Here is a 72,089-nt window from a genome sequence, read left to right on the forward strand (position 1 = left end):
CACAAAAAGCTTCACACCATTTCAGGATGACATCAGCATTCCAGTTGCTATAGAGCCTTTTTTCTCCTAATTCCAACAAAACTGCTCTAGCCGATGTGTGATGGATTCTTTCGGTGATAATCTATGAGTTACTGCTACTCGAAAACTAGGAATTATAAATTCCATTGGTACTACCGCTTTCAAACCATAAACCAATGAGAAGGGAGTACTTCCAGTTGTCACTTTATACGCTATTTTGAATTCTCGGAGTGATGAATACAACTTCTTATCCCAATCTGTCATTTACTATTTTCTTCAAGATTTTCTACAATACCTGATTAGTGGATTCAGCCTGACCAATCGATTTGCGATAATAAATTGTGGACTTTTTTTAATGGATAATCATATGATAATTTAGTCAGACACTAGATGACTTGGTTCAAGAAATGTCCACCCTGATCATTCCATAGTCTATCAACTGAACCACTCGATGAGGACTCTCCTGGTCCACTTAAAGACTGTGATTGCTGACTTGTATTTTGTGCAACCACATTTCCACTCACATCAGCCCCAACAGCTTCTTTTTCAGTAGCATACCAGCTGCTCATCTCATCAAAAACAACATCCCTGCTTACCCTCAACTCACATGTAAGTAGCAGGGTTATAACACATGTATCCCTTTTGCTCAAGGGTGTATCCAATAAACACACATTTTTTAGCTTTTGGATCCAGCTTAGTTCTCAGCTCATCTGGCACATGCACATATGCAATGCATCCAAAGACTTTCAGATGAGACAAATCAGGTTTTCTGCCAGTAAACCTCTCCTCTGGAGTTACATCATGTATGGCTGCAGTTGGAGTCCTGTTCATGATGTAAACTACTGTAGAAATAGCCTCAGCCCAATAGCTATGCGGCATATTCTTCTCTTCCATCAATGCTCGCGATCTCAGCAATGTGCCTGTTTTTCCGCTCAGCAACTCCATTTTGCTGCGGAGTGTATCTGCATGTAAACTGTCTCCGAATACCATTCTTCTTCAAAAATTCAGAGAACTCATTGGAGAAGTACTCTCCCCCTCCATCTGACCTTAGGCACTTTACATATTTCCCTGTTTGCTTTTCAACCATAACTCTGAAATTCTGAAAATGAGTGAACACCTCACTCTTCTCCTTCATGAAGTATACCCACACTTTCCTTGTGTGGTCATCAATAAATGTCACATAGTACCTGCAGCCTCCCATAGAAATGGTTTTCGTAGGACCCCATACATCTAGAGATGGATGGCTGAATTTTCTTCTTTCTTCTTCTCTTCTCTACAACCATGTGACTAAAAGATAAGAGTACATACATAAAGGGAACGTACTCTCCTACAACAACATACAAAGTGTTCGGTCTATAGTGTGAACCCGACTATATGAGCTAGCGCTATAACTATGCCATAACTCTAGTACTCCAAAGTGGATGTCACATAGCCTATCATCCATTGGTGGCATATTGAACATAATCTCACCAACCGTGCCAGTGGCATAAGTGCGGAAGGTGTGACCCAGGTGGGTCATCAATGTCCCCCGTAGAGCAGTAGTTGAGCTCAATATCTCAACAGTCCACCCGTGAACAAAAGTCAAACCCACTTAATGACTAGGATTATTGGAGTAAATAAAAAAAATCTAGGTTTTGCAATTTCTTGACCATACAGAATGTTTTGAAAACTTAATCAATATCTATCTGATGGTTGTCTAAAATCTATATCTATAATATGAGCTAAAGGATGAACCTGCCTATAAGAATGAAATATAGAATGTAAATAATTGGAAAAATTTCTTTGTTGTTATGTATATTCTAAATCATGATTATCTATAATGTGCTCAGCATCTTCTGGATCGTTTCTCTAACCATATAGTCAGGTAATGGCACCTCTTCTTCTTGATCGACTCAAAGTCAAAGGAGATCCTCTATTGACTATGGAAGGTTGTGGCTTTGGAGCTCATTTTCAATGTTCTTGATGACAACCTTTCGGAGCAACTGAAGATAGTTGCTGAGAGAGAGGCTGAACTTGCTTAGTAAAGTGAGCCACTACATGTTGCACAACATGACAATTTATGGTGGGTAGAGGTAATTGTCTGGATCTTAAATTTTCCACTACATCTAATATGTAGGTGGAACATTGTTCTAGCTCTCGCTCTAGTACATGAACTGATTTTTTCAATTCTGTAACGTGTGCCTCCAAAAGTTTCTTCTTGCTCTGCATGAATTATTCATATTTAGTATGATGAGAATGAAGCCTTTGAATATCTTCTTTATATTGATCCATCTTTCTAACAACATCTCTTAATTATTTGGAAGAATGAATTCTTTCTTTTAGCTTTGTAATTCTTAATGAATCAAGAATTCACTAATACTCAAGCTCAGCATTTTTCTTTTCAAGTTCTTGATTGGCCAACCCTGTAGAGCTTTAGCTTCATTCTTGATTTGTTCTGAATTGGGATGGAAGGAACGAGCTTGTTGTTTAAAAATTATGCACTCTTTGAAGTTTTTGAAAACTTTCATTTGGCTCGGCCATCACATGTTTACCTCCATCTAAAGTTTTGCTTGAAACCTGGCCTATTGTTGTTGTTGTTGTTGTTTCTGTTTGCTTTTCGGATCTAGCTTTTTCGGGTGTACCTGCTCCAAATGTTTCTCCTGCAGATCCCCCTTCTTCAAATCCTCTTGTGCCATATTGATCAATCAAGCTTTTTATGTTGAAGGGAATCTGGACGACACACAAGATCAATGATGTATTGAAATTCGTTAAGATAACCAACATATAAACTTTCCATCAGATCTCTGATTCTAACTTCATAGTTATGTAATCTCTGATTCTAACTTCATAGTTATTTAATCTCTTATTCTAACTTCATAGTTATTTACATCATGTGCTGACATTTCATATACATATATATCTTCATTTTTATCTAAAGCATTAAGTCTAGTGCAAAATTTGAAGATTGGCTTTGTCAGCTTGGGCTTCTTTTTCATGTTGCTCCAGATAAAATTTATGCTGTATTAATATTTTCTGACATTAAGTTATGTATCTGTATATTTTCTTTGAAAATCTAAAATCTCCTCTTGCATTTGTGCTTTGACTTGATTAGCCTCATGTATTTCAAAACAAAGTTTTTTTACAATTTTCTGTAAATGCATTTGCACAACTTTCAAAATCTGCAGTTTTTGATTGATTGTAGAAAGTGTTGTTAATTGTACTTTTGTCTTCTCTAGCTCAGCTTTTGTAGAATTCAATTCTTTGTGTAAAGCATCCTTCTGAGCTGTTAGGCTTGTAACTGCCTTTGAAGTTTTATGGCACACTTTGTGATGTACTGACATGCATTCTTTAATAAGTTTGTGTCCACCTCTTCCACCTCTTTCGGAAAAATAATTGCTCTGGATGGGCCTGTACCATCCCGACTCCCTTGGTTATGGACTTCCTCCAAAGTATCGAAAACTTGTTGGCTTTCCTTCTGGATTTCTACATTTCTAAAACGACAAATTAAGGCCAATCTTTGTTTTTGATTGAGGGCCTATACGCTTCAACTCTACATGTAAGTGGTTAAAAAGAATATGCGCCCATGTAACTGGCTTTCTAGCATGCATATAAATATAATTCCATGGCCTTCTTTGCCATATATGTCAATTTATGAGTAAGAATAATCATTTTATAATATATCTGAAATGCAGTCTATTATGAGCATCTTTATAATTGGCCAATTTATACTCCTTATATACTCCCTTAGAACTAAAATAAAACTCCATATCAACATTTGATGCTACAAGAATGTCAACTACTCTCTCCCAGTGGTGGGGGCAGTTGAAAAACTTGAGCCACATACTCATAGCAGTCACCACTGGGTGCCTTGTGACTGTTTCAAGCTTTCTTTTGATCGAGAATGGCTTGAAGTGCAAATCTCTTTGTCCTTATCCTTAACTTGTTGTCTTAAAAGTTTGGCTGTTGAATGCGTTTTGTGTGTTTTGAGATATCTTATACACAAAATCATAACTTCACTCATCAAATTTTAGAAATGTAAGTGTTAAGTATCTTTGTACATGCCACTTTTAAGTGCACTCTTAGGTGTGTCCAAACAAGATAAATGACTATGCATGAGACCCTAGTTTGGATCTCTTGTCACTATCCCTCAATTTGGTAAAGAAAGGTCCATATCAATAATTGGTGAATCACCAGCATTCACCACCCTAAACCAACTTTGAGATTTTTCTAATTCCTTGCATGGGTGCAATAATAATAGGTCCAGTATTAATTATCCTTGTGGTTTTGTCACAAGGTTAATGCACATAATCATGATCATCAACATACTCATGAGGACCAATTGTTATTGCATAGGTGCAACAACAATAGGTCTACTATTAATGATCCCTTGGTTTTGTCACAAGGTTAATACACACTCATGAGACAATCATGTGCACCACCAATCAATGATGCAATCAACATAAGGCTCTATATTATCACTCTTAGTGAGCATATTAACCTTTAAGCTAACCTTCTAGATCATCATGATACAGAAGTGTGCCTTCTAATAGAAGTCCACGAGTGCTGATAAATGGTTTCTACCAATTTAATAATTTTTCTTAGAGAAGAAGTCACAGGTGACAAGGTTAACATCCTTTAATTAGAATGATGATTAATTTACTTCTAACAAGTCTCGCACTGATGTAAGTCATATCATTGTCATTACTCCTTAGACATTGTCGAATAGATGTCTAGAAAGATTCTCTCACCCGAGTAGTTAGCTTACATGCTAGCTACTAAATGAAAGTATTCCAAAAAACATCATTACCTTGCATCTTGATGCTAATCATCCCATGTGTTTGTACATTAATCTTCTTAGTTAGATCGTGCACCCATGTGTGAGAAGGCATATCAAAATTATGGGCAAAAAGAATATGTGGGGGTTGAGGGGGAAATTGTTGCTATTATATCATCCTACATGATTTGGGGACTAAGAGCTATTGGTGGTAGCAAGAGCTAAAGTATTAAGTAATGGGACATCGTTCTCTTAAGTGGGTGAGGAGGACTAATTAGTGGTGATGGGATTGCTTGATCCTCTTGCCCATGATGATATACATACCTCTCTAGAAGAGTGCCCATGATGATATACATACCTCTCTAGAAGAGTGACCATTGTTTCATGAATGGTTTTTTCTATTGAAAGTTTGGGTTTGCATCGACATTGTGTGAAGGAAGCCAGGTTCTGAATTTGATGATTAAGGGATGGCAAGTGTTATCCTAAAATATATGCATTTTGTATGGCTATTTTACTCAAAGGTTGTTCAAAGATTGATGGGTCGGAGAAGGTGAAAAAGGTGAGAGATTCTTGATGTAAAAAATGATATCACCTTAACACTATCAACAAGGTTATTGTGCCAATTGTGATGTCAAATAATTTCACAAACATATAACAACCTCTATGTCGTGCAACGGATACCAAACAAAGTTAAACATGAACGATTGGAGGGATACCAATTTTGAAAGATTTAGGGTCCTACGATGAAAAGAACGATTTCACATTTATAATGCATGAATTCTGCAAATTACTAACTACAATTGATGTAACTAAAGCCTAATAGCTACAAATAGAACTCTACACCCACAAAACTGTACAAGCCCCCCCCCCCCCCCCCCCCCAAATATGATGAACTCCATTGCCTACAAGGGGCGATGAAGTTATCATCGGCCATCCCACATGTCAAACCATAGGCGATGAAGTTTATTGTAGCTCAATGGAGTAGTGCTCCTAGTGAAAATGTTCAAAATGTTTGGATCAGTGCTCACAAAAAAACAACCTTTAATGTTTTTTTAACCGGTTGAAATTCAAATTTCATTTCATTCCGGTTAGTAGCAAAATTTTTAGTAATGAAAACCGGCTAGTTTTGAACCTTGGTTTGTCGTGAGCACTTGTTTGGATCCATTTTAATCGATGAATGAGGGGTAAGCTATTGACAAAAATTGCCTCATGAATGCTACGACAATCCTTACAACTACTTTTTGGATGATGTGGCTTCGTGCAAGATTCGAAGAGAGCTTAAGGGATAGGGGGGTTTTTTAACGGCTAATGTGCTTGACGTGTGAAAGCCTCTTACTTGTGTCCAAGATGGCCTTAATATAGAGATGGGAAAAACGATTTTCTTAATTAAAAAAATCGAATCGTATTTGCATGTGGTCGTTTTTTTAAATAAATGTAGCACAATTAAGGGTTTGTTCTCACGGCCAATTTACCACCTGGTGAACACAGGCTGCAGCCGGTCACCAGTCTGGTGGGCAACTCCATGACACCGACGGGCCCGGTTTCCACGCAGCGTAAAACCCGTTACCCAGTGACTCTAAGAAGATAAAAGACAAAAGACTATCGCATCCAAGTATCCTGTGGTTGTTAACTCGACACGTAGCAGTTGAAATCGAAGCCTCTCGTGGAGAGGCCACAGTAAACTCGCCAGGGCCAGGGGTGGTTATTAATAGTTATATCTAACCACAATACGAATTGTTCACAATCTTCCTTGTAAGGAAGACGGTTAGAGAGCATTAACTAACCTTGCGTGAATGGGTTCGTGGGCTTAGCTGGCTGACCACCATCTTATACGTGTGAACACCCTCTTAGTTATTGAAGGGTGTATAAGGTTTTTTTTCCTACCTTTCAAAACATCTAACCATTCTCTAAGATTTTAGTTTTGTACTACTTGCTTTTGGTATTTGGCCAAGCCTAGGCTAATACATATTAGTGTGATGATCTATCCTTTTGGTATTTGGCCAAGCCTAGGCTAATACATATTAGTGTGATGATCTATCCTAAGCCCATTGAAATATGATTTTGATGCGCTTTTGTGTGAGATCATGTTGCATGCCTGAATGATTACAGCAAGGAAACCTCATCCATTCAAAAATGATTTTGATGCGTTGTTTAGAGATCATGTTGCGTGCTTGAACGATGAAAGCAAGGAAACCTCGTTGAAGTACACATACACCAAATTTGAAATCAATGGTGGTTGCTCAATGCTTTTAGTGGCGATTAAAGCCTCTGACTAGCAAAATCTTTTTCCTACAAAAATTGTCATAAGAGTACATTCCCATGGCTTAGTAAACTAAGTCAAAAGCCTAGTTAACTAAGCCTTTGTAATAAGCCTTTTCTACTTCTCACATGCAATATAAGCCTTTTCTCACGAGCAATGAACTATAGGTTAGTTGTGCCTCACACTTTATAAGTGGCCACAAAGAGCAAAGTTAGGCAAGGAAGACTTGGCTAGGTAATACAAGTCATTAGAATCTAGAGGCTAGCATATACACACACAATGTGTTTGAATGTGTTGCCTAAATTATTTCTCTTCAAAGGATAACTATATTTGTCATAGCCATTTGAAACCTTTTGGTATTAACCTTTTGATATTTACCCTATGTGTTATAGCTATTTGGAATCTTATGTTATAGCTATTAACCTTTTGGTATTTACCCTATTTGGAACCATACGTTATAGCTATTAACCTTTTGGTGTTGCCCTATTTGGAACCTTATGGTATTAACCTTTTGATATTACCCTATTTGGAACTTTTTGGTATTACCCTTGAAAAGCCAACTTAGTCAGACCTCAAATTAGAAAGAACAAGAATAATTAAAGCTAGGATAAGGTCCTCAAATATGTTTACTACATGAGACCATAATGATTAGCTCCATACATAGTCTTGTTAAAAGACCAAGGGCAATGCATTTTACAATGCAAAATCTTCATTTCCAATTAAAGAAATTAGTCTTTAGAAAAGTTTGAAAGCTTATGGGTTTTTCTTTATGACTTGTAAATTTTACAATTTTGAGAACTTCAAGCTTAATTTTCAAGGACTTTCAAATTTCGAAACTATAATAAGCCCTAATTCGGTGATTTGATCCATGACACTTGCTATGGTCACTAGATTAGCATTGTTTATGTTTTGCAATTGATGACATAGATACAAAAAGTTTGTGGTTTTTTTGGAATCTCAAAAGTCATTTATTAAAAAGTTCTCTTAGGCATAGCTCACATGATCGCTGCAAAGCTAGAACTTCTTCAGCTAAAATTGCCATTTTTTAGTTGGTCGTACTTATAGCTAACTCTTGGACAAACTATGAATTGAGCATGCCTCCTTTGTCACACACCTAGCCATATCTAGGATTAGGATAGAAATGGTTAACAACTTAGTAAAAGGCATTCATGTTTGGATCTTTAGTATATTCTTGTGTACTCCAACATGATCCAATAAATGCACCACAATCTTTGGACAGGTATGAGAAAAGTTCCAACACTTGCATAGGTCCTTGTACAAATGTTGATGTCTTGGATTGTCATGCATTGAAGTTGCCTGGACAAGAGGCAATGTAGGGAGTTACTCCCTTTTCATGGTCCTTGTACTTAACTTGCTATCAAACACCACTTCATCAATATACCTTACCAAAGTATCTTTGGACCCATTGTCCTCAAAACAATCGTTGGATCCATTGTCCTCAATACAAACACTATTGGCATCATCACATCATTATCATTAGCATCAAGCACACATCTTCAAAAGGTATAGCTCCACCCACAATGGTGTGGATGTCTAACACCTTTTCAAGGAAGTCCTCTCACTTGCAAAAAAATGTACAAGACCATGTTGATCTTCTTTCTGATAACAAGTGAAAACATTGATATTATAAATTGGTTTATTGACGATGTAATGAATCATAAAGCCATCTTTTTCTTCATCATGCCATTATTGGCATTCCTGTTGATTGCTAATAATCGTGGGATTGCATGAGTAACATGTTCACGCATGCATCGGCTACGTATTTGATTCTTTGGTATGATGTTTAATATCTTGAAGGATGCATAGCATGTTCATGGTAAATTTCTAGGGAGACAAAAAAAGCACTTGAAATTTATAGGAGCAAGTTAATTAGTTTGGAAAAGAAACCAAGAAGTCCTGAAGTAGTAAGCACACATAACAGGTCATCTGACTTGAAACAAAGCACCTCAAACGCTCCACTAAGGTGGCGTCTAAAACAAGGTTGACAAACTCCATAACAAAGGGAGCTTAGTACAAAGCTAATGGGGGGTGATACACTGATATGCCTAAAACACTTCATTAAGATATATAATGCGTTGAAATAGGAGCTTTGCCCCTCTGGATACTCTTAAGTTAATGAGGCAAATTCTCCTACCTCGAGAGAACCCTTTTTTGATGGTAAAATCTCATGGACCAGTTATGAGCCATCTCGCCAGTCTGAAGCCAGAGAGGAGAGAAGAGAGTGCAATGAACAGGAAGGCACCAAAGGCAAGCCCAATGGAGATCTCAGCTCTGGTACAGAAAGACTTGGCCTCCTGGCATCCATACATGCCATGGATGACAATGTGCCCCTCTCTTACATTGTGTGCGACTGCAGTGCTCGCCGAGCTTGCCGAGAAGATCAAATACGCAAATCCCTGCAGCATGCCATCATCCACCATGAGTCATCATCATGTTGACAGGATAAATCAATGCCATGCCATCCCCCACCATGTGTCATCATCATGCTGAAAGGTTAAATCCATGCCATGCCATGCACCCACCATGCGTTATCATCATGCTGAAAGGATAAATCAATGCCATGCCATGCACCCACCATGCGTCATCATCATGTTGAAAGAATAAATCAAAGCCATGCTATCACCCACCATGAGTCATTATCACATTGAAAGATAAATCAATGCCATGCCATCATCCACCCACCATGAGTTAAATGGCATGCCATCATCCCTCGTGCACTATGAGTCATCATGTTCAAAGGACAAATAGATGGTATGCCAATGCCATCATCCACCATGCAAGCCATGACTCCTCATGTTGAGATTATACTGATTATAGCCTTTTCTCACTAATTTCTTTACTTTGAAGAAGATTCTAGGCCTGTGAAAACTTTAACCTGGTCATGGCCGAAGTCAAACCAGTGGGCCAACGAGTCAGGCATAAGCATTCTACCCTTGCAAAGATACCACATGCCCAGCCCAATTTCAGCGAAGGAATATATGCAGACAATGGTGCTGGCCGCAAAAACATACCTGCACGCACACACACAGACAGAGACCTGCAAAAGTTAGATGGAGAGCGATGCCAAGAAGGATAGTACAGTGGTCGGCATGAATGCATACCGGTAGGCATCGAAATTGAACCATTTTACACTGTGCTGTGGCAAGGAGCTCGTGTTGGTGGCCATAAGGACAAGTGATGCGAGCGAGAAGGCGAAGGTCACGAGCCGGAGCAGCAAGAGCAGAGCGTCTGCCTTATGATGAAGCCTGCTCTTGGTGGGAGAAGAAGGACCTGCACCGCCTTGGGAGCCGTAGTAATGCACCACTTTGCCATTGTGGCCGTGCTCAGGGGTCTGCGGGTTGAGGCCCCTGTCAGAGAACTCGGGAGAGTCCATCAGAATGCGTGTATATATATATATATATATAGCTAGAAGCGAGCAGAGCAGGCTGCGGGGAGGAGCCCAGCTTAAAAAGCTATGCGCTCTCAGGCAGGGCAGTGCTGTGCAGGCCGTGGCCGTGAAGAAGCACGAGAAAGAGAGTGCCGCGGATGAGGCCTCGCGTGTGCGCGTGCGAATGTAGGTGTTGCAGAGCTAGATTAGCCGGCACGGGATGGTTGAGGAGTGCACACCGTCCGCCTTTACTGCAGGCTAGCCGTGTGGCACCACCGGAGCCCCTCTCTTATGCTGTTCGGTCAACCTTCCTTTTCGATGGCTATATACTACCCTTTAGTACATAGCTACACAATCACGCTCACGCATCAAGTCCACATCATAACATTTCTTTCTCTAGGCTAAGCCCTTTAGGGCCCTTTCCCACGAGCTAGGGTGGTTCAAAATTATCCAAATACTGTTTACAATGATGAATATGATGACCATGCTGGTGCTCGTAGGCCTTTCTCTACTTAGGTTTACAATGCCATTTATGATGCCAGATGCTAGATCCTAGTTATGTTTACAACTAGTTTAGGATATGAGGATGACTGTGGAAAGGAAAAGTTCTCTTTTAGAAAGCCAAGCTGTCTAAAAGAAAGTTGGCCTCATGTGAGACTCCTGCTTCTTCCTTTGCTTCATCTTCACTTGAATCTACTTCCTCTGCAAGTAAGGCTTTTTGAGCCTTTTTCTTGAAAAAACAATGCTTCTCTTCATGGTTAGCTTTCCCGTAGAAGTTACAAGACTTCTTAGGAAGCTCCTTTTTCTAAAAAGATCCTTTGAAAGATGTCTTTGATCCATGTTTCTTCTAGCCTCCTTGGTTAAAATAAGCACCCTCATTGTAAGTGTGCCCTTGCCTTTGCTTGATCTTCTTCTCTTCTTCAAGTAGAGAAGTAGAGAAGCCTCTACATCCAAGAGAAGGGAGGTTGGTGAGTGTGGTAACAATGTTACCATACTCATCTTGTGGTAGACTCTTTAAGAGTACTACAGTAACTTCATCTTCAATGTGTTTGTTGATTCCTGTAAGTTGAGTTATAATTCTCTTCATATAATTTAGATGAGTGGAAAGAGAATCCCCCACATTCATTTTTAATTCAAAGAACTTTATAAGAAGAGAGATTTTGGAGTTCTTGGCTTGTGCTCCAAAAAGTATATCAAGTGTCTCCCAAGCTTCATTTGAGGTTTCTTTCCCTTCGATATGGTGGATGAGATTATCACTTAATCCTAGGGCTATAATGGCAACTGTTTTTTCATCTTTAGTTAGCCATGTAGCCTCTGCATCCCCCCTTGTGCTCGGTTTTTTATCTTTACCATTTGCAACATTCCACAAACCTTTCTTCATCTGTGAGGTCCCCGCCCGCTCTCCGGGGCTCCTGCCGGGCAGCGGCGACGGAAGCGGCGTCGGCCTCCCGCACAGGGCGGGGTCCACACACTCAGGGCCTCGCCCGCGGATGTCCGGGATGAGAGGCTAGCCCAGGCGGCCCCTCCGAGACCGGGCCCGGAAGACTCCCCTCACCTGGAAGGCACGAGCGATTCTGCCAATTGGGAAAAATCTTGTAACGGGGACATTACTCTAACGAGTCAAGTCTTAACTAGATAAACTGATCTGGCCAAACCTGAAGTCACATGGTCATATCAAGAAGAGACTTGCACTTGGTCCATGGAATCACCACTTTTTTCCTCATTTACGAGGCACAGTCGATGATCCCCTCCTACAGAACAAGGTTTTCTCAGGATTTAAAACTAATTAATGTAACTAATCGTATCTAGATGTTTCTCAGGAATCCTCCGATCCAGCCTAACCCCATCCGGCCCATGGGCCCATGGGTTAGCCATCCACCCCCGACCACTGAGTTAGTGGGATTCCTTTATAAAGATTTGGTTGGGTTTTTGCCCGGGTACCGAGGAAAAGAGTTCCCAGGCTCCCTAGTTGGCGATTCATGCAAAAATCAAGGTAGGTATATCACGTACACACCCAATATGAAATTGCCATTTATAACAGATTCGACTGGCTTTAAAAACAATCCTTCAATAGAAATCATAATATTTCTGATCATCATTTTTCAAAATTCTGAGTCCATTGTATTACAAGAATGTATCCTCTGAACTCTCCGTTGAAGACCAGCTGGCCAACCAACGAGATCCAGTATCAAAATTTGGTTCCCAAAAATCTTTTCTTTTTGTCCATTTGAAATCTTCCTCGACGTACGCATGGGTGTCCTAGCAAACGCGAGCCCGTACATCGCCTGCTCAAAACCCTCTAGGATCCTCCTTAGGTGTCCTAGCACTTCACTCACGGACCGCTTCATCGGTCCTTGCCCATCGTACCGGAAGCGCACCATTTTAACAGTACCGAGGCTAGTCAAGACCTCGGCAGGCTTTACCGCGAGAGCAACGTCCCTTGACGACTCCTCGTCAGCTATTCCAACGAACCTCCTCTTAGAAAAACATAAGCCAAATGCTTCCTCCAGCATTCTGGTGTAAAATAGTCCTTTGAATGAAAAAACAGAGGTTCCAATGCAAGTAAAATTCCAGTTTGAGATCGGTTCCGACAACCCTTTTTCCATAATTCCCAGTTTCATAATGAGGATCCTTTGAATGAAAAAACAGAGGTTCCAATGCAAGTAAAATTCCAGTTTGAGATCGGTTCCGACAACCCTTTTTCCATAATTTCCAGTTTCATAATGAGGATCCTTGATCTCTCATGAGGGTAATCTACCCATCATTTTGTCCATTTGTCCAACTAGATTCTTAGTGAGTTTGGTCAAGGAAAAACTAGATTAGTTTCAGTAGTCTATTCTTTGGATTTAGTAATTGGAATTGGTCACGAAGTTTTTGTTTGATTCAAATCGAGAGAAGGATAATTAGGTTTACTATCCGTCCCTCACGTAGTCTAACCAAATTCATTCGGTTTAGTTTTACAAGGATTCCCTTCAACTAAACATCTAGATTTTGGGTAAATATGAATTTAGTGATTTTACTAATTAAAATATCCAAAGATATTCTTTATGCCACATAATTTCTCAGCCTTAATTCATTATGTAGAATTATGGTGGAAATTCATCTTTTGATACTAAAATTTAATTCAAATCCATCTTTTCTTAAATATCATAAAAATTCTTCTTTTAACTAAAATATCAATACCTATTTTTTGAATAAACTTGAAATCCTTCTTTTTCTCATTTCAATGATGAGTGCAATCCAATTATCATGGGAATTCCTCTTTTACCATAAATTAAATCTACTTAAAATTCTTCTTAAAAATTACATAAAAATATCCATTAATTCCATTAAGCTAAAAATTCCACTTTTCTCATTTAAACATTTGAATTCCAATATGGTGGGAATTCCTCTTTCATCATTTAATCTTATCTATACAAAAAGATAAATTTAACTAAATTTTCTCTTAAAATTTAAATAAATATCTTCTTTAATTTCTTTACACTAGGAATTACACTTTCCTCATTTAAATATTTGGATTCCAATATAGTGGGAATTCCTCTTATCATTTAAAATTTATCTATGCAAAAAGATAAATTTAACTAAAATCCTTCTTTAATTTTTAAATAAAATATGCATTATTTTAGCATCACAATTTTTCTCTTACTTCATTGGAGTACATGGATTTCCATTGTCATGGGGATTACTCTTTTAACATATATTTTTTAGTTTAAAACTCATCCACACATGTGAAATAGGCACCTCCTTGAAGGGCCCCCTTCTCCTTACCAATGTGTCAAAAATGAATGATTACTTCAAAATATCTTATTTTTTTATTAATACTTCATAGTTTTTAACTAATAAATCTAGTACTTAGTCAACTCTTCATCTTATGTGGGCATTTACTCATTTTTGGGTATTTTCTTTTATTCTTTGGATTTATCTTGTCCCAACACTTGGATTAATCTTATTGGTCCATAGGAACCTTAATCCAAAATTTTTAAAAAATCTTGACCCTTAGGATAAGGTCTTCTAAATCATTTTTAATTAATTCCAATTGCACCTTGGAAAATATATTTTGATTTTCTATTTCACGAAAACATTTTTTTGATATCTGTAGAATTTATTTATCCAAAAATATCCCAATATTGATTTACCACTCTCTAGAAATTTTTATCTCACTAGGTAAAACAAGAAAAAATAATATTTTCTTGTATTCAGAAATATAGAATGATTACAAGGGATTGAAGTAGAGGCTTAATCAATATTCAGCCCGAGGAGGAATCTTACATCCTCTTCCACTTGAAAAATGCGAGATGTCCTCATCTCGCAAAGTGGGGGTAATCCTTTGCCAACTCTTCTTCTTTATCCTAGGTGGCGTCTTCTAGAGGGAAGAACTTCCACTTTACTAAGAATTCTTTGAGGACTCTGCTCCTGAGAATCTTCTCCCGAATGTCAAGGATTTCCTCAGGTTGAAGTACCATCTGGCCTTGAGTTGGAGAGATCAATTGCTCATCATCAAGCACGTGACTCAGGCTAGGTACATATTTCTTAAGCAAACTGACATGGAATACATCATGTACCTTGAGATGGGGAGGCAGAAGAAGTTTGTAGGCTAGATCGCCCACTTTCTTTAAGACAGCATACGGCCCACAGTATCTGGGAGAGAGCTTCTTGTACTTCCCTAAGTATAAGGAACTTCTTTTTGGTCGTACTCGAATGAAGACCATATCTGATTCTTTGAACTCTCTCTTAGATCTCTTTTTATCTGCATACTGCTTTTGCCTGTCTTGGGCTGCCTTTATATCTTTATGGATTGATTACATCTACTGGTCCATGTCGTCAAGCATTTGTCTGGACATTTCGACTCTGATCAATGAATCAGACCAAGTCAATGGTGTAAGGCAATCTTGTCCATACAAAGCTTTGAAAGGACTCATCCCAATGCTCCGATGATAAGAAGCATTGTAAGCGAATTCAACCAAATGCAGATGACTTAACCACTTCTTGGGTTCCCTACCGCCGCAGCATGACCGAAGGATATCTTCTATTACCTGATTCACCCTTTCCGTCTGGCCCCATCAGTTTTAGGGTGATAGGTTGTGCTAAGATCCAAGAAAGTTCCTACTACTTCAAAGAACGCAGTCCATAATTTCAATGTGAATTTGGGATCTCGGTCACTTACTATTCTCATGGGTAAACCATGCAATCTGAAGATCTCCTTGAGGAAAACTCTGGCAACATCCACTGCAGAGTATGTTTCTTTCACTGGAATCAGATGGGCAACTTTGGTTAGCCTGTCAATTACCACAAAAATGGAGTTGTAACCTGATTGCACTGAAGGTAATCCAGTGACAAAGTCCATACTGATGCATTCCCACTTCATCTGTAACCTGATTGCACTGAAGGTAATCCAGTGACAAAGTCCATACTGATGCATTCCCACTTCATCTGGGGAATGTCTAGAGGTTGCAGTTTCCCTGGCATCTTGACGCTCTCTGCCTTGACTCTTTGGCACATTAAGCATTTTCGCACATGATCAAGTACATCATTTTTGAAACCTGGCCAGAAGAAGCTTAAAACTTCACAGACATATAGGTTTTAATAAACCCTGGATGTCTAGCTACTATCAGGCTATCATGGGCTTCTCTCAGAATTCTTCCCTTTATTCCCTCATCATTGGGGATACATAGCCGATTATTATAATACATGCATCCTTCATCCAGTTTGTACCCAAGAACTCCACTTGTTTCCTGAGGAGTCTTGCTTTCCTGCATCACAAGGGTAGCAATAGGGGCAAAGAATTTGTCCTACATGATTTTCTCCTTTGCTTCATTGATCAATGGATTTGACACCACTATAATTGCAAGCAAGGAGGCTTTCTTGTTGAGTGCATCTGCAACCACATTTTCTTTCCCCCTGATCGATACTTTATTTCAAAATCAAATTCCTACAGGGTCTGCATCCATCTCCTTTGATGCATGTTGATACCCCTTTGGGTGAAGATCCACTTCAAACTTTGATGATCTATCAATCAAGGTGAACCTTTGTCCCAAAAGATAATGTCTCCACAACTTTAGAGCATACACTACTGAGAGTAATTCCAAGTCATGGACAGCATAATTCCTCTCATGTGTTCTGAGTTTTTTGGATTCATAGGCCACTGCATGACCTTCCTGCATTAGAGCACCGCCTAAGGCAAATCCACTGGCATCAGTAACTACCTCAAAGGAATTGGTAAAATCTGGCAATTTAAGAACATGGTTGGTTACTAAGGCTGTCTTTAGCTTGTCAAAGGCACTCTGACACATTGCAGTTTACTGAAAAAGTGTACTTTTCTTGAGAAGGTTAGTCAAAGGGGATGCTATATGAGCATACCTAGGTATAAAGATCCTATACCATCCGGTTAATCCTAGGAATCCTTTGACTTCCTTTACTGACTTGGGTTCTGGTCATTCAGCTACTGCTTGGATCTTTGCGAGGTCAGGAGAAATCCCATCCTTTGACACTATGAATCCCAAGTATTCAACCTGGTCAACAGAGAAGGAACACTTGCTCTTCTTTTTTGCAAAGAGTTGGTGTTTCCTTAGGATTTCCAGGATTTTGCACACATGATCTTCATGGTCTGCAGCATTCTTTGAGTATACTAAGATATCGTCAAAGAAGACAAGAACAAAATCATCCAAGTATTCTATGAGAATATCCTGCATAAGAAGATTGAATGTCGCTGGGGCATTAGTCAATCCAAACGGCATGATTGTGAACTCATAATGTCCATAGCGAGTATTGAATGCTGTCTTTGGGATGTCTTGCTCCTTGATTCTGATCTGGTAGTAGTAACCGGATTTGAGATCTATCTTTGTGAACATTTGGGTCCCACTTAACCGATCCAGAAGTTCATCAATCCTAGGAATAGGATACTTATTCTTAATTGTTAATTGATTCAATCCTCTGTAGTCAATACAGAGTCTTAACGTTCCATCTTTCTTCTTTTGAAAGAGAACGGGCGCACCCCAAGGTGAGACACTGGGCCTGACGAATCCTTGCTCTAATAGTTGTCTTAAATGTTCCTTAAGTTCTATGGCTTTAGGGAATGGCATTTTGTATGCCAGTCCCTGAAGCCATAGTTGTCTTAACTGTTCCTTAAGTTGTATGGCTTCAGGGACTGGCATTTTGTATGCACGCTAGGCTACTGGTTGAGCTCAGGGGTTAATTCGATCTTATGATCTACTTCACGAGATGGAGGCATCTCAGTCAGCTCTTCAGGAAACACATCTACATACTCACTTAACCACTCTGGTTCTTTAGCCTTGCATTTTATGTCTACTGGATTCATTTTAATGACATACACAGCTTGCTTCATTCTGAGCCATTTTAATAATTTGGAAGCCTTGACTAATTGTAGCACTGGGGATCTGGAAATTCCAATTCCTTGAACTTTATTCTCGAGAAGGTCGAGGAAAGAGATGGTTCCTTTGTGACAATGAATGTCAGCCTGATTCTTTTGGAGCCAATCCATTCCAAGGATTCCATCATATATTCCCAGGGGTAGGACTCTGAAAAATGGCACTCTGTCACGTTCCCATCCAGGCTAAACTGAATAAGGTCAGTCTCAAGGTGAGTGAAAAGAATCTTCCCACTGGCTAATTCCACTTGCATAGGTTTCCCTGATTTTTGATTTAGGACTAATTTACACAGACATCTTGGGGAAATAAAAGAATGAGTACTACTTGAATCAATCAAAAGCTTGAATTTCTTAACCTAGTACTCTGTTGGAGTTTAGAGGACTGAGAATTGACGGTTATTCCCCTGATGCTCTATTGCTACATAGATTTGTCCTTTCTCTTCCTCCACCTCCTCAGCTAAGGTGACTGCTCTGGCTGCTGCAGTCTGAGGTGGAACTCTCTCTCTTTGGTTATTCCAATTCCGGGAGGGAGTTCAGAGAGACTGCTTTCAATGGAGGCTGCAGGCTGCGCTGGCACTCTTCTTGGGTTACCCTGATTCTGGCGCAGGGGACCCTGATTGGTCTGATATGAAGGAGTCTGTCTCGGAACTCTGGGACCCTGGCTTCCTTGATCCACTTCTTGGGTTACCCTGATTCTGGCGCAGGGGACCCTGATTGGTCTGATATGAAGGAGTCTGTCTTGGAACTCTGGGACCCTGGCTTCCTTGATCCACTGAAGGAGATGGGCAATCCTTAAGTTGGTGCCCAAATCCCTGACATCCGAAGCATTTGTTCTCACTTCGAAGCTCTTCCCTTTGCATTCTGGAGAGAGCCAGAGTTCCTAATAATGTACTTCGGGGGAAAGGTCTTCCTTCATTTCTGAAGCTTCCTGTCTCCACATTCTGGGTAGGACCTTGGTTTCTCTTTGGAGGCAGAAAGTTGGAAGAACTTCCCGGTGTCTGAAATCTTTGAAAGGATGAGGGAGCTGGCTTCGGCGGGACTTTTACGACGATGAAGGCTTTGGCAAAGTCCTTCGCCATTCTAACAGCTTCAGCCATGGACACTGGCTTGGCATTTTTGACCAGTGTGTCCAAGGGTTCGTTCATTCCCCGAATGAATCTGGCCATAAGTTGCTCTTCATCTAGAGGTGGTGAATATTTGAGTAGAAGAGCGAAGGCTTGATGATATTCCTCGATGGTTTTGCTCCCCTGCTTCAGCTCTAAGAATTCGTTCATTTTGGTTTCCAAAAATCCACGGGGACAAAATCTCTTCCTTAAATAGGTTCTAAGGTCATTCCAGGACTGAGTATTTCTGTCCAGACGGTTGGTGTCACAATGGTTCCTCCATGCCACCTTGGTTGTTCCCACTTCAGCCTGGCAAGAGCCATTTTGCTTCGCTCATTGTAGCCGGTGACGTCAAAATATTCTTCCATGGCTTCCACCCATTTCTCCATAACCTCGCCCAGGTTCTCCCCTTCTCCTTTGAAGGGTCCTGGTGGATGAGTTCTATAAAGCCAAAGCGGGCGAGGGACCTCACAACAGCTAGTATCAGAGCTTTGTTGAAAGCTAATAAGGATAAATGAATTCTTATCAGAAATTGATTAACAAAAACTCAAAAAAGGCATTTTTCATAATCTATTTTCATTCCGTAAGCTTCTTTAATGAAGAATTTTTAATCAAAGAAATTATTTTTATAGATGGAAGTTCCGTACTTATCTGGTATTCCCGACCTCACCCAGTCCGCAAGACATGACTGCGTTCGCCTTTGAGTATCTCATCTCTTCCACTGCAACTCGAACAAGCCGAGTCAGACTCGCATGCCATTTTGAGGATTTATATTTTCCTGACCTAGCGGAGAGACGACATCATAAGTGGTTGTAGGGCAGTATGTCCATGCCTCTTGCGACCGGCGTGCAACGCTGAGGCAAAATCTCTCATTGGCCATGATTCTGATAAAGTTGAAAGTGGTACATGGTGTCATTCTATATCATTCAACGCCTCAAAATTTCAGACTCTCATGCCAAATCTACAGACTCCTTAGTCGCTTTATTCCTAAGGAGAAGATAGTAGCTCCCTTGGCAGTAAGTGAACATTTGTATCAGGGCATGGCTATGGCCCCAGTATCGCCGTCTTATTATGTGTCTCCCAAGGAGATTTTGATTTCTGGAGCCGAGCTGCTCTATGTACATATATTGAAACTTTTATATAAATAAAGAAATGTTTTCTGGAGAAAAATTCCCTGCTGTATAAGTGATTGTTTATGGACGATCTGATAAAGAAAAATCTGTTATCGGACATATGTCATAGATCTCCAAATAAGATCATTTGTCTTGTTTAACAAATTGTTTTCCGAATCTCTTAAGTCTTAGGATCTCATGGATGATATCAAAAATAGAAATTTAATAATATATCATTTTTGGCAGAATCATGAGACGAGGAAACCGTGGCCGTCAGCCAGACCCTCTCTTTGAAGATGATGAGCTTGACCCTGACGTTCGCAAGGCTACCGACGGAAGCGACGTCGGCCTCCCACGCGGGGCAGGGTCCACACACTCACGGCCTCGCTCGTCGCAGATGTCTGGGACGAGAGGCTAGCTCGGGCGGCACCCAGGCCCGGAAGACTCCCCTCGCCCGGAAGGCACGGGCAATTCTGCCAATTAGGAAAAATCTTCTAATGGGGAAATTACTCTAACGAGTCAAGTCTTAACTAGATAAACTGATCTAGCCAAACCTGAAGTCACATGGTCAGATCAAGAAGAGACTTGCACTTGGTCCATGGAATCACCGCTTTTTTCCTCATCCCCTCCCACAGAACAAGGTCTTCTGAGGATTTAAAACTAATTAACATAACTAATCGTATCTAGATGTTTCTCAGGAATCCTTCGATCCAACCTACCGGACCACTGAGTTCGTGGGATTCCTTTCTAAAGATTTGATTGGGTTTTTTCCCAGGTACCAAGAGGAAAAGAGTTCCCATGCCCCCTAGCCAGCGATTCATGCAAAAATCAAGGTAGGCATACCACGTACACACCCAATATGAAATTGCCATTTATAACAGATTCTTTAAAAACAATCCTTCAATAGAAATCATAATATTTCTGATATCATTTTCCAAAATTTCAAGTCCATTGTATTACAAAAATGTATCCTTTGAACTCTCCGTTGAAGACTAGCTGGCCAACCAACGAGATCCAATATCAAAATTTGGCTCCCAAAAATCTTTCCTTTTTGTCCATCCAAAATCTTCCTCGACGTACGCATGGGTGTCCTAGCAACCGCGAGCCCATGCATCGCCTGGTCAAAACCCTCTAGGATCCTTCTTAGGTGTCCTCGCACTTCACTCAGGGACTGCTTCGTTGGTCCTCGCCCATCGTACCGGAAGTGCACCATTTTAACTGTAGCGAGGCTGGTCATCAAGACCTCAGCAGGCTTTGCCCGCGAGCAATGTCCCTTGATGACTCCCCGCCCAGCTGTTCCAACAAACCTCCTCTTAGAAAAACATAAGCCAAATGCTTCCTCCAGCATTCTGGCGTAAAACAGTCCTTTGAATGAAAAAATAGAGGTTCCAATGCAAGTAAAATTCCAGTTTGAGATTGGTTCCGACAACCCTTTTTCCATAATTCCCAGTTTCATAATGAGGATCCTTGATCTCTCATGAGGGTAATCTACCCATCATTTTGTCCATTTTTCCAACTAGATTCTTGGTGAATTTGGTCAAGGAAAAACTAGATTAGTTTCGGTAGACTATTCTTTGGATTTAGTAACTGGAATTGGTCACGAAGTTTTTGTTTGATTCAGATCGAGAGGACAATTAGGTTTACTGTCCGTCCCTCACGTAGTCTAACCAAATTCATTCGGTTTAGTTCTATAAGGATTCCCTTTAACTAAACATCTAGATTTTGGGTAAATATCAATTTAGTGATCTTTATGCCACATAATTTCTAAGTCTTAATTCATTAGGTAGAATTATGGTGGAAATTCATCTTTTGATACTAAAATTTAATTCAAATGCATCTTTTCTTAAATATCATAAAAATTCTTCTTTTAACTAAAATATCAATACCTATTTTTTTGAATAAACTTGAAATCCTTCTTTTTCTCATTTCAATGAGTGCAATCCAATTATCATGGGAATTCCTCTTTTACCATAAATTAAATCTACTTAAAATTCTTCTTAAAAATTACATAAAAATATCCATTAATTCCATTAAGCTAAAAATTCCACTTTTCTCATTTAAACATTTGAATTCCAATATGGTGGGAATTCCTGTTTCATCATTTAATCTTATCTATACAAAAAGATAAATTTAACTAAATTTTCTCTTAAAATTTAAATAAAAATCTTCATTAATTCCTTTACACTAGGAATTACACTTTCCTCATTTAAATATTTGGATTCCAATATAGTGGGAATTCCTCTTTTATCATTTAAAATTTATCTATGCAAAAAGATAAATTTAACTAAAATCCTTCTTTAATTTTTAAATAAAATATGCATTATTTTAGCATCATAATTTTTCTCTTACTTCATTGGAGTACATGGATTTCCATTGTCATGGAGATTACTCTTTTAACATAAAAATGGATTACTAAAAATTTCTCTTTTTCGTAATTAACTATTTATGCATAAACATAAAAATCAATTTTCCATTATTATAATGAGAATCGTTCAATTAATCTAGGATGATCAATCCTAGAATATGGTAGGTAGTCCTCTTTTCATAATATAAATGAAAATGATTTGTGTTTATTTTTCAAAAATTTTACCATAGTTCCGCTGCTATTATTGATAATTCTCAAATAATTAGAAAGCATAAAGTTTAGTAATATTCATGTCATTAGAATAACCACTAATTGGATCATTATCCAATTATAGATTGATTCTTAATTTTACCATAAATTTAATAGCATAAAGTATTAAAAGCCATTATTTTGGCCTCCAATTAGACAAGCATAGAAATTACTTTTAGATTAGAGAAATACTTCATGAGAAGCTTCATTTGAATTGAGAATAGGTCATAGGAATGACCCCCTTTGGGGGAGAGAGAGAAATGCTTAAAAACCATTATAAATTAAGCATAAATAGAAATTTATGTGTTTCTTCATTACAATACATTAAAGAACTTCAATAGTATTTAAAAGCCATTCAAATTAATGCTTCTCAAGCTTGAGAGGGGTTGAGAAGAGAAACATTTGGAGATTTAAGAAAAAGAAGACAATAATCCACACTTTACCTCCTAAATTACTTGATTCTTTGATCACAGTAGAGGCCCCCAACCAATCAATTGGTTTGGTATGTTGTTGGAGTCTCCAAGGAAGATTGAAGAGAGAGAGAAGCTCCAACTCTTCAATTTGTAGAGGGTTTTTAGAGGATAATTAAAAGCTTAACTTAGAGTAATATCGGCATAGTTTAGTTCACAGATGAGAATACAAAGGAATGAGGGTCTATTTATAGGTGAGGGAGGCCAGTAACTGAGTCCAACTGAGTTCTTGAATTTTCCAGTTTCAGTTTGGCTGAATTTGGACAAGTTTGGACAAGTTTGGCTCCCTTTTTGATTTGGTTTGATCTAGGAGAGAGGAGAGATAAAAATATCCTATTATTTTTTAGTTTAAAACTCATCCACACATGTGAAATAGGCACCTCCTTGAAGGGCCCCCTTCTCCTTACCAATGTGTCAAAAATGAATGATTACTCCAAAATATTTTATTTTTTTATTAATACTTCATAGTTTTTAACTAATAAATCTAGTACTTAGTCAACCCTTCATCTTATGTGGGCATTTACTCATTTTTGGGCATTTTCTTTTATTCTTTGGATTTATCTTGTCCCAACACTTGGTTTAATCTTATTGGTCCATATAAACCTTAATCCAAAATTTTCAGAAAATCTTGACCCTTAGGATAAGGTCTTCTAAATCATTTTTATTTAATTCCAATTGCACCTTGGAAAATCTATTTTGATTTTCTGTTTCAGGGAAACATTTTTTTGATATCTGTAGAATTTATTTATCCAAAAATATCCCAATATTGATTTACCACTCTCTAGAAATTTTTATCTCACTAGGCAAAACAAGGAAAAATAATATTTTCTTATATTCAGAAACATAGAATGATTACAAGGGATTGAAGTAGAGGCTTAATCAATATTCAACCTGAGGAGGAATCTTACATCATCAAAGTAAATTTAACCTTAGTTTGCCATGTGTGGAAATTTTGTCAATCTTACGTGAATAAGCCATTGTAGGGAAGGTCTTACCTTAAGGATCTATACCCAACAAGTAGTGTCTAGTCCCTTTACAAATTTGAATGGTGATACAATCTAGCAAGACAATCTAGAATTCACCCTCACCACCATCATGTTGTTGCTCAAAAAAACACTGAGATCCATAGCCCTTGCATAAGCATAATTGCGTGGCTTCTTTTTTATCTTTGTAATCTTCTTTTTGATGTGATTTCTATTAGATGATTCACTTGAGCTTGGCATAATGAAAGTTCAAAAGAAGAATGAGCATGAGCTGCCACTACTAATGTGAGTAATAAACTTCTAATGATTAATGAGCTTCCAAAGCTAATGGTGGGCAACCACAATGTGAGTTGATAGAGCTTTGTAACACCTTCCCAATAGCATGAATGAACATTCAATTGCAAAAAAACTTAGATATTAGGCCCAATTAACCTCTGATTAGTGGATCTCCCTTACTATTTATAGTGTAGAAAACAGTGCACTCATGGAGGATGAATAGGACCAAGTTATGCATCTTTGTTGTTAAAATGCTTCAAGGCAACCAAATAGCAGTGAGTCTTGCTAAGGTTGAAAGCCTTAATTACAAGATTAACTATGCTTTTACTAGAATGGCTTTCTAAGAAGTGCCCATGCCTGAATGTCGATGTAGACGATGTCTATTACCAAAATTGGCATTACCATCGTGTCAAGCATGCCCGAAAACCCTTGTAGCTTAAAGGAATTAGATGAGGGCACAACAACAAAGGAAAGATCTCCATTTTTCTCAGAAAAAATGCCTTGTTTGCAAGCAACAAATCCACTAGTTTTGAGCTCGAAGTAAGAGGCTTCTTTGATGGGCAGCAAGCGTGTTGGCCCAGCTTTAATGCTATGAAGATGGTACACTCAATGGTGTTAAGAGTGTGGGTTGATTTCCACCCTCCATTGAATAGTGGTCTATGGGAGAGGCTTAAAACATCATAAACTTGATTAATTTTTGGGGTTAATCAAGATAATTAGTTGATAATGATACTAATGGAAGTAGTACCATGGCTTTGATACCAAATGAAGTGATCAGGGTGGTTCAAAATGATCAAGAAACACCATGGTGAAGCATAATGAAATACTTAAGCTAGAAGCATTAAAATAAAGATTAACATAACATAGGTGTGATTAGCATAATCAAGCACATTGTATTAAATTTGTGACCTCTTAAATAGGAATCAATGGTACATTGCTTCTCTGATAAAACTCGTGGGAATAAACTAAGAGGGCAATTCCTACATCATCTCCTAAACCTCCTCCAAAAAAGCCTAGATTCTCTCCACCTCTCCATAATTCATGGGCTCTGATTTTTGACTCAATTCATGGTGCTTTTACATGGATAAAATAATAATGAACCTTAGTCCCTTGTTCCCTAATGTCATAAAGGATATTTTGGAGTATTGAGTAACCTAAGTGCCATTAGCATGATTGTTAACCAAGACATATTACCTTACACAAGAGAAGGAGAGAAGAAGAGAATTATGCCATGCAAGGGTCGATTCGGAGACTTGTATTTAGCCAACCCTAATGAGGGTTAATTCCCTTATGTGAGGCCTCTAGGGGATCACTCCCACCTCCACTTGTGTCACTCAAATGGAGATCCACAAGCTAGGTTATGAGCAAGGAAGAAGGGAGCTATGGAAAGCTCTACCGCCACTCAATGCCAATGTGCATGCAAGAGGGATCTTGAGAGAAAGACAAGACAAGGGAGAAAAGAATAGAAGCTTAGACTAACACCATCCACTCCATGCATACACCACAATCAAGCAAGGAAGCATTCACAAACACAAACATGCAACCATAAACACAAGAGAGTGAGACATAAGGCAAGACTCAATTGTGACAAATGGGATTGTGTCTTTTCATATTCCATAAAATCATTTATACACATGAACTCACTTTTTACAATGGCCGGCTGTTGAAAAAGAAGTGGTGGGCCCCTTTTTATAGTTTGGACACAGGTGTGGCAAATATTGAATGGTTGTGGAAACCAAGAAGGTACGAGCATGGCTTCTTCAGGGTACGAGCATGGCTTGAAGTTGGTATGGCCATGACTTCTCTTGGGAATGGCCGTGGCGTAGTGGTTGGAACAGGCGTACGCTCCTGATGGTAAGAATGGTATGGGCATGGCTTGAAATGGTATGGTTGTGGCTTCTGGTTGGTGTACGGCCATGGCTTATGGGATATAGAATAGTATATAGCCATGGCCTCACAAGGGTATGACCGTGGTTGCGCTAGGGTATGGCTATGGTGCCTAGTTGGTATGGCTGTGGCACCTAGTTGGTACGGCTATGGCTGTTTTTTTTTACACCCTACAAATAGGTTTTATCCCCCCGAGCTATGTAGCCAGCACCCCATTGTGGGTTTTGTATTGATTCCGTACCCAGTTTCCAAAGTGAGAAGACGACTCCAATTTGGGGGTGTCGAGGTTGGTATATCCCTTGGGAGTTCAGAGGCTTTCAAGAAGGGACTAGCTGAGGGTGGAGAGGCCAAGGGTTGAGTGGGAGTACATTGAGGGAGCCGAATAATGAGGGGTGGGGGAGTAGCCGAAGTCAAGGGTATATCATAGTTAGGGACCATGGGCTGAGGTTGGTATATCCCTTGGGAGTTCAGAGGCTTTCAAGAAGGGACTAGCTGAGGGTGGAGAGGCCAAGGGTTGAGTGGGAGTACATTGAGGGAGCCGAATAATGAGGGGTGGGGGAGTAGCCGAAGTCAAGGGTATATCATAGTTAGGGACCATGGGCTGCAGTTGGAGAGGCAAGGGTGCTTTGTGAAGTTTTTGTTTCCCTTTGGCTTGTGCAGTAGTAGTGGTGGAGGTCTCTTTGGGCTTCCATTGAAATATTGGTAACTATGAGATGACAAGAGTAAGAAGGGAGTACCTTGGTGATTTTGGGACCCAAATTTGGCAATTGCCTTGATAATAGTATCAATTTGTATGAATTTTATCACACAATTACAACCTTTTACTGCTTCTTCATAATTTTTTGATATTTTTGGCTTCTCGGTTGATCCTCATTAGCCAATTCTCTCTGATACCAGTTGTGAGGTCCCTATCCCCACCGCGCAATGAATTCAAGGGTGCTAGCAGTCGAAGTAGCACTTCTTGCGCGGGGCAAGGTCCCACACTCGGGGCCTCGCCCACGGATATCTGGACAAGAGACTAATCCATCGGTTCTTCCAAACAAACCCGAAAAAACTTCCCTTGCCCGGAAAGCACGGGCAATTCCTCCAGGATAACTTTTCTCTAACGTAGTCAAAAGCCTTAACTAACTGAATTGATCTGACCGGACCCGTAAGTCCCATAGTCAGATCAGGGAAAAGATTGTACTTGGATCATAGAGACCAATGCTTTTTTTCCTCATTGAGCCACCGTTGATTCTTTTCCATAGAACAATTTTTGTCCGAGATTTACTTAATCTATCGAACCAAAATAGAATTGAGTCTCAATTTAGGGATCCATTAGTCCACCATCCAGTCCCATGGGTTAGTCAACTGCCCAACCACTGTAGTGATGGGATCCAATTAAGAATTTGGTTAGGTTATCCCGAGTACCAGGAAAAAGAGTTCCCAGGCTCCCTAGCTGGATATTCATGCAAACTTAAAACTAGTCACACCACTTACACACCTAATATAAAATTACCTTTTTCACAGATTCAACAGCCTTTAAAACGATCATTTAATGAAACCATAGTGTAAATGATCATAATCCTCTAATTATCCAGTTGAATCTTTATTTCCAAACATTCCTTCATCGGTGTACCTATAGCATCATTGGCAACGCTCACCCCCTGTCCACTCAGGGGCCTTTTCAATAGTTCCTAGCTCATAGTAACCGGCAAGTATTCACTTTAACAAAAATGGAGTCTCCGTTGAAGATCAGCAAGATCAACCAATAGATCCATATAAAAGAGCCATGGACTCATCCGTTGCAAGGTCAATCAACCAGATCCATGCCCGAATTTTGAAAACAACTCTTACTTCTTGTTCCGAATATCTTCCCCGACGTACGTGTGGGTATCTTGGGTGACCCAGAGCCCAAGCACCGTATGGTCAGCACCCTCTAGGATCCTTCGCAGGTCACCTACTAGCGCTTCACTCATAGGCCGCTTCCTTGGTCCCTTATCCACTGTACTGAAAGCTCACCATTTAAATCAAACCGAGGCTAGTCAAGACCTCGGTTGACCTTGCTATGCGAGACGTCCTCCGTTGACTCTCTGTGTCAGCAGTTACAACTTTAACAGATAGGTCTCCCACCACGAACTCATTCACAAGACGGTCAAAATGCTTCCCCAACATTCTTTTCTCATCTTCCCATAATTTTTTTTCTTCATCGATCCCTATCACATCACATCATTCCCACATCAAATCACATCCAATCGCATCATCCACACATCAATCCACATCATCCATACATCTATCCACATCATCCACATCAATCCACATCATCCATACATCCATCCACATCAATCCACATTATCCACACATCCATCCACATCTTCCATACATCCATCCGCATCAATCCACATATCAATCCACATCATCCATACATCCATTCACATTATCCACACATCAATCCACATCATCCATACATCCATTCACGTCAATCCACATTATCCACACATCAACCCACATCATCCATACATCCATTCACGTCAATCCACATTACCCACATATCAATCCACATCATCCATACATCCATCCACATCATCCACATCAATCCACATTATCCACTCATCCATCCACATCAATCCACTACACATCAATCCACATCATCCATACATCTATCCACGCCAATCCACATTACCCACACATCAATCCACATCATCCATACATCCATCCACATCATCCACATCAATGCACATTATCCACTCATCCATCCACATCAATCCACATTCATTTCATAAGTATTCCCATTCTCATCTAATCACATCTTTTTCAATCTTATCACTTATTTCCTCATTTATCTTCATCAGATCTCATCCACTTGCATCTACCCATACATCTCATCACTTCACATACATTAACATCTATCCAGTTTACATCGCATCTTAACACATCCATTTCACATCACATCTCATTCATTCACATCCTGATTCACATGCTAACACATTCATTCACATCCCTTATCGTTCATTCACATCCCGATTAACATGCTATCACATCAATCCACACATCATCCACACATCAATCCACATCATCCATCCACATCCATCCACATCATCCACATCATCCACATCATCCACATCAATCCACATCATCCATACATCCATCCACATCAATCCACATTATCCACACATCACTCCACATCTTCCATACATCCATCCACATCAATCCACACGTCAATCCGTACATCCATCCACATCAATCCACATCATCCATACATCCATCCACATCATCCACATTATCCACACATCAATCCACATCATCCATACATCCATTCACGTCAATCCACATTATCCACACATCAACCCACATCATCCATACATCCATTCACGTCAATCCACATTACCCACACATCAATCCATATCATCCATACATCCATCCACATCATCCACATCAATCAACATTATCCACTCATCCATCCACATCAATCCACATTATCCACATTATCCACATATCAATCCACATCATCCATACATCCATCCACGCCAATCTACATTACCCACACATCAATCCACTATCCATACATCCATCCACATCATCCACATCAATGCACATTATCCACTCATCCATCCACATCAATCCACATTACCCACACATCAATCCACATTCATTTCATAAGTATTCCCATTCTCATCTAATCACATCTTTTTCTATCTCATCACCTATTTGCTCATTTATCCTCATCAGATCTCATCCACTTGTATCTACCCATACATCTCATTACTTCACGTACATTGACATCTATCTAGTTTACATCGCATCTTAACACATCCATTTCACATCACATCTCATTCATTCAGATCCCAATTCACATGCTATCACATCTCATTCATTCACATCCCGATTCACATGCTAACACATTCATTCACATCCCTAATCATTCATTCACATCCCGATTCACATGCTATCACATTCATTCACATCTTATATCATTCATTCACATCCCGATTCACATGCTAACACATTCATTCACATCCCGATTCACATGACATCACATCTCATCTATTCATTCACATCTCCTATTCTCATCGCATCCATTCATCCATTCATTCCCATCTATCTGATTTGCATCACATATCATCTTATCTATTTACCTCTCATTCTCATCACATCTATTCTCATCACATCCATTCATCCATTCATTCCCATCTATCTGATTCGCATTACATCTCATCACATCTATTCACCTCACATTCTCGTCACTCCTATTCTCATCGCATCCATCCATCCATTCATTCCCATCTATTTGATTCGCATCACATATGATCACATCTATTTACCTCTCATTCTCATCACATCCATTCATCCATTAATTCCCATCTATCTGATTCACATTACATATCATCACATCTATTTATGGAATGTAAGAGAATTCTTATTTTCTCTATAAAGATTCTTTACGCATAAGAACAACTTCAGTGGGAAATAACACTTTTATAAAAAACCGTTTATGCATCTATTTATGCCTAAATTCAATTTTAAGGAGAATAACACTTTCGAAATAAAAATAAATCTTTTATGCATCTTTCTATGCATAAATTCAATTTTAATGAGAATAACTCTTTTGAAATAAAAATAAATTTCTTTATGCATCTTTCTATGCATATAATCAAAATTGATGAGAATAACTCTTTCGAAATAAAAATAAATTTCTTTATGCATCTTTCTATGCATAAAATCAAAATTGATGAGAATAACTCTTTCGAAACAAAAATAAATTTCTTTATGCATCTTTCTATGCTTAAAATCAAAATTTGATGAAAGTAACACTTTTAAAATAAGAAAAATTCTTTTATGCATCTATTTATGCATAAATTCAATTTTAATGAAAGTACCACTTTTATAATCAAAATATTCCCAATATGCATCTTTCTATGCATAGAAATTAATTCTAATGAAAATAACACTTTTATATTAAAAATATTTATAATATGCATTTTTCTATGCATAGAATAAAAATAACACTTTTAGAATACACAAGCGATGGAGATTACTCTTTTTGAATAATAAAAAGATAAAACTTATTTCACCAAATTTAAGAAAATTTTACCATAACCTCCTTTGTATGGCTGACCATTTTTCAAAAAATTTCACTCTAAAATTTACTAGAAATTATCCAAGATGATTTAAATCATTCTAATCTAATCAATTTCCACTTTATTAAGAGTAAACAATATGAAAAGTTTAATTCCATCAATTTGATTACACATCTAGGATAAAGAAAGGCTGAATTCAATAATGAAGAGAAGGGGAAAGCCTTTCCAGCAAGGCATAACATCCATTTTCATTTTAAAGAAAGCAAAAATCAGAAAACCATAAAATAGAATAAGAAAAAGTTGAATTTCTAACTTACTAGGAGTTTTGTGAGCTTTTCTTTGGCTTGATGGTTTGAGGGATCTACTCTTGTTTGCAACAAAAAGAGTGGCCACCAATTCTTTTGAAGAGAAAATGGTAAAAAACAAATGAATTATCAATGAATTCACTATTTTTGGCTCTAGGGAGGAGTAGAGTAACAGTGCATAAAACACTATTAACCATTTACAAAGGGGGAGGCTTCATTCATAGGAAAAAGTGAGCCTCTAACCAAGCAAATGGATTCTAGAATTTTCCAGATCAGTTTCGTCAATTTTTGACCATTTTTAGGTTAGTTTAGCTTACTTTTTAGATCTAGTTGAAGCAGGAGAGAGGAGAGAGGAGAGATGAAAATATCTCATTATTTGTGAGTTTAAAACTCAACCACACATGTGAAATAGGCACCTCATTCTTGAGGGAAATTTCCCACACTAACGTGTCAAAAATGCATCATTTCTTCTAAATATCTCTTCTTTTTTAACTAATAACCTTGTCCTTAGTCAACTCTTCATCTTATGTGAGCATTTACTCATTTTTGGGAGATTTTCTTTTATTCTTACATTTATCTCTTCCCTACATTTGGATTATTCTAATTGGTCCATAGGAACCTTAATTCAAAAATTTCAAAAAATCTGGACTCTTAGGCTAAGGTCCTTTTTACCTGATTTCAATTTATTCCAATTGCACATTGGAAATTTCTTTTTAAATATCTGTTTTCAAGGGAAACCATTTTAGACACTAGGAGGATTTTTATATCCAAAAAGATCTTAATTTTGAATTACCTCCCTCTAGACATTTTCTCTCTCTAGGCCAAAACAGGGTAAAACATGATCTTTCTTTTATTTCAGAGAGGGGAATAATTTATAAGATCAAAAGGGAAGGTTCTTACACTTGCACACCTCAAAATCTGGAGGGAGGAATCTTACATCCTTCCCCACCTAAAAAACGCGAGATGTCCTCATCTCGCAAAATTAGAGGAGAACTCTTTTCCTTAAGATCCAACTGATTCTGGGGTTCCTTATAGTCTGGTGAACCCAACAGAATCCTGGGATAAAGATCCCTTATATAAAACTCATCATCAGATAATAATTCACTCAGATCGTAACATTCAAATCCTTATCACAATAATGGTCCATTAGATCGAAATTTCTATCTGAATAGTCCTTTATGGAAATTTTCAATTATACAGATTTTTAATTTGATAGCCCTTAACTTGATCCACTGGGTCAAGTGTTAACAGCAGCAATCTGCCAGCACAATCCACTAATCTCATAGTGATTTGCTGAAGTCATTAACGTCATTCCAGCTACGAACATTATCACAGGGACTCGTCCCATTCATCCTCATTGTGGTTTTGCTTAGTTTGTTACATTTCAACCAAAAATTCAGGAATCTTCATTTTTCAATCAGAATCCAAATCAACTCCTCAGTTCTCAACCAGAATTTAAAATCATATCAAACCACATTCGAATTTATCATTTGGATAGTATTAATGCTTATAATTTCAAGTCTTAGATTTACTTGTATATACTGCCACAGTAAAGAGCTACAGTTATACCCTCGATATATATGGGTAGTCACGGTCCTTGGAACTATAAGGTAAATACCATCATGTCTAGGCCTCAAGCAAGTCAGGGATTCCATCCAATTGCGGTACTTCCATTTGAAGACCCAAATACCAATTTACGAATTTCAGTTTGAATATCAATTTGTATGAATTTTATCACACAATTATAACCTTTTACTGCTTCTTCATAAATTTTTGACATTTTTGGCTTCTCGGTTGATCCTCATTAGCCAATTCTCTCTGATACCAGCTATGAGGTCCCTATCCCCACCGCGCAACGAATTCAGAGCTGCTAGAAGTCGAAGTAGCACTTCTTGCGTGGGACAGGGTCCCACACTCGAGGCCTCGTCCACGGATATCCGGACAAGAGACTAATCCATCGATTCTTCCAAACGAACCCAAAAAAACTTCCCTTGCCCGGAAAGCACAGGCGATTCTTCCAGGATAACTTTTCTCTAACGTAGTCAAAAGCCTTAACTAACTGAACTGATCTGACCGAACGCGTAAGTCCCATAGTCAGATCAGGGAAAAGATTGTACTTGGATCATAGAGACCAATGCTTTTTTCCTCATTGAGAGGCACAGCCGTTGATTCTTTTCCATAGAACAATTTTTGTCCGAGATTTACTTAATCTATTGAACCAAAATAAAATTGAGTCTCAATTTAGGGATCCATCAGTCCACCATCCAGTCCCATGGGTTAGCCAACCGCCCAACCACTGTAGTGATGGGATCCAATTAAGAATTTGGTTAGGTTGTCTCAGGTACCAGGAAAAAGAGTTCCCAGGCCCCCTAGCTGGATATTCATGCAAACTTAAAATTAGTCACACCACTTATACACCCAATATGAAATTGCCTTTTTCACAGATTCAACAGTCTTTAAAACAATCATTTAATGAAACCATAGTGTAAATGATCATAATCCTCCAATTATCCAGTTGAATCCTTATTTCCAAACATTCCTTCATCGGTGTACTTATGGCATCATTGGCAACCAGAACGCTCATCCGGGGGCCTTTTCGATAGTTCCTAGCTCATAGTAACCGGCAAGTATTCACTTTAACAAAAATGGAGTCTCCGTTGAAGATCAGCAAGATCAACCAATAGATTCATATAAAAGAGCCATGGACTCATCCGTTGAGGAACAGCAAGGTCAATCATCCAGATCCATGTCCGAATTCTGAAAACAACTCTTACTCCTTGTTCTGAATATCTTCCCCGACGTACATGTGGGTATCTTGAGGGACCCAGAGCCCAAGCACCGTATGGTCAGCACCCTCTAGGATCCTTAGCAGGTCACCTCTAGCGCTTCACTCATAGGCCGCTTCCTTTGTCCCTTATCACTATACCAAAAGCTCAGCATTTAAATCAAACCGAGGCTGGTCAAGACCTCGGTCGAGACCTTGCTATGCGAGACGCTCTCCGTTGACTCTCCGGCAGTTATAACTTTAACAGATAGGTCTCCCACAAACTCATTCACAAGACGGTCGAAATGCTTCCCCAGCATTCTTGACATAAAACAGTCATTAAAAAGAAGATTTCACATACAAATACAGTTCCAACAATATTTCCATATTTTCTCATCACTCCACATCCTTTCACATTAGTCCCCATCTTTTCTCATCTTCCCATAATTTTTTTCTTCTTCATCGATCCCTATCACATCACATCATTCCCACATCAAATAAAATCCAATCGCATCATCCACACATCAATCCACATCATCCATACATCCATCCACATCAATCCACATCATCCATACATCCATCCACATCAATCCACATTATCCACACATCCATCCACATCTTCCATACATCCATCCACATCAATCCACACGTCAATCCACATCATCCATTTATCCATCCACATCAATCCACATTATCCAGACATCAATCCACATCATCCATACATCCATTCACGTCAATCCACATTATCCACACATCAACCCACATCATCCATACATCCATTCACGTCAATCCACATTACCCACACATCAATCCACATTATCCATACATCCATCCACATCATCCACATCAATCCACATTATCCACTCATCAATCCACATTATCCACACACCAATCCACATCATCCATACATCCATCCACGCCAATCCACATTACCCACACATCAATCCACATCATCCATACATCCATCCACATCATCCACATCAATGCACATTATCCACTCATCCATCCACATCAATCCACATTACCCACACATCAATCCACATTCATTTCATAAGTATTCCCATTCTCATCTAATCACATCTTTTTCTATCTCATCACTTATTTCCTCATTTATCCTCATCAGATCTCATCCACTTGCATCTACCCATACATCTCATCCCTTCACATACATTAACATCTATCCAGTTTACATCGCATCTTAACACATCCATTTCACATCACATCTCATTCATTCACATCCCGATTCACATGCTAACACATTCATTCACATCCCTTATCGTTCATTCACATCCCGATTCACATGCTATCACATTCATTCACATCCTATATCATTCATTCACAACCCGATTCACATGACATCACATCTCATCTATTCATTCACATTTATCTGATTCACATCACATCTCATCACATCTATTTACCTCTCATTCTCATCACTTCTATTCTCATCACATCCATCCATCCATTCTTTCCCATCTATGTGATTCGCATCCCATCTCATCACATCTATTTACCTCTCATTCTCATCACATCTATTCTCATCACATCCATCCATCCATTCATTCCCATCTATCTGATTCGCATTACATCTCATCACATCTATTCACCTCACATTCTCGTCACTCCTATTCTCATCGCATCCATTCATCCATTCATTCCCATCTATCCTGATTCGCATCACATATCATCACATTTATTTACCTCTCATTCTCATCACATCTATTCTCATCACATCCATCCATCCATTCATTCCCATCTATCTGATTCGCATTACATCTCATCACATCTATTAACCTCACATTCTCGTCACTCCTACTCTCATCGCATCCATCCATCCATTCATTCCCATCTATTTGATTCGCATCACATATCATCACATCTATTTACCTCTCATTCTCATCACATCTATTCTCATCTCACATCCATCCATTAATTCCTATCTATTTACCTCTCATTCTCATCACATCTATTCTCATCTCACATCCATCACATATCATCACATCTATTTACCTCTCATTCTCATCACATCTATTCTCATCCATCCATCCATTAATTCCCATCTATCTGATTCGCATTACATATCATCACATCTATTTATGGAATGTAAGAGAATTCTTATTTTCTATATAAAGATTCTTTACGCATCTATTTATGCATAAGAACAACTTCAGTGGGAAATAACACTTTTATAAAAATCCGTTTATGCATCTATTTATGCATAAATTCAATTTTAAGGAGAATAACACTTTCGAAATAAAAATAAATCTTTTATGCATCTTTCTATGCATAAATTCAATTTTAATGAGAATAACTCTTTTGAAATAAAAATAAATTTCTTTATGCATCTTTCTATGCATAAAATCAAAATTGATGAGAATAACTCTTTTGAAATAAAAATAAATTTCTTTATGTATCTTTCTATGCATAAAATCAAAATTGATGAGAATAACTCTTTTGAAATAAAAATAAATTTCTTTATGCATCTTTTTATGCATAAAATCAAAATTTGATGAAAGTAACGCTTTTATAATTAAAAAAAATTCTTTTATGCTTATAATTTCAAGTCTTAGATTTACTTGTATATACTGCCAGTAAAGAGCTACAGTTATACCCTCTGTATATACGGGTAGTCATCACGGTCCTTGGAACTATAAGGTAAATACCATCATGTCTAGGCCTCAAGCAAGTCAGGGATTCCATCCAATTGCGGTACTTCCATCTGAAGACCCAAATACCAATTTACGAATTTCAGTTTGAATATATCAATTTGTATGAATTTTATCACACAATTACAACCTTTTACTGCTTCTTCATAAATTTTTGACATTTTTGGCTTCTTGGTTAATCCTCATTAGCCAATTTGCTTTGATACTAGCCTGTGAGGTCCCTATCCCCACCGTGCAACGAATTCAGGGGTGCTAGCAGTGAAACTTGCACAGGGTAGGGTCCCACACTCGAGGCCTCGCCCACCACGGATATCCGGACAAGAGACTAATCCATCGGTTCTTCCAAAACCAACGAACCCGGAAAAACTTTCCTTGCTCGGAAAGCACAGGCCATTCCTCTAGGATAACTTTTCTCTAACGTAGTCAAAAGCCTTAACTAACTGAACTGATCTGACCGAACCCGTAAGTCCCATAGTCAGATCAGGGAAAAGATTGTACTTGGATCATAGAGACCAACGCTTTTTTCCTCATTGAGAGGCATAGCCGTTGATTCTTTTCCATAGAACATCTTTTGTCCGGGATTTACTTCATCTATCGAACCAGAATAGAATTGAGTCTCAATTTAGGGATCCATCAGTCCAACCTAACCCCATCCAGTCCCATGGGTTAGCCAACCGTCCAACCACTGTAGTGATGGGATCCAATTAAGAACCAACAGCTGTCTAATAGAGTGTGACATCAAAGTGATCTCCAGCATCATGAAGACTCAACCTCAAACCTGTCTCCATTGGAGTAGCAATAGGCTTGCAGTCTTTAAGGCCAAATCTCCGCAACAATGTCTCAATATACTTAGTCTAACACAAAGCAATACCTCCATCACACTGCTTAAATTGTATCCCCAAATAATGATACAAATGCCCCAAATCTGACATCTCAAAAGAGGCATTCAAATCAACCTTAAAATCAGCAATATGACTCTCATTTGGTCCTGTGAGCAGCATGTCATCGACATAGAGAGCAATGATTAGATGTACATCATCCACACGTTTAACATACAAAGTGCTTTCTGTTGGACTATTCTGAAAACCATGTGCAGTCAAATATGCATGTATCTTTTCATACCAAAAGCTCGTGGAGCTTGCTTTAAACCATATAAAGCCTTTTTCAACCTGTACACTTTGTTTTCCTGCCCTCTTTGAACAAAACCACAAGGCTGCGTTACATACACCTCCTCATGCAAATCTTCATTCAAGAACGCAGTCTTTATGTCCAACTGATGTACATTCCAACCATTATGAGCTGCCAATGCATAAATGCTACGAATGGTAGTCATACGACAAGTGGGAGCAAAGGTCTCATCAAAATCAATGCCCTTTTCTTGAGCATAACCCTTTGCAACAAGTCTAGCTTTATAGCGATCAACACTGCCATCTGGCTTTCGTTTCAACTTAAAAACCCACTTACATCTAATGGCCTTTTACCAATAGGCAAATCATACAAAGACCATGTACCATTCTTCATTATAGCATCATATTCACTTTGCATTGTAGCCAACCAATTTTTTGATTTTTGTGTCTTATCAAATGAAAGAGGTTCTTCCTCTTCACACATACTAGACACAGCCAAAGCATAACAATCTGATGCATAAGAGGCATGCTGAAAACCTGAACGAGTACGACTAGAAATAGGTGCATCAATTTTACTATCACGCAAGGTTTGCACCAGCCATTTAGGCATACCTCTAGCCTGCTCATTTTCAGCCCTATCCTCATGAATTACATCCTGTAAATCTGCATCAGAAATAGGCTGATCTATGATGTCATTTGAAATCTGCACAGGCTGAATATTTACCTCATTAGGACTTACATTTGAATTCCCACCTGTAAAAAGAGACAACAACGTATCAAATACATCCGGTGAGCTCACACCTGTCTCTTTGGTACATGATAACAAAGGCTGCACAGCATCTTCCACAAAAACAATATCTCGACTAATCAAGATACGCTTTGATTGCGGATGATACAATCTGTAATCCTTGCTCTCAGCACTGTAACCAACAAAAATGCATTTGACAGCCTTATCATCCAATTTTCTGCGTTGTTGCATAGGCACTAAAGCATAGGCCAAGCAACCAAAGACACGCAAGTGACCAATAGAAGGCTTCCTGCCATGCCAAGCTTCGTATGGAGTAATAGACTGCAAGGCCTTAGTGGAACACTTGTTGAGTACATATGCAGCACACATGACAGCCTCAAGCCAAAATGCATGTGGCAAAGCTTGGCTCTTGACCATACATCGTTCCATCTCCATAAGTGACATGTTTTTTCTCTCAGCAACACCATTTTGCTGAGGGGTATACGGCACTGTACATTGGTGTTTTATCCCATGACTAGCCAGAAATGCATCAAACTCTTTAGACATGTACTCCTCCCCTCGATCAGAATGGAGGGTGCCCACATTACAATTGGATATATTTTCAATCATAAGCAAAAACTGTGGAAGCATAAAAACACTTCAGACTTTGCCTTCAGTGGATATACCCATGCGCGCCTTGAGTAATCATCAATGAAAGTCACAAAGTATAAGTGTTTACCAAATGACGGAGTTTGCATAGGCCCACATACATCACTATGTACAAGTTGCAATTTGCGATTGGCCCGCACAGAACCATCCTTTGAAAATGCAGAATGCTGCATTTTGCTCAAAATACAGCCTTAACAAACATGTTTCAATGGTGCCTCAAGAGGGGGCAATGAAGCAACCATATCAAATTTCTACAAACGCAGCAAACTAGCAAAGTTCAGATGACCAAAACGAGCATGCCATAGTTTTGCATCTGAAACTGCCTTTTCATCAGAAACTGCATTTGCTGAATCTTCCACACACTTGTCATAAGAATTGAGCCTATACAGCCCACGAAACAAGGTGCCAGATACAATAATTGTATCACCAGAAGTCAAATCATGAACAGTACATCTGTCATCCATAAATTTAACTACAAGTCTAAGTTTGGCAAGTGCAGAGATAGACAATAGATTCTTCTTTATCCCTGGCACATACAAAACATTTGAAAGTATGAAAGCGCTGCCATTTGCAGCAGTAAGCATAATTTTACCAATGCCCTTCACTGGGTAAGAAGCATTATTGGCACATGTGACAGTATTCCCATTAGGGACAGCCTCAAGACAAGTGAACATTTCACGATGCGAGGTAATGTGCTTTGTAGTACCACTGTCAAAATACCATACATGAGAGTCAACAGAAACTGCCAAACATGCATCATGTACAAATGGATCATACTAGCAATACACGCTAAACGCCCATTCTGTATCTTGCACAACATTTGCAGAATCTGCATTTGTAGAAGCATCCGCTATTGTGGCTACATTTGACTCTTTCTTCTTTGTCTCTTTAACCTTTGGCTTAGGGCAATTCTTAATGACATGATCAGTTGCCTTACAATAGTTGCATCTCATTTTTTTCTTGCCTTTATCAAGAGCCTTCTCAGATTTATTGTTGCTACCTGTGGAAGGAGAAGAAGTTGCAGACCTACTTATAGGAGAAGAAACAGTGGAAGGGACTGCCTTACCACTTCTTCTCTGCTGGGCAGCAACAAATGCTTGATCAACTCCATGCATCAACTGCACGCTACCTAGCCCTGTTTTGCCTGGACTCTGCGCTTCTTCCAAGAGCTTGTTGACTAAAGTATCATACTTGACAACATCAGGTCTGTCCTCAGTAACAAGTCTCCACGTGGAAGCAAAAGTCTGATATAACTCAGGTAAAGTATCAAGAACAATTTGCACAAGAGAATGATCGGGAATAATCTCACCTACAGAAATCAACTGTTCCTTGAGATCTTTAATCTCAGCAAGAAAAACATTCATGTCATCATCTTCCTGCATAATCTTCGATTTTAACTCTTTACGCAGGTAAGAGATTTTTACCTCGTTATGACCTGCATATACAAACCAGCTAGAATATCCCAAGCTTGTTTTGCTGTTTTAGCTGAACGAATATGTGGAGTGATGTTACGTTTGATAGAAAGTGCAATCAAGGCATGAGCCTGCGCATCTTTACCATCCCAACGAGCTTGTTCAGAAGTGGGTAAAACTGCAGCAACAGTAGAGCTGCTAGAACATGCAACATCCTCAACAGATCCTACATCCACAGAACCTGGACGTACATCCATACCCTGCACAATGTTTCACACTCCTTTTGCAACCAAAACATGCTGCATCATGTATGCCCAAAGTGGGTAGTTATTGTCTCCATCCAATTTGTCATCAGCAGATAACATGCGAAATACATCATTGCTGTTATCAGCCATGGCCACTGACTGAAACTGATGTAAAAGCTACCTGTAATGAAGTAAAGACTGAACAGAAAACAACTTGTGCTCTGTAGCACGATTCACAATAGAATACGTATGCCTATTTTGCAGAAAACTGCACTGTCGAAATTTTTACACAAAATGACGCGAAAACATCTGTGCAGAACTTGAAATGCAAAAACGGAGCCCGAAACGACCTTAGATACAATTTCTGAGAACGCAAAGCCCTATGGGTATATCTGTAGAGTATAGGGACCTGCAAGTGCTCGTGAAAGCTCACCTCAATCGGAGAACGTGAGTCGGAGGGTACTGGCGGTGTAGTCCTAGGAGCCGATGTCTGCTCTGATACCAAATGTTGGAATTAGGGTTGCAGGAAAGCACACAAAGCTTGGAGAAGAAGAAGTAAGAATGCACACAACACACAAAGCTTGGAGAAGAAGAAGCAAGAATGCACACAACACACAATGTATTAGATTGTGTCAATGTACAAAAGATAAGTTAGCCCTAGAATGATGGGCATATATATAAGCCGGGAAAAAAAATCTCCTAAAGAGGAAAAAAGTACCCCGTCGGTCCTAAGTGTGTTCACACACATCACTGCGTATATGGCAACATATACATCGTAGCTCATATATATACAACTATAGATTACATGAGAAAAAACAAGGTTATTCTTATCATAGTTCATAATTAACTCTCATCATCATATGCACGTGCTATAAACTGATGGGCATGCATACATGGATGCTCTCTTTTGTCAACATCCCTATATATATATATATATATATATATATATATATATATATATATATATATATATATATATATATATATATATACATGGATGCTCTCTTTTGTCAACACCCTATATATATATATATATATATATATATATATATATATATATATATATATATGCACTAATATATATATATATATATATACATATATTTTATGTAGGTGCTTTTTTTACACCGGCCATGGGAGAGAGAAGATTTGTAGTTGCTGAGAGGGAAGGTGATGGTAGAGAGAGGAGAGGGGAGAGAGGTAGCAGCCCTCCTCTTTACACCATGGCCACAAGGTGGCGGACTGTTGCCATGAGGAGCAAGAGAGGCGGGGAGTGATGGTCGAGAGGGAGTTCGTGGAGTAGAAGATGATGGGGCGAAGGAGGGGATCCGTCGTGTGCCTTGTTGCCAAGAAGGAGATGGCAGCAAGAAGAAGGTGGGGGTGGTGGTCGGCTCAGAGCATGCATGGAAGGGACATGATTTCCCAGAAGGTGACTACAATGGCCCATGGTCATCATGAGGATCAAGAGAGAGGAAGGGTGATCGTCGCCCTGAGGGTGAGTAGACGGGAGGGTAGTCGCCTCTACGAGCTGAGAAAAGGTGATGGCGGGGAGAGTAGGGGAGATTACGAGGATGTAATCGCCACCAAGAGAAGGTCGTCATGTGAGTGCAGCTACGGAGAGGGTGAGAGTCCATATTCGGGCGAGAATGTAGTTGCCGCCGATGCGGGAGTGGGGTGATGCGGTCACCGATGGAAGTGCCGAGTGAGCTGCGCGCCGATGAGGATGGTGAAGAAGGTCGTGTGGCACGAGAGGGAGTAACTGGGAGTCGCCTATGATCATGTGTGGATGAGGGAATGATAGGGGAATAGGCTGCCATGGTTGAGGTGATGGCGGGGAGAAGGAGATCGATGGCGAACGTGAAAGAGGTCGCCGTTGAGAAGGGGAGTGGGGGCCTCAAGGTTTTGATGGTTGTGAGAGAGGCGGTACACGCAAGGGTTAAGGGAGGGATCCAAGATGTTGAGGGAGGGAGATGGCCATGGCTGGCGGGGTATGCACATTTACCCAGCAAAAACCTCCAATTTAAAAATACCGTGCTATAATTTTCTACATGCATTAATTCATATGTTTGTCCAAGAAATTATATAACATACTAGAAAAAAGGGTTAGTGAGAATACATGTTCAGTAGAATTTCTTGGCATGGCTTTCTCTATAAGTACACATGACTTCCATATCCTCCATATTTACTTGTAGAAAGTACTTTTTGGAAGAGTCCCTAGCAAGGTTATGTTCTCCATTACATTACCATGACCTCCTTTTCCTCTCTACTACTTAAGGAGAAGTCCCTAAGATAGTAAGATCTCCTCTCCATGCACATGAACTAGGATAACTTGGCAAGGTTATGTTCTCCATTACATTACTATGACATCCTTTTCCTCTCTACTACTTAAGGAGAAGTCCCTAAGATAGTAAGATCTCCTCTCCATGCACATGAACTAGGATAACTTGGTATGGAAGAAAGCAAGTCCAATTAATTTCTCTAGAGAAAGCACTTGGGATATCTTATGAAAGAAGGCAAGCCCAAGTACTTTCGCTGGCAAAAGTACTTGGGACAACATTTCAGAATTGCCATAACTCTCACATCTATAGTCATCCAGCCACTCAAATCGAAGGGAAAATGTCATTAGAGCACATTCAATAGGTTAAATCTTATAAAGAACATGATTTATTATGAAATTTTTTTAAATGAATATCTATATCTATAATCGGATAAGTTTAAAAGCTAATTCTTATGCTTTTTCAACGACATTACTTAAGTCTATCCTACTATATATCTAGGGATGGTCTCCTCTACAGACCCATGAACTCCTTGTTCTTCCTACTTTTGTTGATTAAGTGCATGGAGAGAAGTCTCTTACATGGGCATGATCTCCTTTACATATGCCAACATTCACGTGTCTTAAATCCACCAGTCTCTCTCCATGCCACCCTCACATGTAAGTTACTCCTAATATTCACTTGTGCATGGAGAGAAGTCTCTTACATGGGCATGATCTCCTTTACATATGCCAACATTCACATGTCTTAAATCCACCAGTCTCTCTCCATGCCACCCTCACATGTAAGTTACTCCTAATATTCACTTGTGCTTGTTTTCTAGCCATCATGTAATATCAATGTTTCTTTCTTGGAATGTAAAAAATACATAATTTAATAATATATCCATATTTCTTGGATAAACATGTTGGTGGGATCATGTGATTTTTCTTAAAAAGTTAGTAATTGCTCCTCTTTTATGATACCTTAGCTTGGGAGCTCATGGATTCTAGCTCGAAAAATGGTAGGTCACTTATCAGCGAGACGACGACTAATGCAAAAGGCCGTTGACCATTGAAGATTTTCTTTTTTTTAAATTTTTATACATATGAGACACCTCCCAATAGAGGGTGCAGGTCCTTGAAGCCACAGGACGTAGCTTAGCTTCGTGCTATATGTACATACAAGCACTTTTTGAGCTATGAATTAACATACACTCTTTTTTTTTTTTTTGGCTTTCAATTTTCTTATGCAACGTTCTATCAATTAATGCCTTGTAACTAAACGTTTTGGAGTTGTAATGTTTTATTTGGAATTGTAATTAATGTCGGCTATAGACGTGCTTGCAAGAGTGCTAATTAAAATTCGGTTGGCTGTAAGAATTGAATTACACAATGTGAAAATGGGATTCCTATAACTACATAGCATACACAACATACACAGCATTTTGTTCAAGCACACAAAATTTAAAAAATATTATGTAGCGCGTCTATAGACGCGTCTATATACACGTCTGTCTGTTCGAGAAGCGTCTATTTGTACGTCTACAAACGCATCTATGAATGCATCTATAAACGCGTCTATGCATGCGTCGGTCTGTTTTTTAAAATTTCTAACAGAGCATCTATTTGCGCGTCTATATGCATGTCTATAGGCACGTCTGTTTGCTATCTTTTAAACGCGTCTTTAGACGCGGGTCTGTAGACGCGCTAATAGACGTGCAAATAGACACGCCCGTAAGTTTTTTTTAGTTGAGTAAACGCCTCTGTGTGCGCGTCTATAGGTGCTTTGTCTTGTTGTGAATCAGCCTATACTTGATCGCTTTCTTTTTGCAAGCCACTGTTTTTGCTCCTTTGTCATGTGAATTGGGCTTTCCCCTAGCTCCAAAAACTGTATGATCTCTTAAAGGTGATCTTGCCCTTTGAATAAGGGTTCTTGAAATTTGATGGCTCCCAGAAAGGGTGTTTCTAGCCTGTTGGCTAGTGCATCTATCTCTTTGTTGTTATCCCTCGCCACATGAGTGACTTCAAATTCATAGTTAACTCTCATCATCATATGCACGTGGTATTAACTGATGGGCATGCATACATGGATGCTCTCTTTTGCCAACATCCCTATATATATACATATACATATATATATATATATGTGTGTATATATATATATATATATATATATGTATATGTATATATGTATATGTGTATATATATATGTATGTATATATATCTATATGTGTATACATATACATATACATATACATATACATATACATATACATATACATATATATATATATATATACACGTATGTATGTAGAGTAGGGGCGATTATGAGGAGGTGATGGCCACTAAGAGAAGGTCATCGTGTCAGCGCAACTGCGGCGAGGGTGAGAGTCCAGAGCGAGGCGAGAGTGCAGAGCGTTGCCGTCGATGAGGGAGTGGGGTGATGGGGTCGCCGAGTGGAGGGGCGTGATGGGGGTGCCGAGTGAGCTACCCACTGATGAGGATGGTGAAGAAGGTCGTGTGGCACAAGAGAGGGAGTGGGGTGGGAGTCGCCTGTGAATGAAGGAGTGATAGAGAAGGTGGGGAATAGGCTGACGTGGTTGATGTGATGGCGAGGAGAAGGAGATGATGGCGGAGAAGGTGGAAGAGGTCACTGTTGAGAAGGGGAGTGGGGGGCTCAAGGTTGACGGCCGTGAGAGAAAGGCGGGGGCTGACAACCCACACGCAAGGGGTAAGGGAGATGGAGATGGCCATGAATGCAAAAGGCCACCGGCTATTAAAGATTTTATTTTTTAAATTTTAATACATATATGAGAGACCCCCCCCCCCACCCCCCACAAGAGGGTGGTCCATGAAGGAAATAATCAATCCTCAAGGCATCATTATATATATATATATATATATATATATATATATATATATATATGAAGTTTGATGTGCTCGAGGTAATAGTCAAAGAGAACCTAAAAGCAAGGGCCCTTTTAACTTTGGAAGAGCACTAAAAAAAACAACTCACCCTATACTTATATGTACACACATTTATATATATATAAATAGGTGGAATCTCTAGCATATGTATAGAGAACAAGCCATTCAGTGAATGTAATTAGAGAACATAAATCCTTGTCTATCCCAATAAGGCAATGAGCTAGATATTGCATTGAAACCCAAACAACCAATTCACATGAAGTTTACACACGAGAGTAGGGCATACAAGTATGGCAATAGGAAGGAAAAAGATGAGGACCCATATGCCAGGGTTCCAGCCAGAATTAGATGCCCAAGTGGTGGGTGTGAAAATCGCGGATCAGTGTCCCTAGCCTTGCAACAAATTCTTTGAAACCCACAACATTTGAGTTGATAGAGGTTGTGGTCAGAGGGATCTTATGGGTTTCCATGATAGAAGAGTTGGTAGTTGGGTACACTTCTTCCTAGAGTTTTGAGGTTTGTAATGAGTGCACGACCTGGGTTGGTGTAGTAGCACAAAGTGGACCCTTGTAGTAGTCTTGAGGTACACGCACTAAGTTTCCACCCAACTTTTGATACTTTGTAGATCTTTTGGCGTGGGTTTGTGTGGTAGTAGCAAAATTGGATTTACACCCTTGTAGTAGCCTTGAGCTCCAAGCACTTGTTGTCCTCTCATCTTTTGACTTTGTAGATATTTGAAAAATGATTTTTGTGGTAGAGTTACCATCTTAAGTGGGCCTTTAGTAGCCCTCTTGGCATGATCTTGCAAAGTACTGGTATTTGTGGTGGAGTTATGTTCTTCAGTGGATCTTTGGTAACCCTCTTGGCATGATCTTGTGAAGTATCGGTATTTGTGGGTTTAGACAGCATTGATGAGACGAGGCTTATGTGTGTTAACACAGGAAACGTTGATGTCATGTTAGTGGATTTACCTTTGTCGACACTGTAGTGATAACCTTTGGCATTATCATCAAAGCCCTAGGAGTACTTATATGATGGAGTTTATATAAGGGATTGCTGATGATGAAGTCTTGGTGTCTTTCTCCTTTATTGAGTTGGTTGAAGGGGATTCTTGGAGTAGAGGCTTCATTATGGGGGATTGCCTCCCCAACATTATTGACATAAAATATTCATTTAAAAACATGTCATAAATACAGTTTCTATAATGAACTCTCGTCTTTCCACATTATTCCACATCAGTCCACTTTATTTAATACACGTCCAATTCATATGTATTCCCATTCTTATCCAATCACATATGTATTCCCATTCTCATCCAATCACATGTTTTTCCAATCACATCTTTTTCCAATCACATATTTTTCCACATTGTTCCACATCAGTCCACTTTATTTAATACACGTCCAATTCATATGTATTCCCATTCTCATCCAATCACATCTTTTTCCATCTCATCCAGTCACATCTTTTTCCATCTCATCTCATCTTTCCACATTTATACTCATCACATCTCATCCACTCGCATCTACCCATATCCACATCTCATCACATCCATTCATTCATATCTCATCCCTTCATATCTACCCCGATCCACATCACATCACATCACATCCATTTCTCCTCACATCTCATTCATTCACATCTATCCCGATTCACATCTCATCCATTCACATCACATCTCATTCATTCACATCTATCCCGATTCACATCACATCTCATCACATTCATTCACATCACATATCATCCATTCACATCTATCCCAATTTACATCACATCCATTTCACATCACATCTTATTCATTCACATCACATCTTATTCATTCACATCACATCACATCTCATCTATTCACATCACATCACATCTCATCCATTCACATCCCATATCATTCATTCACATCCCGATTCACATGACATCACATCTCATCCATTCACATCACATATCATCCATTCACATCTATCCCAATTTACATCATATCACATCACATCCATTCCACATCACATCTTACCCATTCATTCTTATCCGACTTAAATCACATCACATCCATTCCACATCACATCTTACCCATCACATCTTACCCATTCATTCTTATCCGACTTAAATCACATCACATCACATCCACATTCATCACATTCATTGTATCCCCATCCCATCACATACATTCTATCCACATTACATCACATCCACATCATATCTCATTCATACACATCATATCTCATTCATACACATCTCATCTCATTCATCCACATCCATCCAATCATTCACATGTACGACTATCCACATCTATCCATACATTCACATCTATCACTTCACATCCACATATATTCATGTCACATCACATCTCTTTACATCACATCACATCTCATTCATATCCACATCACATTCATATCCACATCTCTTTACATTACACCACATCTTATCCACATCTACATCACATTCATATCCACATCTCTTTACATTACACCACATCTTATCCACATCTACATCACATTCACATCCACATCCACATCACATTCTTTCACATACACATCCACATCCATTTACTTCCCATCTCACCCTTTCACATATCCTCTCATCTCATTCTCATCTCATCATTCACATCCACATCCATTTACTTCACATCTCATCCACATTCATTTTCATTACACCACATCCTATCACATCCCATTTACATCTTATCACATTTTCACATCATATCACATCCCATTTACATCTTATCACATCCCATTTACATCTTATCACATCCATCCACATCCTATCGCATCCCATTTACATCTTATCACATCCATTCACATCCTATCGCATCCCATTTACATCTTATCACATCCATTCATATCTTATCGCATCCCATTTACATCTTATCACATCCATTCACATCCCATTTACATCTTATCACATCCATTCACATCCTATCACATCTCATTTACATCTTATCACATCCATTTCACATCCTATTCCCATTTAGTAGTTTTTTCTGCTTCGATACTGATAACGAGACTTTTTCTAAATTTTTGCCAATTGCTTGGCCTAGATAAAGATTCTTTTCTCGACAACTATTTCCATATTCTTTCTCAATTTCTCAAATAAATTATATTCAATATTCCTCTTTTGAATAAAAGAATTCATGGGATTTAAAAAAATCAATTCTACCCATATTTTCACTTTTGATAAATAATCATAAATTAAATTATACTAAAAAATTCTCTTTTTCCCATTTAATTTCTTGGACCTCAAATATCATGGGAATTCCTCTTTTTGCATTTAATTATTTGCATTCCAATGTCATGGGAATTCCTCTTTTATCAAAAAATAAATCTAACTAAAATTCCTCTTTTCTTTAAATAGAATATCCATTAATTTCAATATGCTAGGAATTTCACTTTTCCCATTTAAATGATTAAATTCCAAATGTCATAGGAACTCCTCTTTTATCATTTAAATATTTCTCATATATAAAATAAATTTATCTAGAATTCATCTTTGAATTGAAATAAAATATCCATTTATTCCAATATGCTACAAAATTCACTTTTTTCATTTAAATGACTGAATTCCAAATGTCATAGGAATTTCTCTTTTATCATTTAAATATTTCTCATACATACAATAAATTTAACCAAAGTTTATCTTTGAATTTAAATAACATATCCATTAATTCCAATATGCTAGGAAATTCACTTTTCATTGAATTCCAAATGTCATAGGAATTCCTCTTTTATCATTTAAATATTTCTCATACATAAAATAAATTTAACTAAAATTCATCTTTGAATTTAAATAAAATATCCATTAATTCCAATATGCTAGGAATTTCACTTTTTCCATTTAAATGATTGAATTCCAAATATCATAGGAATTTCTCTTTTATCATTTAAATATAATTATCATAATTTTCTCTTTTCTTAATTATTTAATTACACATAAATCTTAAAAATTAGTTTTCCATTGAATGTGACAAAAATCATTCTTTTAGCCTAGGATATTCAATCCTAGAATATGGTAGGAAGTCCTCTTTTCACGTTATGCATAAGAATGAATTATGTATTAATTTTCTTAAAACTTTTACCATAGCTCCGCTGCTATTACTAGAAATTTTTAATTTTTATGAAAAGAATAAGACATAGTAAAGTAATTATGATAGTATAACTATCTTTTAGCCTTAAACCCAATTTATGGATTTATCATATAATATTACCATATTTTTCAAGCATATAAGTATAAAAACCATTTTCTTAAACCTCTAGCTTCACAAGCCTAGAGTTTGATTTGAGAATAGAGAATTTCTCCATGCGAAGCATTAATTGAGTAGAGAAAGTCTCATAGGAATGACCATTCTTTGGGGGAGAAAGAGATAAACATAAAAGCATTCTAATTTAAGCATAAATGTAAACTTTATGTGATTAATCACTAAAATTCATTAGAGAGCTTCATTTGCATTGAAGAACCATTCAATTGAATACTTCTCAAGCTTGAGAGGGGTTGAGAAGTGAAAAACATTTAGAAGATTAAGAAAAAGACCATAAAATCACACTTTACCTCTTATTTTTCTTGATTCTTTAGTCATTGGAGAGGCCCCCAACCAATCAATTGGTTAGTATGTTGAGAAAGGCTCCAAAGAAGGTTGAAGAGAGAGAGAAGCTCCAATCTCTCCAAATTGTAGAGGATTTTTAGAGAATAATATAAAATATTATTATTTTAGTATAATACTGGCATGGTATAGTTCACAGATTTTTTTACAAAGGACCAAGGATCTATTTATAGGTGAGGGAGGCCTCTAACCAAGTCTAGCTAGGTTCTAGAATTTTCTAGGTTCAGTTTGGCTAAATTTGGACAAGATTTGGACCTAGTTTGGCTCCCTTTTGATTTGGTTTGATCCAAGAGAGAGGAGAGGTACAAATTGCACAATTTTTTTGAGTTAAAAACTCCCCCACATGTGTGAAATAGGCACCTCCTTGAAGTGCCCCCTTCTCATTACCAAGGTGTCAAAAATGTATCATTATACCCAAAATATCTCATTTTTTTAGTAATATCTCATAGTTTTTTTACTAATAATCCTTGTACTCAGTCAACTCTTCGTCTTATGTGGGCATTCACTCATTTTTGGGTATTTTTCTTTTATAAATTGGATTTATCTCCTCCCCACACTTGGAGGCCCCCTAGCCGGATATTCATACAAATTTAACACCAGTCATGTCACTTACACACCCACTATGAAATTGCCTTTTTCTCAGATTCAATCATCATTAAAATAATCATTTAATGAAACCATAGTATCACTGATTACAATCCTCAAAAATATTCGGTTGAGTCTTAATTTCCAATCGTTCCTTCACCGGAGTATCTATGGCATCATTGGCAACCAGAACGCTCACCACCTATTCACTCAGGGGCCTTTTTGATAGTTCCTAGCTCATAGTATCCGGTAAATATTCACTTATAAAAATCAAGATGGAATCCTCATTGAAGATCAGCAAGATCAACCAACAGATCCACATAAGAGAGCTATGGACTCATCAGTTGAGGACCAGCAAGGTCAATCAACCAGATCCATACTCGGTTTCAGAAAACAACTCTTACTCCTTGTTCCAATATCTTCCACGATGCACGTGTGGGTATCTTCAGCGACCCAGAGCCCGAGCACCGTATGGTCAGCACCCTCTAGGATCCTTCGTCGCAGGTCACCTAGCACTTCACTCATAGGCCGCTTCCTTGGTCCCTCATCCACCATACCGAAAGCTCACCATTTAAATCGAACCGAGGTTGGTCAAGACCTCGGCCGACCATGCTACGCGAGACGTCCTCCGTTGACTCTCCATCAGCTATTGTAACTTTATCAGTTAGGTCTCCACGACCTTAATCACAAGACGGTCAAAATGCTTCCCCAGCATTCTTGACATAAAACAGTTATTTACAAACAGATCACAAATACAGTTTCTATAATGAACTCTCGTCTTTCCACATTATCCCACATCAGTCCACATTACTTATTCCACATTCTATTCATATGTGTACTCATTCTCATCCAATCCCATCATTTTCCATCTCATCACATCAGATTCATTCACATCACATATCATTTATTCACATCCCAATTCACATGTCATCACATCTCATCCATTCACTCATATTGACGTCACATTATTTCACATACTCATTCGCATTCATTATTCCACATACACATCCACATTCGTACATCCACATCCATACATCCACTTCCACATCCGCATTCATACATACATATCCATATCCACATCCACATCCACATTCATACATCCATATCCACATCCACATCCATACATCCATTTCCTCATCCACATCCACATCCATACATCCATTTTCACATCCACATTCATACATCCATATCCACATCCACATTCATACATCCACATCCGCATTCACATTCATACATCCACATCCACATCCCCATTCACATTTATATATCCACATCCACACTCACATTCATACATCCACATCCACTTCTACATTCATACATCCACACATCCATTTTCATATCTACATTCATACATCCACTTTCACATCATCCATTCATCCATCTACATCAACCCACATCATTCACATCAAACCACATCATCCATTCATCCATCTACATTAATCTACATCATTCACACATCAAACTACATCATCTATTCATCCATCTACATCAATCCACATCATTCACACGTCAACCCACATCATCCATACATCCGTCTACATTAATCTATATCATTCACACATCAAACCACATCATCCATTCACATCCGATTCACATGCCGTCAAATTCCTTCACATCCTATACCATTCATTCACATCCTAATTCACAGGACATCACATCCATTCATCCATTTTCATTTATCTGATTCATATCACTTCCATCATCCATTTACATCTATCTGATTCCTATCACATCTATATATAGAATGTAAGAGAATTCTAATTTTTTTGATATAAAGATTCTTTACGTATCTAATTAGGCATAAAGACAACTTTAGTAGGAATAACACTTTTATAAAAATCCTTTTATGCATCTATTTAGGCATAAATTTAATTTTAAGAAAAATAACACTTTCGAATTAAAAATAAACCTTTTATGCATTTTACTATGCATAAATTCCATTTTAATGAGAATAACACTTTCAAAATAAAAATAAATCTTTTATGCATCTATCTATGCATAAATTCAATTTCAATGAAAATAATACTTTGAAATAAAAATAAATCTTTTATGCATCTTTCTATGCATAAAATCAAAATTGATAAAAATAACTCTTTTGAATTAAAAATAAAATTCTTTATGCAACTATTTATGCATAGAGTCAAAATTGATGAAAATAACTCTTTTGTATTAAAAATAAAATTCTGTATACATCTATTTATGCATAAAATAAAAATTGATGAAAATAACACTTTTGGATTAAAAATAGATTTCTTTATGCATCTTTCTATGCATAAAATCAAAATTGATGAAAATAACTCTTTTGAAATAAAAATAGATTTCTTTATGCATAATCACTCTTTTAATATAAAAGAATTTCTTGTATGCATCCATTTATGCATAAAAATCATTTATGATAAAAATCACACTTTTAATATAAAAATATCTTTTATGCATACAAATCATTTATGAGATGAAAATCACTCTTTTAATATAAAAGAATTTCTTTTATACATCCATTTATGCATAAAAATCATTTATGATGAAAATCACTCTTTTAATATATAAGAATTTTTTTTATGCATCTATTTATGCATAAAAATAATTTATGATAAAAATCACTCTTTTAATATAAAAGAATTTCTTTTATGCATAAAAATCATTTATGATGAAAATAACACTTTTATAATCAAAACAATAATTTCAATATGCTTCCTTCTATGCATAGGATTTAATTCTAAAGAAAGTAACACTTTTTTAATAAAATATTTTTAGAATGCATTTTTCTATACTTAGGATGAAAAATAACACTTTAAAAATACATATACGATGGGAATTACTCTTTTTGAATAAAAAAATAAAACTTATTTTACACAATTTTAGAAAATTTTACCATAACCTCCTTTGTATGGCTGACCATTTTTTAATTTTCAACTCTCTAAAATTAATTAGAATTTCACCAAGAGTATTTAAATCATTCTAATGTAAACATTTTCTACTTATTTAAGAGAAACATTATGAAAAACTTGATTTTATCCATTAATCATTCATCTAGGATAAAGAATGGTTGGATTTACTAAAGAAGAGAGGGGAATGCCTTTTTTCAATGAGGCATAACATCATATTCATTTTAGAGAAGACAAAAATCATAAAAACCATAAAATGAAATAGAAAAGAGAAGAATATCCAACTTACAAAGGAATTTGAGAGCTTTTGGATGAATATTATTGGTCCATAGGAACCTTAATTTAAAATTTCAAAAAAAATCTTGACCCCTAGGATAATGCCTCTTGAACAGATTATAATTTATTTCGAATGCACCTTCTGAAAATCTTTTTAAACTTCTGCTTTGAGGGAACTTATTTTTAAATATGAAGAGATATTTTTTCATCCAAAAATATCCAAAATCTAAATAACCTCTCTCTAGAACATTTTCTCTCTCTAGACCAAAATAGGTAGAAACAAGATCTTCTATATTTTTGAAGAGGGATTTGACTACAGGGGAAGATACTGGATATCCTGAGAGGCTGGGGAGGAATCTTACAAGATCGGTGAGAGCAACAGAGGAGGATGGACTAGGAGAGAGGGATATGGTAAGACAGGGAGAGGGGGATGCAGTTTGGGAGAGAGAGGGTCAGTGGAAAGAGAGAAAATAAATAGAAATAAAAAATAAAATAAAAAAGAGGGTGGAAGAGAAGGGGATGGGAGAGACGTTTTGTTTTTTGTTTTTTGTTTTTTTTTGGCGGTGGGGATAAGGGGGGGTCGGTGGAAGAGAAAGAGAGTTTCTTCTCTCTCTTTTTTTTCTCTTTTTTTGGCTGTTGGGCAGTGAGAGAGGGTAGCAAGGTTGAGAGGGGGGTTGGGGGTGGCGACTGTGAGAGAGAGAGAGAGAGAGAGAGAGAGAGAGAGAGAGAGAGAGAGAGATTAGTGGGGGGGGTGCGTAGGAGAGAAAGAGAGGGGGAGGAAGGTCGGTGAGAAGGGGGGTGTGGAGTGGGTGTGTAGGAGAGCGAGGGGGTGGCGGCTGAGAGAGAGAGAGAGAGAGAGAGAGAGAGAGAGAGAGAGAGAGAGAGAGATGAGTGGGGGGGTGCGTAGGAAATAAAGAGAGGGGGAGGGGGGTCGGTGAGAAGGGGGGTGTGGAGTGGGTGAGACTGAGGGAGAGGGGGTGGTCGGTGAAGGGGGGGTGAGAGAGATAAAGGGGGGGGGATGTGGTTGGTGAGAAGGGGGAGATGAAGGGGGGGGGATGTGGTTGGTGAGAAGGGGGAGATGACGAGTGGGTGAGAGTGAGGGAGAGGGGGTGTGGTCGGGATAAGGGGGGTGACAGGTGGGTGAGAGTGAGGGAGAGGGGCTTTGGTCGTTGAGAATGGGGGGTGACGGGTGGGTGAGAGAGATTTGTTTTTTTTTAAATTTGTTTTTTTGATTTTTTTTAAAATTTTTGGAGGGGATCAGGCTGGGGGCGCGGGTAAACGGTGTTGAAATATGCAAGTGAATGGTGTGTGTGGGAACAAGCCCTTAGCTAGGGATTGTAAAAGGGAGTCGTAATTGAATGGGTAGCAGTGAAATGGTGAGAAGAATCTACAAGATGAGAGAATCAAGGGTAGCATGAGTGAATATAGGGGGTGGAAAGATTCTAGGAATAGGTGCCTCCCCAGATGTAGGGGAGGTGGCACAAATCAAGGAGAAATCAAAGGTGGGGAGTGGGTGCTTGGCACCTTGTGGATGTCAAAGCTATAAATTGAGGCATTGGCCTAATGAGAATGTGATGGTATTTGATCTCCCATGCCTACTCTATTGCATTGAGTGAATTGTTCAGTAAATCACTTGTAATTACTTGCTAATCACATGCTTAATCATGTCTTGCCCCATATTTGATGCACCATAGCCCACTCTTGCTTGCATTTCTAACATGGTATCAGAGCCTAGGTCTAGGGTTTGGTCCATATTAGCTTAGTGATGAGATTAGGCATGGTTTTAGTAATTCCTACTAGTAAATAGAATCTGGACCTGGCTGGTGGAGGAGCTCCCTGTTGAAAATACAAGTGAATAGGGTGTGTGCAGGAACAAGCCCTTGGTTAGAGGCTGTAAAAGAGAATGAGTAAATGTGAAAGAACTATTTTGGGAGATATTCTGGAAAAAGTGAAGAGGTGGAGAGAATCAGGGAAAAGAGGTGGAGTGAATCATGGAGAAATCAATGGGATTAGATGCTTGATGTAAACTCTATAAATTGAGGCATAGCCCTAATGAGAATTTGCTGGTTTTTGAGTATCCATGCCTACATTAATCTACTTGTTAATTACCCACTAATTACATCTTAATTATTTACTAATCACTTTGTTAATGATGTTGATTCTAGTGTTTGATCCACCATAGCTCATCACAATGCTCAAATTTCAACATGGTATCAGAGCCATGCTAATTTGTGAGCCCATTATCTTGCTAATTATTTTACTAATTAGGATTAGTAGAAAATTATAATTTTCTCTCTTTTTTCAACTCACCTCTGTACCCCTAGCCAGTGGAGGAGCTCCCTCTCCTTGCACACATAAAATTAGGCCAAACCCTTCTAGCACATGATAGGTATCTCATAGCTCTTCAAGCTCATCCAAACAACGTAGCAAACCGCCGCCGGATGAAGGAGAAATCACTGTTTTAGTAGGCTACGTTTTTCAGCAGAGAAGATCTTAGATCTACACTCACTTAGGGTGAATCACTCTAATTCCTCTTCCCAAGGTGTTTTCAAGCATGCTCTACAAGCTGGTGAAGACAGAATTCAGTTTCATCAAGTCTACAGTGAGATCCAAGCTCTTCATCAAATCTGTAGTAGGTGACTTTGGTAAAACAGAGATTAAGCTTTCAATATTTGGTCAAATATTGTGTTTCTTGGCTTAATCCTCTACTAGACTCATTGCTATTGATGGATTTGAAAGCATTTGAGCTCATTTGAAGTCTAAGGCACCAGATTTGGACTCCTCGCATACTCTGTTTTTTGCACACAAAACAGTGGATTAATTTGCTAAATCAGTGATTAATCAGTACTAATCATTATATTTTGGTGTAATTAAGGGTTCAAATTAACCATTAGGCATCTGATACAGATCCCTATAACTTCATATTGCAATTCAGAGTTGGTTTGATACTCCAACCATCCCGTACAAAATTGGTTACCCTTGATTTAATGTAATTTCTGGTAAAATTGTGCTGATAAATTTGTGATAATCATCATTTTGCATTTAACCCTTGGTTAATGCCTGTAAATCTCACTCAAATTCAAGATTATTCACAGCCAGAGTTACATTTGGGAATGTGCATAAGAATGAATGCTATACGCATTATGTATTGGGCACATTGCATCAGTGTAAATATGGGATCAGACACTGCCCTTGTCCAGAATAAGGCAAGAGGTAAGACCTCCCGCATAAATTTGGGTTTGCATTGCATAATGACACAAGATAAACATCAAAAACCCAAAGGAACTGTCAACAAAACATTGAAACATGTTGCTCACATGGAGCAAGAAGACCTGACGGACGAGCTCATGGCCCCATGAAAGAAGAAGAATATCTCTTTCCAAGAAGAGGATCCACACCAAGAAGATCTAAAGGAAGAATTGAAGGAAGACATGGACACGAGAAGAGAAGCTGCCATGAGAAGAGAAGCTGCCCCAAGAAGACTGAAAGAAGAGACAGACGCGTGGAGAGAAGCTGCCACGACAAGAAGACTGAAGAAAAGAGAAGATGTGAGGCTCCAAAGAGTGAGGAGCCATGTGAAAATCTCAGAGAGAGAGAGAGAGAGAGAGAGAGAGAGAGAGAGAGAGAGAGAGACCCCACAACCTAATGTAACCTGCCCCAACAAAGTAAAACCACCTCTGAGCCACCGATGATGCAGGCCACGTGGTAGATGTATGTGTGAGCACTTTAGTCAAGGTCGCGGGTACTTATAGTAGCCTTGGACACATAGAGAGAGAGTGTGTCAAGGACTATGGAGTTTAGGGACTTGAGGCACTGGTCGCGGACTGTCAAGTAAGAGAAAAAACTTGATATAGGATCCAGGTGTGCTAAGATAACTTGAGGGGAGGAATAGACACTAGTCACGGGCTATCAAGTAAGGGGAGTCAAACTTGGTATAGGGTCTAGGTGTACTAGGAGTATTCACTTGAGGGGAGGTGTTGAAAATACAAGTGAATACGGTGTGTACGGGAACAAGCCCTTGGTTAGAGGCTGTAAAAGAGAATGAGTAAATGTGAAAGAACCTATGAAAAGGTGAGAAGAATCTACTAGGAGAGAATAAAGGGTAGCATGAGAAGATTTAGGAAGTGTGGAGATATTCTAGAAGATATTCTGGGAAAAGTGAAGAGGTGGAGAGAATCAGGGAAAAGAGGTGGAGTGAATCATGGAGAAATCAATGGGATTAGATGCTTAATGTAAACTCTATAAATTGAGGCATAGCCCTAATGAGAATTTGCTGGTTTTTGAGTATCCATGCCTACATTAATCTATTTGTTAATTACCCACTAATTACATCTTAATTATTTACTAATCACTTTATTAATGATGTTGATTCTAGTGTTTGATCCACCATAGCTCATCACAATGCTCAAATTTCAACACTCCCTCTCCCATCACACACATCCTTTACCCAAGCCCTTCTACAGGGGCCAACTAGACCCATTGCTCCACACGCAACTCGGAGGGTTTGGCCAAATTCAGCGTAGATCGAGAGTGGCAACAAAATTAGTAGGCGATGCAAATTTGGGGGAAATGCTCCATACGACGAGCTTGCTTTGAATTTGGGGGGAACGCTCCATACCTCAGCTAGTGGTGATGACGGCTGGTAGTGGTAGTGGCGACGCGCAAGGAAGTTGTGTGAGACGTAATGGCGATGCCAATGGAGGTCACAAGAGAGGTGGTCACTAGCAAGATCCGAGAGGTGGAGGCAGTTTTGGTGGTTGGTGTTGAGATATCGAGCTCGTCTAGTGAGGCGGTGGCCACTGATGACCCGCCTGGGGGATAGGCCCCACACTTACACCACTGGCATGGTTGGTGAGATCATGGGAGATATGCGGCCAGTGGGATGACAGGCTATGTGACAGCCATTCTAGAGACTGGCATAGTTATAGCGCCAGCTCATTTAGTTGGGTTCACATTATAGAGAACCCGTGTATGTATTTGGTTGAGTACCTTTCATATTGTGTGTACTCTTATTCTAGTAAATGGTGTGTTGAGTGTTGAGTAGAGAAGAAGAAGAAGATTTTCAGCCTCTCACCTTGTGTGTTCTCTATTAGGGTTTTGTGAGTGTGTGTGTGTGCTTGCAAGAGCTCAAGCTCTCTTCCCCCCTGCATCTTTTCATGGTATCAGAGCCTGGTTCGTGCTAAGGGCTGAGCTGCAAGCAAGAGAACCACAGGAAGCGGTACGAGGGTAAGAGCTTCAACTACTCTTCCCGATTTGTGTTGGTAACTACCACCTTGTCGGGAGCTCTACTGAAGGCACCGGCAAACGGTCTCTGATTGAGGAGCTTTCTTTGCGGGAGTAAAGCTATAGGGCAACTATACAGTCCTATCGGACTGTATATAGGACTGAAATTTTTGGGCCGAAAACGCGTTTCGGGCGCGTCTGGACCTCCGTTTTTCAGAAAGCAGGCGATTTTTTTAGAGTGTCCGAGATCACCTCTCAATGGTTAGTCTGAATCGAAACCATCGACAACGACGGGGTAGAAATGGAGGGGTATATCAATGGAAGTAAGCTAAAAAAATATTATGGACCCCTGACCCAGGAAATTATCACACAAGAGCATCTTTTGAAACAAAAGAAAGAGCTAGCCAGGGAAAAAATCACACATGCTCAGGAGGAAGCCAAGGCAAGGGAAACCAAAACAAAATAGAGACTCTAAGGGAGAACGCTACATGTAACCATGGCCTCACTCACCTTGCTCGAAGAGGATGACTTGGATATTGAGCCTGCACGCCTCAGTGTACATGTATCTACAAAGGGTAGTCAAACAAAGAGCATTGCATTGATTGATACGGGATCAAGTCATAACTTGATTTCCTATAAAACATGGGTAGCTCTAAACAAACCCAACTTAGAGGCAACTAATGCACAAGTTCGCACAGTGTGCATCTATCAGTTACACAAACAATGGGATTTTTGAATGTTAACATCTCCATCAGAAATAATCCCTTGGTTGGGAAGGTATTTGTTATGCCTCTAGGAACTATGGAAGAAGAGATGATTCTAGGATGATCCTGGATTTGCGCCAACAACTGTAACATCCAATGGGAAAGATAAACAATACAACTCAATGATGTGGCAATGACACCATGAGGATCTCATTATGGAGTCCCTTGAATAAGGGAAAGCAGGAAATTACATGCGACATGGAGCTACCAATGCTAAGCAAAAGTGAAGAATCCATAGAATGAGCATCCGTCTCAAACCAGCATCACCACTTATTAAGAGGACCACAAAAAAAGCACGACATGTATCCAGTAAGACACACAAATTCCAGCTTCAAGCCCAAGGATACTATGATAATGACAAAACCTCATGGGTGTTAGGGCAGAGAAACAAAGCTCCATGCAAGATCCAAGGGAATCAAACTAGGGAGAAAAAGAAGCAATGCAAGCACGCCGCCCGAACACCACTTGGCATTCAAAAAAGGTGGGTAAGGAAATATTTACTAGCATGTAGCACAGAGGGCTACTATCAAGGAACAGAAAAAGGATGGGTACCAAAGGACAACACAAGATCCAGTGCGGCATTTACCTCCAAAAGAACATAAGCAAGCCATAGGCACAAGCAGGATCAAAGCCCAAATATAACAAGTGTCAAGACAACACCAAAATAGGTTTGGAGGAAGAAAGCCATTCACTCAAGTAAACACCCTAAAAAAAAAGATCAAGCAGAGCCAAGTTCTAGACAGTGGAAACAGAAAGTGAACCCACATGCATATGAACATGTTCACGAAGATTCGGTAGATGTAATTCTCACTGGGTGGAGAATTACATGCATATGAACATGTTCACGAAGATTTGGTAGATGTAATTCTCCACTGGGTGGAAGGGAAACTAAGAAGTTGTCACTCAAAACTAAAGCATCTACAATAATACATACCCACAAGCTCCAAAGTACCAACTTGGTTTCCATGGCAATAAGAAAGAGGGAGGGCAACAAAAAGTACCTAGATACTAGGTCACTCACTTCAATTTTTAATGGGTACAAGGTAAATGGTTAAGCATTCATGCTGTGAAATGCCTACCTCATTTCATGCCGTGAAACAAGTTCATATGTTTCACGTGCTTAGTTCTACTCCTCTAAATGCATATTCCTTGACCTTGGAATGTTTGAGCATATAGGACTCCCTAGGGTATCAACATTTGCATGCATAAGGGAATGCAAACTATTTTATGTCATGAAACGCTTCGGTTTGTTTCATGTCGTGAAATGCTTCAATCCATTTCATGCCGTGAAATGATCAAAAAGATCCACCAAATCATCTCTGGCCACTTGGCACGCCTAATTAAGATGACCACCGGTCCGACGGCTAGAGCATAAATATGTTACCTTTCTTCTTTCATGCACTTTTGCTCATCATAATCTTCTTCGAAGGTCTTCTTCTCCACATTGTGATCATTGTCTGCGCTTCATCATCCCATCACTTCGCCACATTCATCATTGTCTGCGCTTCATCATCCCATCACTTCGCCACATTCATTTCATCAGAGGTAGGATCTCTACGCTTTCCTTATGTATGCTTCAATTCAATTCTCATGTGAAGAAGCTCGCTCTACTACTGCACAATGCGTTTTTCGATGCTACCATGTTTGTATTTGATTCTTTTCTTTTCCTTTTTTATCTTTTTTGATCTCCCCCTTGCTAGTCTAACATGATACTTCACTCTCGCTTAATAAATGCATACGAAATTGCACGACGTGAAACAATAGTTTGCTATTTCACGGCATCAAATCCCCCATCTACACTTTCACAAAAAAAAAAACCATCTTTTTAACAATCGCCTACTACTGATGTTAAGTCACTAACTGAATAGATACCACTAACTTACAACCATGACAAACTTTCACGCCGTGAACAACATTCTGCTATTTCACAGAATAACTCCTTCATGCATTGATAGTTCATGCCGTGAACAACATTTTACTATTTCATGGAATAACACTTTCTCGGCTTAACACTTTCATGCATTAACAATTTCATGGACTAACACTTTCACGCAAAAAACACAACTTAAACTCCATTCTGCTAGATCACATACTAACAATTTCATGGTAAATTGTTGATTCACGTCATATATCTTCTAATTCACCACAACACCACAGTGTCTATGTTGCTCACCATACTAACACTCTTTCCATCATGCACCAAGAGCTTCTATCAGTTCAGTGGGACTAATGATCTCTTGCTAATATTATAGATGGCTACAACCAAATACTTCAACCCGAGACCCCGGCACTGACTCAAGCTAGCGCCACCGGATCATTAGCCCGCGAAAAAGAAGAGAGGACAACTGGGCACCAAACTCACATATCTTGGCCCTTATGCCAAGGATCTGAAAGGCACCATGCTACAGGAGGACATCCAAACCAATCAGGACAAGATTCTCTTCCAATACCACATCCTAGAGTGCCTGAAGATCTTGGAAGACATAGATGTCCAGTATAAGCTAGAAAAAGTGAGGCTGGCCATGATGGTTGAGGTACTCCCCTGCACATTCAATCAATCAATATGTGCAGAGTTTCTCAAATCCTACAATAAGAATACCAAAAGAGGGACGATCACAAAGCCAGATGGATCCATGGAGCAGGTACACATCACCGAGACAATGATACAAGAGGCACTTCAATTGCCACCTTCCATCCCATCACATCGACGAGATGCCAATGGAAGATATGTTAAAGAAAATTTTATACAATTCTAATGGGGCTGAATATGATAACATCAGGGAAGAAGTAGATGAACGAGCTTACCGAGCCATGCCATTGATCATGTAGGTAAAACTAATGGACATGTATAACCGAATACCTACATTGATCATGCCATTGATCATGTAGGTAAAACTAATGGACATGTATAACCGAATACCTCTTCATAGAATAACAAAGGTGCATGAGGAGAAGGCAGAGGATTGGGCTTGGTTCATCCACAAAGAAATGGAGCACTACCTCAAGTCCCACCATTAAAAGGTGTGCAACCCTTACCTCCTAACTAAGATACTTAGCCATGCCAGCAACATCCCGATACCTCCCAGGACCCTCAGGAACATGATATATCACATGCCTAGCCATAACAGGGGGTCATGGAGGTTCCTACACACCTCATAGCAGACCTACAGCAAAGACAAGCTGTCCTTAAAGATACCAAAGAGCTTCTAAAGGAAATAGCCAAAGGAGTCAAGGAAGGTAAGAAGCCACAAAAACCAAAAAAGATGAGAGGTAGCGTACAACAAGTGGAAGCACCTGGAAGAGGAGGTCACCAAAGATATTACATCATATCAAGCAGCGTTGCAGCAGTTAGTGAGCACCCTTAAAGGTAACCACCACCCTCGACCGAGAATTGGGAATTGAGAGCATAAGCTTCATAGAAAAGGTACCCTCGGAAACAAAAGTTCTAGAATCAATACTCCAAACACCCCCTTCGATCTCAACCACTTTGGTTTTCAAAAACCTATCACCTTTACATGATTTAGTACTCTTGGATCTACCCACCTCAATTGAAATACGTGTGCCATAAGAACAGAAGGAGCAGCAATTACCACAAGTGGATGTAGGAAAGGAGAACAAAGCAACCACATCAACACATCCGGAAGCTGCTCAAGGAACAAGACCAAGAAGCTGACACGCAAAAGGAACAAACAAAGTTCCAACCCCAGCAAGAGAAGAAAATTGGACTCCAAAAACATCCACAGTACAAGGTCCTTCTTAGACTATTTGGATATACCCAGGGATGCAGGTACATTCCTCGAAGAGAGCATGGAAGGTCTTGATAAACTGCTATCGCTCGAGTTTCATGAAGCAGATGGCTCAGCCTCTACCAGCTCATCTATATGGTTACAGGAATAATGAGTGTGGCACTATCACCTCCTCCTGACCACTCATTTGCTACATGACAGACACGCGGAATAATGGAAGCAAATCAAAGACAAAATAGACCAAGTGCAAGCTCTCAAAGACCAATTAGTTGTAGCTGACGCCACACACAAGGAGGTCATCATCATTAAAAGTTTAAAGACTGTCGAAGAACAGGAAGCAAGGATAACAACCATGGAAGGGCATAATCGGCTAAGCAAAACAATAGTCAGAACAACCAAGGATAATGAGGAGCTCAAAGATCAATTAGATGAAGGAAAGGAATAGCTTTAAAAGGAGGTGGCATGCACCAAAGAGAAAGAGGTGCAACACACACATAATAGCTGAGGGACGCACATGCCACATTCCAAGTCAAAGAAGAGGGGTAACCAAATCAATGAGCTCAAGGAAGAAATTGCTACCTTGAAACAAAAGGTGACTAGCCTCCAAACAAAATGAGAACAATTGAACAAAACACACGCAGAAAAGCTAAGAGACCTCAATGAGGCTATCGATGCCAAGACAAAGGAAATGGATCAGATATTGGTGCACCAACAAGTTATCGAGCATGTCAACCAACAACTCCACATCAATCAAACCTTGGCACATGAGCACCTACAACAAGTAGAGGAGGCTCAAGCACAAGCCACCGCCTAGAGAATTGCCAAAGAAGAAGCCGAATGAAGGTACACTGAGCTAACAATTGCTCGGGATGCATGTGAGGTGGCAATCTCCACACTCCTCAATGACAAGGATACTAGAATCTAGGAACTGGAACGAAGGCTTGCCATTCGAGAATGCCCTTAAAGGAGTGACCAAACTGAGGAGCTACGTCAACTCATCGAGCGTGCTTCAGAAATAGGCTCTTTTTGCCAGTGACTCTTCGGGCCCCTCCTCTCACTCTTACTTTGTTTTTATCTACACTAACACTCTCTTCTTCAATATGAAATTAATATAGCATAAGACCTCAGTTTAGGAGATTTAACCCTCATACATCAAAATACAAAGAGAGATGCTAACCCTACAATGGTAATGGGAATATTAAGGGGGGTGATGTAATTCTTACTAACCCAACTGACATCTTCTTTTTCCAATTACACCCCATAGTGCTCAACCTTCGTAGTTGGTGTCGGGTGTTACAACATTCTGTCATTCTGGATGACAGTGTCGACGACAAACTCGACCTGTTCATGCCGCCAGATGGCATGCCATCCACACCAGCCAACTATGAGGTTGTTACTCAAAGCTACTAGTGGATCATTAGCCATGGGTGGGTTGAGGTTTATGATACACACCAATATCTAAATCTATCTGAATCAACCTTATATCATCCCCTTTGTATTATAAAACTATAAAGAAAGATACATAAACATCTGAGGTAATGCTCATTAATGTTATTTATGATTTTGATCGTGAACATATTGAATATCCCACTATAGCCCCCAGACGAGATCACAAAACTCCATGAGTTTATGAAATTTGTGAAACCCCCCCAAGCTCAACCCAGTTTAGGGGAAGGTCAAGAGGATACTCTAGGATCCTCCACCTCTGCAACTTACCTCGTGTTTACTTCCCTTTCAAGTAAACTACTAAATCCCTATCTTAGTGTATCTCCTACTAACCAAACTGAGGGAGAATGTATATTCTCTCGTTACTCTTTTACCATGTTGAATTTCCCACTAACCCTCTCGCCCCTGAGGAGTTACCGATAACTACTCTTTCTTCACCCAGGCAGCTCGATGAGGTACATAATGTACCCCCTTGAGATGATTTACAAGTTTTTACTGATGAAAATGTCATGGAGTCTTTATCAACTGCAGAATACAAGGGCCTCATATGAGCAAGGACCCCCTCTTAAAGCCCAAATTGATGTTCAAGGTGCTGATGCAAATTACACCCTTTGAGTCAACATGGAGAATCTTGCTAGAAGCCTACTCTACTATGGAGTTGAGGCCAAAACCATAGGTACCATATCCTCTCCGACCCCCAATGCCAGACTTAGAAGAGCTGCTACCAATGGGAGGAGAAGGCACTTTGTGGGAAAATGTGGCACGGCACACCAAACTGGCAAACCCACACTTAGCGAATCTATTGGAGATCTATATCGTCACATTTATGATCAAGTTATTATTTCCACAGGTGGCAAAAGCAGCATCTAGTGCATACAAGGGGTGGTAAAAGCAGCATCTACTAGTGCATACAAGGGGTGGATATACTACAATAGAAAAAAATGATACCAATCCCCACTTGGAGGATTTTGAAATATAGCCTGATTAGCACAAGGTGTTAATCCAATTCTAGGATTAACGAGAGCTATCGCCATTATCTTACATCAAGGAGTCACGATAGATACACCAAAGGGTCATACATTCAAGATATGAAGCAATAGTGTCCAAAGCTACAACTTGGACGCGCGCCCGTAATGGTATGACGGAGTATTTATGGCAATTTCCGCTTCAAGAGCGTGTGGTAGCAAGATAGGATGAAGTCCTAAGTGATGTACTTCATGGATATATTATGAGAGTAGTCATTCTAATAGCATTAGGCCTCTTATGAGCCTAAAGTGCCCGGTCGGCCATAGTTTAAGTGAGTGTGAACACTTATAGCCATGTATATAAGTGAATTTCTCTCATAATACAACATACTCTCCCATTGTGCAATTGAGTCTTTCTCTTGCTAATCCTCATGCTAATCTCTCTCCCTAATGCATGCTAGTGAGTGTGTGTCAGTGAAGTGAGGTGAGAGGAGAGATAAGTACCCGTAGTGCAACGTGGCGGTTGGATAACGCTCGCGAGACGCAGTGGAATTGCTTCTCAAGGAGTTGTAGAGCTTGGAGACTTCAAGGGTTATGAGCTCGGCCATTGGAAAGATCCTCAACACGACAATTGCAGTTCAGTAGGTAATCTCTTTCTGGATGTGTTTCAAGGAGGGTTAGGGTGAGCCATAACATTTTTGGCATCGCTGTTTTTGCTGAGGACCCATCCCTTGGCCTTTTCCATCGTTTTGCCTCTAACTTACGCATAACCCATTGCCCATTATCTTGAGTAATGGTTCTCCATGAAAAAGATGTGGATTTGATGGTGATTTGGTGTAGAATAGCTCTCTTTTTTATTTTTGAAAAGAATGTTTTTTGCTTAATTTTTAGATTAATTTGTGTTTTTGTTATTGTTTTTATGGTTTTTCATGTTCTTAGGACTTGCACATAGTTTGTATTAGGCTTAGTTTGCATCCTTTGCATCAAACAATGCAAGAGAATGTAATTCTTAGTGAATGTTAGCTCTCTTTAGTTTAAACATAGATTTAAGATCATTAAATTTAGTTTAATTGTGTGTTTGTTGTTGAAATTGTTTGGATTAGAGTGTTAGCAAGTATTAGGAGTAGCTTAATCTTTAAAAAAATTTCTTAAAACCATCAAAAAACCTTTGAATTTGACTAATTTCTCTTAATGGACTGGTTTTTGTCTCATTAAGGGTGATTAATCTCGTTTCAAGAGGCTAAAAATTTAGAAAATGTGTTAATTAGGGTCTAAATTGATCATATGAGTAGTCAAAATTGGTGTTTGTGAGTGTTTTAAGAGCATCTAGATGCATCAAAACACCTAATCACATCAATTTTTTGATCAATTGGAGAAATTTGACTCTCTTTTGCTTAATTTTACCTTAAAAGAGGAGACCATAATTAAGAGTCTAATTAATTTTCTATTTTAGATTGTTGATGCACAAAGATTAGCATTCCCTTGCTCTACCCAATGACGTACTCAATTGTGTGAATTAAGTAGAGATTAATGGTTAATTAGAGTCCTTGGTTAGTGTAAAAGAGGAAAAGATTAGTGAAAGGATTAATCTTGGATTAATACCGGATTTCATGTGGAAATTAAATTTAGATTTTTAAAATTTTTTTTTTGGCCACATGAAAAACTCCATGCATTAAATGGACTTCACGGGGGATTAAATTTCTTTTTTTCAATTTTATTATTTTTTATCACGTGAACTGCTATTTTATGCTGCATGAAACACTCTTCTTGAGTGAACAAGAGTTCATGTGGAAATTAAATTTTGTTTTTTTTTTGGCTGTGTGAACTTCTATTTCACGCTGTGAAAAACTCTTCACTCGTGAACCAGACTTCACGTGGGATTACATTTCATTTTTTAACTTTATTTTTTATTTTTGGTCGCGTCGTGAACTGTTGTTTCATATAATGAAACACTCAATACGCGTGAACCGACAGACTACAAGTGAAAATTAAATTTTATTATTTTATTATTTTTTTCTCACATGAACTTTAGTTTCATGCCGTGAAATACTCTTCATGCGTGAACCGGACTTCACGTGGGATTAAATTTTATTTTTTTATTTTTTTATTTTTTATTTTTTGCTGCATGAACGTATGTTTCACGCTGTGAAACACTCTTCATGTGTGAACCAGATTTTACGTGAAAATTAAATTTTATTATTATTATTTTTATTGTGTGAACTTATGTTTCACGCCGAGAAAAACTCCTCACGCGTGAACCGAACTTCACGTGGGATTAATTTTTTATTTTTGTTTTTTGTTTTTTTCGCCTCGATTGCTATTTCACGCCATGAAACACTCTTCACACAAACTTCATGTGGGATTAAATTTTATTTTTTAATTTAATTTAATTTAATTTTTACCACGTGAACTGCTGTTTCACGTTGTGAAACACAATTCACACATGAACTGGATTTCATGTAGAAATTAAATTTTAAATTTTTATTTATTTATTTATTTTTTGACGGGTGAACTTATGTTTCACTCTGTGAAAAACTCTTGAAGCGTGAACTGGACTTCACGTGGGATTTTTTTTTTTTGCAGCATGAACTTCTATTTCACGTCGTGAAACACTTCACGCGTGAACTAGACTTAATGTAGAAATTAAATTTTTTTATTTTTTGCCGTATGAACTTTTGTTTCACGCCATGAAAAACTCTTCACGCATGAACCGGATTTCATGTGGAATTAAATTTTATTTATGTTTTGCCACGTGAACTGCTGATGATTGACGTGGTGAAACACGCTTCACACGCGTGAACTCCGCGGACTTCACGTAGAAATTAAATTTTGGTTATGTTTTATTTTTAGGTCGCGTAGACTTCTGTTTCATGCCATGAAAAACTCTTCACGTGTGAACTGGACAGCATGTGGGATTAATTTTTTTTATTTTTTATTTTTATTTTGCCCCTTTAACTGTTGTTTCACATCATAAAACACTCTTCACGCGTGAACCAGACTTCACGTTGGATTGAATTTCATTTTTATTTTTTATTTTTTTAGCCGCATGAATTGCTATTTCACGCATGAACTGACTTCACGTGGAAATTAAATTTTGTTTTGTTTTTCTTTTTTGCCATGAAAAACTCTATTTTACACCATGAGAAACTCTTCACGCATGAAAAACTCTTTACGCGCGTGAACCGGACTTCATGTGGATTTTTTTTTGTTGCGTGAACTTTTCACCGTGAAAAACTCCACGCATGAACCAGACTTCACGTGGGATTAAATTTCAATTGTTTTTTATTTTTTACCGTGTGAACTATTGTTTCACATCGTAGAACACTCTTCAAGCGTGAACCGGACTTCATGTGGAAAATTAATTTTGATTTTTATTTATTTTTTTAGTGTTTTTTGCGTGAACTTTTGTTTCATGCCGTGAAAAACTCTTCATGCATGAACCAGACTTCGCGTGGAATTAAATTTCATTTTATTTTATTTTTTGTCCCGTGAACTACTGTTTCACATCGTGAAACACTCTTAACCCATGAACTGGACTTCAAGTGGAAATTAAATTTTGATTTTTCTTTTCCCCGTGAACTTTTGTTTCACGCCATGAAAAGCGCTTCATGTGTAAATTGGACTTGACATGGGATTAAATTTTATTTTTTAAAATTTATTTTTCACCACGTGAACTGCTGTTTCACGTCGTCCTGAAACACTCTTCACGCGTAAAACAGACTTCACGTGGGATTAAATTTATTTTTTTTAAAAACCACATGAAGTGCTGTTTCATGCCTTCTTAAAACACTCTTTACGTGTGAGCCAGACTTCACTTGGAAATTAAATTTTATTTTTATTTATTTTTATTTATTTATTTATTTATTCTTATCGCGTGAACTTCTGTTTCATGCCGTGAAAAACTCTTTACGTGTTAATCGGACTTCACGTGTAAATTAAATTTCCATTATTATTATTATTATTTATCCCGTAAACTTTATGTTTCACGCCATGAAACACTGTTCACGTGTGAACTGGACGTCACGTGGGCTTAAATTTCATTTTTTTTTGTCGCATGTACTACTATTTCACATTGTGAAACAGTCTTCACGCGTGAATCGGACTTCACGTGGGATTAAAATTCTTTTTCTATTTTTTAGAACCACGTTAACTGTTGTTTCAGGCCGTGAGACACACTTCACGCGTGAACCAGACTTCACGTTGACATTAATTTTTTTTTTACAACGTGAACTTCTGTTTCACGCTGTGAAAAACTCTTCACGCATGAATCGGGTTTCATGTGGGATTAAATTTTATTATTTTATTAATTTTTGGTCGTGTGAACTGCTGTTTCACATCGTGAACCACTCTTCACGTGGAAAATAAATTTTGATTTTTTTTTGCCGCATGAACTTATGTTTTACACCATGAATAACTCTCCATACGTGAACCTGACTTCATGTGGGATTAAATTATATATATTTTTATTTTCTTACTTTTACCGCATGAATTGCTATTTCATGCTATGATACACTCTTCAAGCGTGAATAGGACTTCACATGGAAATTATTATTTTTTTACCGCATGAAATTTTGTTTCATGCCGTAAAATACTCTTCACGCTTGAATTGGACTTCACGTGGGATTGAATTTTATTTTATTTTGCCACGTGAACGGCTGTTTCACACTGTGAAACACTCTTCACGCGTGAACCGGACTTCACGTGGAATTGTTTTTTAATTTTGCCGCATGAACTTATGTTTCATGCTGTGAAAAACTCTTCACGCGTGAATCAGACTTCACATGGGATTACATTTTGTTTTTGTTTTTTTTTTCGCCGCATGAACTATTGTTTCACGTCGTAAAACACTCTTCACACATTAACCAAATTTCACGTGGGATTAAATTAAAATTTTTTATTTTATTTTATTTTATTTTTACCACGTGAAGTCTTGTTTCACACCGTGAAACACTCTTCACGTGTGAACCGCACTTCATGTGGAAAATAAATTTTGATTTATTATTATTTTTGGTGCCCCGTGAAGTTATGTTTCACGCTGTAAGAAACTCTTCACGCGTGAACTGGACTTCAGGTGTGGGATTAAAATTCTTTTTTTCTTTTTTGTTTTCCTTTTGAAATACTGTTTCACGCCATGAAACACTCTTCACACGTGAACCGGACTTCACGTGGAAATTAAAATTTATTTTTTATTTTTTATTTTTTGGCCCAT

The 72,089-nt window shown here is 38.7% G+C and overlaps 1 protein-coding gene across 1 annotated transcript; it reads right to left on the minus strand.

Annotated features, from left to right (window-relative positions):
- Positions 1-8,891: 8,891 nt before the first annotated feature.
- Positions 8,892-10,646, minus strand: LOC147637250 (CASP-like protein 4C1). Its single transcript, XM_086800870.1, has 3 exons — positions 10,154-10,646; positions 9,928-10,063; positions 8,892-9,448 (listed from the first exon to the last, which is right to left on the minus strand). Exons 1-3 carry the CDS (start codon positions 10,423-10,425, stop codon positions 9,218-9,220), a joined length of 639 nt encoding a protein of 212 aa, XP_086656996.1. The 5' UTR covers positions 10,426-10,646; the 3' UTR covers positions 8,892-9,217.
- Positions 10,647-72,089: the final 61,443 nt, after the last annotated feature.

This window comes from Cibotium barometz, chromosome 7 (assembly GCF_041138505.1).
Source record: "Cibotium barometz isolate CiBa-2024 chromosome 7, ASM4113850v1, whole genome shotgun sequence".
Classification (NCBI taxonomy): Eukaryota; Viridiplantae; Streptophyta; class Polypodiopsida; order Cyatheales; family Cibotiaceae; genus Cibotium; species Cibotium barometz.

Excerpts from the sequence above, each read along its gene's own strand:
- LOC147637250 (XM_086800870.1), bottom strand. The coding sequence starts at position 10,425 with ATGGACTCTCCCGAGTTCTCTGACAGGGGCCTCAACCCGCAGACCCCT. Across the intron at positions 10,064-10,153 it reads TTCAATTTCGATGCCTACCG|GTATGTTTTTGCGGCCAGCA; the intron begins GTATGCATTCAT and ends GTGTGCGTGCAG. Across the intron at positions 9,449-9,927 it reads TTGACTTCGGCCATGACCAG|GGATTTGCGTATTTGATCTT; the intron begins GTTAAAGTTTTC and ends GGCATGCTGCAG.